The following is a 72,089-nucleotide window of genomic DNA, read 5'->3' on the forward strand; positions in this document are numbered from 1 at the left end:
TGCTAGACAGCTTTTGAGCATGACTCGGTTTTCATCGGTTCACCGTATTGTCGGCTCGCAGATTCATTCTTGCCCTAGGACTCTTCGACCTGGCTTCGGTGGCAGGGCCTTTCTGTTTCAATTCTTTGAGGTTCAGGGAGACTTGGATTTGCCCAGGAGTGCTGGTTGGTTTGACTTTCAGCTCCTCGGTTCGCGCCAGAGTATTATTCCCTTGGATGGAGCCATTTTACATGAGTTGGGGCAGATTTGGAGCTTGATCAAAGATCAACTTTGGACTGCGCCGTCAGAGAGAGTCATTCGTGCCGCTGCCACTGGCATCCCCTCACTTCCATCCGATGTCTAGACTGTCCATCATTTCTTGGAATGTGAGAGGACTGAATGGCCACATATTTATTTCAGATGCAGATGGTTGTAGATTGGGAGTTCCTAGATTGGTGTTGCTTAGGGACTCCCTTCGGTTTATTTCCTCAGGGTCCCCTCCTGACATTGTGCTTATCCAGGAGCATAAGCTCTCCCAGGACAGGATTGACAGATGCAGATCCTTACTCAGAGGACAGAGCCGGACTTATTGGAGCCCAGCGGATGGTACGAGGGGAGGAGTTTGCATTTCAGTTTCAGCCAGGTGGGCCCCAGAGATCACCCAAGAGGGTACACTAGTGGAGAGCAGGGCATGCTATGTTATTCTTCAAATTGAGAGCACAGCAGTTGGTGTTCTCAATGTGTACGCTCCCACGGATCCAGCCCGTAGACGTTCTTTTTGGAGACAGCTCAAAGATTCCCTTCCTCAGGCAGACACCTGGATTGTTGGAGGAGATTTCAACATGGTTGAATTCTTTGAAGACAAGTCGGGCCAGACAGAGGGTGGCCTTTCTGATAGGGAGAGAGTGGAGTGGGATAGTTTTGTTTTACATGCTAGACTTCATGATGCAGCTCGATTGGACGACTTTCATGACTTGGCTGACAGTCTTCAGTTCTCTTGGTCTGGGCTTTTCCATGGCTCTCTCTCTTTGGTTAGACTTGACAGGTTTTATATTGGCCATTGGGGCCACGCCAGAGGACGACAGATTGGGATCCGCCCGGGTTATGTTTTATCTAACCATGCTCCAGTTCTACCTCTCGATTGGAGAGCACAGGCTTTGTGAGAGTTCCGGACTTTGTTTTTCAAGACACAGAGTTCGTGGAACGGTTGAGAGAGGCTTGGTTGTCAGAGGACACTCCTGTGGATCAGGGCTAGTTGATGTGGGTAGAGGGGGCTTTGGCTAGAGTCAGCATGGCCTGCCAGTTGAGGGCAAAAGAGGAGAAGAAAAAGCTCAGAATCAGAGATCGGAACGCAAGAGCGGAGGTATCCAGACTTCAGAGATTGATTCAGAGCTTTCCTCATTCTCTTTTCATCAAAGGGCAGCTTTCAGAGGCTCAGGAGAGACTAGAGGAGATTCAAGGCAGGAGGGCCCAGTTCAGGTTTTACTCCCAGCAGACCTTCTGGATCTAAAAGGGGGATAGATTCTCTAGAGAGTTCTTCAAGGCAGTGGGTCAGAGATACTCTTCGGATAGTCTTCGTAGACTTGTGGATGAGACCGGTTCTCTTCAGACGAATCCTCATCGTCTTGTTGAGATCACTTTTGATTTCTATTCCACTCTTTACACCGCCGATCCAGTCACAGAGGAGATGATCAGAGCCAGAGAGGAGATTTGGAGTCATGTCCCCCAGATGGTCTCAGACAGGATGAGTCATGTTTTGGATAGCCCACTATCACTCGTGGAGATCACGGATGCATTACATGAGCTGCCCAAAGACAGATGCCCGAGGGAGGACGGTTTGTCGCCACTTCTTTTTAGAGTTCTCTACGATACGATTGGGCCTCATCTACTTTCTGCCTTTTTAGAGGCTCTCAATACAGGATCTTTGGGTGAGACATTATGCACAGGTATGCTTTGTCTCATCCCGAAAGGGGGAGACAAGACAGTCCTACGTAATTGGAGACCCATTACACTTCTAGGGACAGCCTACAAGATCTTGGCGAAGACCTTGGCCCTTCGTTTAAAGCCTATGCTGCCAGATATCATCAGAGCTACTCAGACAGGATTTGTCCAAGATCGGAGTATCTTGGATAATATCTTCACTTTTTGGGAGGCCACTCACTGGGCAAAGGAGAGCCAGCAGGAGATTGCAGTTCTCCTTCTCGATTTTGAGAAGGCTTATGACAGGGTGGGCTGGGGTTTCTTGGAGGGTACTATGAGGAGGCTAGGCTTCAATGATAGATGGATTTTATGGGTCTCCTCACTTTACTCTCACTCTTCTAGCCGGATGGTGGTCTGTGGAGGCAGAGGACTGGCTTTTCAGCTATCCAGATCAGTACGACGGGGATGCCCGCTTGCACCTTACCTTTTTTTCGTAGCGGAGGCTATGGGATACTTCATGCAGGCTACCAGTCATGGCACTTTGGGCCTCCATCTTCCTATCCGGCAGGAGCAGGAGCTTCTGGACATTGAGTTTGCTGATGATGTGGCACTGACAGTCAGAGGAGATGCATATAGTCTTGTTACTGCTGCGGATTCAATTGACAAGTTCTGCCTAGCCTCAAGGGGACTTGTCAATTGGAACAAATCAAAAGGCATCTGGACTGGAGCTCAGCAGGATACCCCAGCATGGGGAGGAGACAGAGGCTTTGTATGGATACCTAGAGGCACCTCCACGAGATATCTACGCTTCCAGGTTGGCATTGAGGTGTCCCCGACGCAACAGTTTGCCCCAGTTCTTGATAGTATCCTTAGAAAGCTAGCCTACTGGAGTACGGCTAGACTTTCTTTGGCCGGAAGAGCGCTGGTACACTCAACCAGGTTCTACTAGTGACTATGTGGTATGTTGCATCATGTTGGTGCTTTCATGCTGACTCGATTCGTCAGCTGAGGAGATTGCTTCGGAACTTTCTATGGAGTGGTGGTGATGGTTCTGAGGACACTAGGGCCAGAGTTTCATGGGATACTATCACTTTACCTTTCTCGCAAGGAGGACTTGGGGTTCTTGATCCGGAGATGCAGAGCAGAGCCCTTTCTGACTCCAGGAGATCAGCCGTGGAAGTAGTTCCTACTGCATGGGATTCACCAATGCACCCCTAGAGCAGTAGGTCAGTGGGCAAGAAGAGTCAGTTGGATCTTCCTAACGGACCAGCATTCTCAGCCTTCCTCACCACTTGTGAAAAGGCTTATTCAGATATGGGATCATTTTCGACAGCACCTCATCAGAGCAGTTCCCTCCTCCAGAGAGGAAATTGTCCCACAACCACTTTACCATAACCCCCTGGTTCGGTACCAGGGATCTTCCCTTGGTACAGAACTTAGGACTCCCTTGGCCGGATGGCATGCTCAGGGGGTTGTGACAGTCGGAGATTGGTTCAGGGGAGAGGTGGAGATGTCAGACGAGGTGATCAGAGATAGACATGGACCACTTGGACAGATTGCTGCCACCAGATTACTCATCATGAGAGCTATTCCTCAGAAGTGGAGGGATGTACTTACAGCTGCAGCATATGTTGATTCCATTTCTACCTGGTCAGGTTGTTTTAGTGAGGCTGGCTATATATTGGAGTTCGCTTAGGACCGGCACCGTTTATTTATTTTGAGACGGACTCCTCTCATAGATTGTATCCCACTCAGCCCCTGGATAGTAAGGAGCTTCTTTGGCAGAAAGTCAGGGTCATTGGTTGCCTGGGTAAGGAATGGGCCACAGATCCTTCCAGGTTGACCATTGCAGAGGATATTAGATGGAGACTTTGGATTTTTCAGGGTCGACCTCTTGCGGAGCTTGACTGGGACCCAGGTGAGTGGGCATGGCCTGCTCTGGTGGCAGGCGTTCGTCCTCTTCCTTTTTTCCAGTACTCGACGAGGGTAGGTTATAGGCTTCAGCAGAGAGACTCTCATCACATACCTTCTGCCTCCCAGCATTGGCACGCACAGGGACCTACTGCAGAGCTCTTGCTGAGCTACTGGACTCACTTTTGGGGCATCAGTAGAGCCAGGAAAGTCTCCTACTTTCTTTGGCTCACTATACATAGGGGCATACCTGTGGGTACTTGGCTCCAGCAGATGGGTAGGCCCTCCTTGTGTTTGCGTTGTCAGCTTGCAGAGAAATCTAGCAAGCATTGTTTATGGAGTTGCACCAGCTCTAGAGTGGTATGGACAGGTATCTTCAGGTTGTTCTCATATGTTACATCTGAGTCCTTTCTGATGACTTGGGGCGCTGCTCTTTGGGGGAGAGGATCTGGAGCCTTTACTCTCTTTGAGCCAGAGCCAGGAGACCACGGTTTCTTCATGCAGTGTCGCCAGAGACGGGGTCCCACGGAGGTCAGCATCATGGAGCCGCAGGATTTACTTTTGGTACCGGTACCAGCTCAGGATTCCATGCCTACTTCAGCCGAAGGGTCAGCCTGGGAGGTGATTTCCAGCATTACCCTATGGCAAATATGGTGTTCGCGATGTTCTTTTGTCCTTGGGGGCCATTTTTGCACGGAGTCTGACACTCTCGCTTCCATTTGGGCAGAGATTATATTTACTCTCAGGAGTCAGTGGGAGCGGTGTACAGGCACCTCTTTGGCAGCTCGTGGGAGACTTATATCATTCATGAGGACATGGGACTACTCTTTATTTTTTAACTGGACCCCTTCTGGGATGTCGTGGCATTTTAGACCACCTCCATGGCTCTTTTGCCACATTGTTGAGGCTAGGGATAGAGTACTTTCTCTCCCACCTATTGTATGACGTGTTTTGAATGGAATATATCACTCTTTTCAAAAAAAAAACGAAAGCGAGATAGAGTACTCTCTAAAAAATCCCAGTCTACTTTGTCGTAAGCTTTCTCAAAGTCCAAGAGTAGAATGGCCAATCTCTGGCGGCTCTGCATGGCCCATTCTGAGGCCTTCCAAAATGAGAAAATATTATCGACAATACTTCTGCCATGCACAAACCCTGTCTACGTGTCATGAATCAAATCTAGAAGAAAAACCTGTAGCCACAGACTGATGGCTTTCGCCAGAATCTTGTAAAAAGTGCCCAATAGAGTGATGGGTCTCCATTGAGACACAAGATTCCTATTACCCCCCTTTGGGATGAGATGAATGAGACCATCTATAAGTGAGTCCGGCATCTCACCAGAGTCCCACACGCCCTGCGAGGCTGATGTAATGTGATCACTAATCTGCTCCCAAAAAGTAATAAAAAAGGAGGGGGTAAGTCCATCTGAACCTGGGCACTTGCCCTTGTGAAGGGCAAGTAATGCAGTCTTGAATTCTGCATTGGTGAAAGGTGCATCCAGAGAAACATACATCTCATCCTTCACCAATACAGGGATACACTACCAAATAACCTCTCTGGCATCATCAATGGCCTGTGTGCCTGGATCTGCAGTAAGAAGGGATGCAAAAAAATCTGAAGCTACACGCATGACAGCATCAAGATCTAACTGTAACACCCCGTCTGAGTCAACAAGCTGCGAAACACTATCTCTACTATGTCTGGGCCCATGAGTAGAGAAAAAGTGTTTGTTGACCCTGCCACCCATCTGAATCCAAAAGGATTCCCGTGCATGAAAGGCATATTCTGCTCTCTGATCCAACAATGTCTGCAAATGAGCCCTTGCTGCAGCAAGGCGCTCCTGAATCCAAGCATCTATGGGCCTCTTCTGCTCTTTCCTCTGAAGGGACGCTAAGTGCTGGCGTATACCAATCTCACATCTGAGAATCTCACGTCTCCTAGAATCAGCGACTGTATGATAATAGTCACTAATTCCCGATAAGGCTGCAGCTACCTGAGATGGGTGGACAGCTCCACCCTGTATGTGAGAAACCCAAATCTGTAAAATATCCTCCGTGAGGCTCTCCTCTGCATAAAAAGCATCCGGAATCCTGACACTAGCAGAGCGTCCTCTCCGATGAGGCTCAAGAATCTACAACACCATTGGAAAATGATCTGAGGTGGAAACCCCAGTAGAAATGCATACAGATCCTCCTCTATCAAGTGCCCAATCGTCTACATAAAATCTGTCAATCCGTGCATGAATGGGCATGTGTATTCTCCTGTTCGACCAAGAGTACAGGAGTGACTATGGCATAATATGAAAGGCATCATCCAACCAAGTGTCCCTGCCACTGAACTGAAAGAGGAAGGCATCCCAGGCTGCCCTCTCCAAAGAATGAATTCCACCCTGTCTGCCTCCCTTTTAGTCTGAAGGCAACTCAACCATGTTGAAGTCGCCACCAATGATCCAAGAATCTGCAATGGGGGCCCAAGAGAGTAACTCCTTCCAAAAGGAGATCCACTCCCCTTTGTTGTTGGGAGCATAAAGATTGAGAAGACCAATCTTATGCCCTCCAATCAAAATAATGATCCATTCAGCTCTAGAAGGGGAGATAATACCATGACCAACAACCAAGGGGAGAATAGAAAGAGAATGAAATGCAAGTACCTCCCCTTGTGCCCATAACAAGTGACCAGAAGGTATGTCCTGAAAGCAGTTTGCCAGACTTAGAGCAATCACTGGCATCCAGCTTGTGTTCCTGGATAAAAAGGATATCAATAGCAGCTCCAGTGATGCCTGGATGAAGCTGGTTCCGGATCAGCTGCCTACGGCGACGGTGTGGAACTCCGCCTAGGCCCTGTATGTTCCAGCTGACTATTCTCATCGACAGGAGGATGCTGGATGGAAAGGCTTACCCGACCTAGTAGAGGAGACCAGCTTCCCCTGGGCCGAAACACTCCTGCTGAGGGCAGGAAACTCAACAGGTGAAAGGATCCCCACACCTACTGCAAGGGAGGCCCTATCAAAAGGAATCCCAATGATCGGGACCCCTAAGGTGGAGGGCACAAACTCCTCATCATCCATGAAAGTCGTCGAATGTGCCATGATAAGCAAGTCTGGCCGAGGAGTGCAAAGAAGACCTGCACTCATGGAAGATGGAGGAGAAGGACCTGCCAGGCCTCTATCGGCAGAATTGGAGCTGGGGGTTGAGGAGGCATGTGGCTGGGGTGAAGAGGAATCAGGAGTCCTCATCTGTACCTGCACTTTCTCGGTTGTCCTAACTGTGGCAGGAACAGTCTGTCGAGAAGAAGTACCTGTAGCCCCCTCGTGGTCAGAAACCAAGGGGTCAAAGACCAAAGTGACTGGGGCTGGTGGATCTAAAGGCCCCTCCTGATGTGGAACTGTAGTGTCTGGGGCTGCAGCAACATCCACCTCTGGAGTCTAGAAGGCATCTGTCTGAACAGGATCAAAAGTCTCCTCCTTGTAGGCCATCTTCTGGTGGTTCTAGTGATGCCCTATAGGCCATGGTATGTGCCTTGTAGGCATAAGTGTAGGCACTTATAGTGTTAGTGCCTTCTAGGCCACATAGGACACTCAGTCCTATGTGACACCTAGGACACTTAGTCCTAGGTCTAGGTACAAGTACTTTGTACTTGTGTGTTTTCAAGTTATCTAAGTTTTTTGATGTGACTACTTAGCAATTGACTTGTCTTGTACCTGCACTCTCTCTCTCTCTCTCTCTCTTCGTATCGTACCTACAGTGGTATCAGAGCCCAGCTTCGCTTCCTGTACCTGTTGTCCATATTGCTCGTACAACAGTACGGACCTCCATACAACCAGTACGGATATCGTACTGTACCTTCAGTGTACCTACGCGTCGTCGCACATTGCATGGCCATACTGAATCGCGCGTCGTCGTACATCTACATCGCGGGTCGCCGTTCATCCACGTCGCCGTACATCCGCGTCGCTGTACAACTGCGCCGTTGTACATCTACATCGTCGTAATTTCAGTGGTACCTGATCCATACACGCGATCCGTACTTGCGCTGCCCGTACAAACCCGTACATGCAGTACAAGTTCTACGTAGATCCCCATACCTTACCTGCAGTACAAGTCCTACGCAGATCTCCGTACCTTCAGTGGTACACCGTACGTCCGTACAGCCGTACAGCCGTACTTAAGCTGACAGTACAGCCGTACGTTGTACTTGAGCTGTCTGTATAGCTTGATTGCAGTGCGTTGAGTCACATTTGCAGGACATTGAGTCTTTTTTTGCAGGATATTGAGTCAAATTTGCAGGACATTGGGTCAGATTATCATACATTGGGTCACATTTGCAAAATTTCCGCAAAATTTGGGGCTTTTCTACATTTGCCCTCTTTTTGGCCTATTTGCCCTCAATAAATTTGGGGCTTTTGCCAAATTTGCTGCTTTTGTAGTGAACATTGCCTGTCACGGTCACATTTGGGTCAAATCTGCATTTGCCGTTTGATTTGGGTCTGAAATTTGCAGATATTTGCTGTCATTTTTGGGACAGCCAGCTTTTTTTGCAGTGATAGCCTTGAGGCTTTTGGATTTTCAGGTCTTTTTCAGGGTATCATAGTTGGTATGGCTGGGAACAATCAAGATTTATTTGGAGTTCTTCGTGAAGATGATAAGTTGGATGGCACCAACTATCCGATGTGGTCTTATCTCATGAAACATATTCTTGTTGCAAAGCATTTGTGGAATATTGTTTCTGGGGCTGATCTCAGGCCAGCCAATGCTACAGTGGTTGTTTCTACTGCTGGTTCTTCTGCAGGGGGTACTCCTCCTGATGCCTCTTCCTCTAGCACTCCTGCTACTGCTCTTCCAACTCAAGAATAGTCAAGATGGGATGCAAGAGATGCAAATGCACTTTCATGCATTGCTTTATCATGCAAGAGAATCATTATTCCACACATCTGGTCTTGCAGGACAGCAAAGGATGCTTGGGATAAATTGGCTTCTCTCTATCAGATTCGCAATGAAGCTCGTGTTGCATATTTGAGAAGGCAATTACAGGAAGTAAATATGAATGAAGGTGAGTCAATGGATGCATATTTGACAAAGGTCAAGGACCTCATGGAACAGCTTGCCAACATTGATGAGGTGGTGCCAAATTCACAGCTTGTCAGTACCACATTGAATGGACTGCCAGATACATATCAAGGGTTTGCTACAACCCTTCGATTAGTGGCCATGGGTAATCCAGACCACTATTCTTTTGACCAGCTAGTTACTTTGCTTTTGCAGGAAGAGCAAAGTAGAGCTAACAAACAAGCCATTATTCCTGATCATGCATTTGCTTCACAGTAGACAGGAAGAGGCAAGGCTTCCAAGCCTATGGGCAAGCCAAAATCTGCGCATAGCAGCTGCAATTCCTCTACGCATAGCAGCTGCAATTCCTCCCATGCATCTAAAAATACAGCAGATAAGGGAAAGAAGAAAAGATGCAACTATTGTTGCAAGTCTAGACATGACATTTCAGAATGCAGGCAGCGCATTGCTTCAGAAAAAAAGAACGCAGGATTGATAGTTAATGCCTCACATGCCATTGAATCCCATGAGCCAGCAGATGCTTCACATGCACATGCTCTTCAGGTTGATTGGGCATGGGCTGTCCATTGCTCATTTGATCCCTCCAAAGCTGATGCATTCTTTACTGCTAATGATGCTCAGTCCTGGTACTTTGATAGTGGTGTTTCCAAGCATGTCAAATCTTGCAGACAGTTGTTTCATTCTCTAGCTGATGCAGCTCGAGGGGGCACTGTTACATGTGCTACTAATGCTTCATATGCTGTAAAAGGAGTTGGAGATGTGCAGCTCACATCCATTTCCAGCCATCCTGTCACTCTGACAAATGTTCTTTTTGTGCCTGCCATTAAAGTCAACTTGATTTCAATTTCAGCAATTGCTACTTCAGGTTTCAGAGTAATTTTTGATGGCTGCAGATGCCTAGTATATGATCTTCGTGATGACTAGTTGTGGCAATTTGTGGTGGCACCATTGACTCACCATTGATGAGGGGGACAACCCTCTTATGGTAGCTCTTTATGGTTTAAGTGGTGCTTGGCATGGGACATTCATTATAGCTCTATCAATTAAAAAAGCATCCTATGTATGTTGACCCAATATTGTTCGATAGTCATGCTACCCGACTTTGACAAGTTTTAAAGCATGTCAATTTTGGAGAAAAATGGCCTTTGAGCGAAAGGAGGGGCCATCTAGGATATGATGCAAGAGGGGGGTTGAATTCATTGGGGATGATGCCTCAACCCTCTCTTGGAAATGTGAATAAAGCACGATTTGGCATGTATAATTGTGCCTTGTGATTAATCAACCATGTACAACAAAGTAGGCATCTAAGGAGAGAGTATCGACGAGCCATTTATGGAGAAAATAAAGCTAGCTACATAGTATAATACCTACTATGTCTATTTTCTCTAAGGGGGGAGGAGTTCACCACCCCAAAGGCCACACTCTTTCATGAATAATAAGGAATCCTAGAAGGTGGATAGGTAGTAGGTTTGGGGCCCCACAATGCCCAAATTGTCCCATGGCACGTGACCATTAGCCCCCTTTTGGCAACACCCAACGATCTTGTCTAAAATGATACAAGAAATTCATTTTTAATGCCCAAAATTTAATGTTTAGGGTTTGTACGATTGGGATGTTAATGTTAAGGGGTTGTGGTATGATTTTTATGTCCGAAAGTTAACGTTTAGATGTGCGGCACGATTGGAACAAGGGGTGCCCGAGAAGCTTGTTCTTACTAAGTAATGGAGCTCCTATTCGTTCTAAAATCTTCCAAAATAAACTTTCTTCTTTTAATCTCAAGACGGTGGATCAATTACTCAAAAGTTTGGAGTCTATAAAGCCTCCTTTGATACTTTATAGTTCAACCCTCGCCCTTTATAGAATTGTAAGATAGACAACTTTGCTACAAGGGAGAGAGAGTATTAAAATACTTTGCAAATAGTGAAAAATATATAGAAGATGGATAACTTTTACTACATCACAAATATTTAAGCATTGGGGACTAGTACATCACATATCATTTTTCTATGAATTGGTGAAGGGTGTATTCAGTACCCCGTTGCATCCAATAGTTCGTGGGATGACAAATTGCAAAGAAAAGATGCACCATGCCTTTGGACATGCTCAAAGGTTCCAGAACTATGTGATATGAGAAAAACTAATACATTTTTCTCAAGGGCACTTGAAATTGATGCTCAATACTAGATAGCTTGTTGTACTGATAGTTAGAATGAATATCTTTCTATGAATCAATAGAACTATTACAACTGTATCAAGGTGCTTGATAATTTGTGACAACTACTTGAAATCTATTTCAAGATATAAGCCTATAATCATTGATCAAAACAAGGGACAAGAAAGTCCCAAATCCATCTACGCTTATGGCTTTTATAAGTGATTTACTACACTTACGAGTTATTATTTTTATTAAGGTGTATGCATTCCAAAAATAAAAACTAAGTTTAAAAGCTGTCTCTAAATCGTTATATCCATAGAGATGCAATTCTATTGTGAAAAAGGAACATCCAATCAAGTTTATACAGCAAGATCATAAAATATCTAAGATGAACTAGAAATTAAAGAATAAAAAAAAAGAGTTAGATTTAGTGCTCCCCCTACCAAAACATATTTTTGTTTACATTTAATTCACAATGTCTTCCAAACAAGGCTAGGTTTTGAAGATTTTAGTTTACAAAATTTTGAGTGCTTGTTGACATGTTATAATTTCACTAATTTCTAGCATTCCAACACAAAGTTAATATGTCAATTCAATTACATCAAATAAGATGAGCCCTAAGAGTGAGCCAATACAGCAATTAATAGGACATGATGTCTTAAACCGTTGCCCTTCATATGAGGAGTGATGCATCTGCAAGTACTCAACTTCACATTTGCTATTCACATTTGCACATATACATGACCTTGCATCGTCCACTTTCTCCTTTACCCTTCGATACCATTTTATGCTTTCCAATGACCCAGAGGTTTGATAAGATACCTCCCCAAGCATCATTATGAGACAGATGGAAGCCCCGGCCTTGGACATCGTACTCAGAGACACAAGCCGAAAAGCAATAAAAAGTAGATGAGTGTGCGTACAAGTGCTCACCTCAAAGGTTGCCCTCAAATGTGACAATCAAAGCTTCAAAGGAGAGTTTTACCAAGTTCTTAGACGAGCAGATGTGTCATTAAACAAAAAGAGGATGCTGGAGCAATTAAATGCGAACTGTGATCTTCATGGGGGATTGTAATAAAAGCATAAATGATATTGCAGTTTGCCTTTAAATGACATCCCCCCCCCCCAACCAAAAAAAACAGGGTTAAGCATGGCTTTGACATGAACCATAGCACTCAAAGTTGCAAGTTATTATAGCAAGAGTCCAATCACAATAGGAAAACAAAAATAGCAAAGAAAAGAGTGGGGGCATGGTGGGTTTCACCTTGACCTCCCAAGGAGGGACACCAAAAAAAACAAGTGACACAGAGTGTGGGCAACGGTTTGATGTGCCTGGGAATGACAGCTGGAAGAAATGGAAAACCCTGTAACAAAGGTGTAGATGATGACAACACCAGTTGTAATATCCCTTTGTATTTAATGTGCAAATCTCGTTAAATTTTCCTAGATTTGACACTCAATCTACTAGTAGACCTGCAACCTGGTCCTTCCAATCTGGAAATTTAATATTTATTTTAAGCCATCCAGTCAGACGAAAAAATCTGATACTTTCTTCTGCAACCAAAGACAGCAACACCTTAAAAGAAAACCAATTAATGGCTAGATTTACAAAGTTTTGTATGGTACATCTATGACATTATTTATTTTGTGAGGGACAGTTTGGAAAGGACAGTTGCTGCTTGGTCACCTCCTAGCAAAAAATATGGATGCCTTAATGCTGCAGCAGCTGAAAGACGACCCCGCCGGAGAAAACCCCGTTCACAAACTAGTTTTGTAGCTAGATCCCATCCCTTCCCTCCATCAGAGTCAAGAATCTCTAGATTTGGTCTTATTCTGGTGTTCTGTCTCCATCTTTTCAAGTCATAGCCAACTCCTTCGAGCTCTGATTTGAATGATTGCAGCCCCACAGGTGTCCGCAAAGTGACACATGCCATCTGCATAAAGATTACTCCCACTGAGTACATATCGAATAGATCTGGACTGTTGAACTGCAAGAAAAGGTTCTCTTTAGTTTAAGAAAACGACCATGCAACAATTGGAAAGAAGAGAGAAAAAAAAGGGAAACCAATGCATCAGATATCTTCTTGAACATTGAAATGACAAGTTGCCGCAAGCCGAAAACTTCACCAGAACATGTAATCAGGCTAACATAACAATAAGCATTCAACCTCAGTACACAGCTCCTTTATTCTTGTTAATGGGTATCAATATTTTTTACAAGGGGTCATCCCAAAGACTAAGATAAACCAATTGGAGGCCCCATTTACAGACAATGAGTTGCTAGAGGTCTTAAAGGGCCTACTGGTGTGAAAGTACCAGGGTGAGGATGGCTTCTCTTCCCTCTTATAGTTTTCAGATCACCAACATTTTTCCATGAGATGGAAGCACAGGATGCATCCACAAATCGAGAGGATATGCGAGATACTTCATGCCCTTTCCAAATGATTCGCTTGGTGAATTCCAAAGAGCTGTTGTCAGAGACAATGGATTTGACTCCACACTGATACCAGCTTTCCTATCTAGGGGTTGGATTTGTCTCATATCAAAGTGGGGAGGCAAAGCTGAGATCAGGCACTACAGCCTACAAGATCTTAGCCAACTCCTTCCCCTTCTAGGAGGAAATTGATTGGTTTTTTAGGAGGACACCATGAGGTAATCAGGCTTCTCAATGCAATGAATTAGAGGGGCTGGCTGCTGCAGCCCTATACTTTTGGAGGACACCATAATCAGGCTTCTCAATGCAATGAATTAGAGGGGCTGGCTGCTGCAGCCCTATACACAAGCAGTTCCAACACATCGTCGCCGGCCACAGTGGGGTAGCTTTTCTCTCTCACCGTCAATATTGTAGGCCTGTGCTAGGCCCCCTCTTGTTTCTCTTCATGGCAGAGACTCTGGGCTATTTCTTCAGATTGCAAAGGGAAAAGAGGGAGCACTTACTGGACTTTGCAAATGATACAACAGTTACCACCTACTGCCACTTTCGTCAACATATGGCTCCACATCAGTTTATATGTTGCAAGTGATCTGGGAGGAAGGTATTCAAGGTTCTTGGAAGACCACTAAACATTTAAGTGTTTATGCTGGCCTGGCCTACAAGTCTCTTTTATACCCTCAGGAGCTGAGGAATCTGTTGCTTTTACAGTCCATAGCATTGGATGCTGGCACCTGTTCCGAGGTTACCACAGACCGTGAGCCAAAACCAAGAGAACCAGTTGCGAGACAGCTAGTTCCCCTTTCAGGCACCTCTCGGACAACTGAAATGTATCAATCTTCAAAGCACATTTGTGCGACCAATTCTATATTTTACTGTTTCTCTGCTAGGATTGATATTAGAATTTAGATGCATAGGCAAAGTGACAAGCTAAAATCAGACAAAGCTCTCAATCAAGGTGGTACCATACGTATGGCATGAGTATTGGTACATATACCATATGGGGAAAAAAATAGGTTTATCAGGTACGCCGCCCTTGAAAATTATTTATTTTTTTCAAATGAGATGGGAGGGAGAGAAAGATCAAGAGGCATAGACAGGGAGACAGAGAGGGAGAGTATACCAGTAACTAAATTCCATAGGATGCAATGATCAATCACCATCAACGATCTTGTACACTCAACCATAGTTGAGTATTGATGTATATACATCATACATGGACTTGCAAACTGGAGGCTGATAGTTGTAACCAATTACTGGATTTACATTGCAGAACATAATAGATTAACAACTCACAAGTCTATGGTGTTATATGGGCCTTAGAAGGAGAGCTGCAATTAGAAGGAGATAAGAAGGAGCAATGGACCGTAAGGAGGCATATCAAGAAAGCTAAAGAATGGCTGAAAAGTGGGAAGGGCCAGCATGACCTGCAACAGCCACAAAAAGGACTGTGTGGGCTGAACGAAGGGCCAGCATGACCTGCAACAGCCACAAAAAGGACTGTGTGGGCTGAACGAAGGGGCAGCAGCCAGCCTTGAGATGGGCTGAGATGGGAGGACAACTAGAGAGCAGATGGAAATTGGAGAGAGGCTTGAGCGGAAGTGGATGAAATGAGGCAGCAAGCACCAAATATGCCCAATTTAAATTGCCCACTCTGATAGGCCTGTCTACCTTACCTGCCCACCAGCCCATCAAATCCAGCCACACAAAAAATAACAAAACGAAAGAAACCCCCATACTGTAGGCCATTCTATGGGCTATCCATAGGTGCCACTTGTTCCTTGGTATGTGCCTTGTAGGCCTAGTTATAGTCAGTTAGGACTATTGGTACAGTTAGAACCTGTACCACCTAGGTCAGTTAGGACACTAAGTCCAGTTAGGGCAGTTAGCCCTTTGTTATGTTGGCTCACCCTTGAGCCTCCACCCTTGTTGTAGCAACATTTTTCAATACAGCAGCTCTTTTTTGGCTTTCCCCCATTCATTTATGAGCTTTCATTGATTGTCATAGCCAACAGTGGTATCAGAGCAGGTCAGGGATCCACCCTCTAGCCATTTCCAACCACCCGGAGTCCTCCTGGAGCCATTGGGAGCTGTTTGGCAGCCCGTTTTCCTGCTGGTTGGATCATTTCTCAGGTCCCTTCCACACGTGTGCGTAGATAACTCGATTTTGGATGATCCGAGCCCTGCTGCAGATCTGTACGGACTTTTTCTGTGCAGGCGGCTCCAAACGTGTGAGCCGTACAGCCCCGTAAAGACTGTATGTACACTGACAGAAGCACATTAAATGCTGTAAGGAATTCTGCAGGTGCATTTAGGGCTGTTCTGAGCTTGTACAGAATCTGTACGGACTGTCATCAGCGGTACGCCTGCCGTACGGAGTTGGCAGCGCATTTACTGCAGTACGGCATCCGTACAGAGCTGTCAGAGCTGTATGGATTGCATCTCGCTTCAGGCGTGTGGTCCGTACACCCTGTACGGACCTGTACTGAAATTGCAGCAGGTTTTTAAAGCAGTTCAGTCCGCCAGAATCGTGCCAGCTGATTCGAAGCTTTCTTCAACACTTTGATGATGTTTCGAGAAGCATGTCCATTTCTTAAGCTCATACAACAGCCGACTTTGGTGTTTAGAGCTTGCTGCTACACTTTGGAGCATTGAAGGTCACCATTCTTTGCATTTGGGAGTGGTTCTCGCACTCTTGAAGCCACATACTTCCTGTTCATTCAGCTTCTTTGTTGGGACAGCAAGTTATTTGTGCAGTTGAAAGCCTTGAGGCTTGTGCAGTTGCTAGTTCTTGCAAATGAGAGTTGTATCTCCTTTTTGCCTTTGTCAATTGTGCTACTGCTTCTCCATTTGCATCAATGGCTAGCAACAAAGATGACCTTTTTAGAATGCTTGGGGCTGATGACAAGCTTGATGGCACCAATTACCCCATGTGGTCATACATGATGAGACATATTTTGGTTGCCAAGCATTTATGGCATATTATTTCAGGTTCTGAGGCCAGGCCTACACGTAATGCCGCTTCTGGTATTGCACCTACTGCCTCTGATTCTACTTCAGGTGATGGGTCTTTAGGTGATGCAGCTACTGTTACAGGTACTTTGCCTCCTACACAAGAGCAGATTCAATGGAATGTTCGTGATGCCAAAGCACATGCCTTGATTGCTCTTTCAGTGAAACCGGTTATTATCCCTCACATCCGGTCTTGCAAGACAGCTAAGCAAGCATGGGATTAGCTTGCATCTTTGTATCAGGTGTGGAATGAGGCAAGGGTTGCCTATCTCCGCAAGCAATTGAAACATTGGTGGTAACATGGATGCCTATCTTATTAATGTGAAGGACTTGAAAGAGAAATTGGCCAACATTGATAAGATTATGCCTGATTCTCATATTGTTTCTAATACCCTTGATGGGTTGCTTGATTCTTATCAAGGCTTTGCTACTACATTGAGGTTCGTTGCAGGTGGCAATGCCAACCATTTCTCATTTGACCAGCTGGTCGCTCTTCTTCTTCAAGAGGAGCAAAGCCGTGTGAATCGCAATGCTTCTATGGCTAGTGATCAAGCCTTTGCTGCCCAGCACAAAAATAAAGGCAACGGCAAGGTTTCAGCTGGTAAACCCCCTCATTCCGATGCTGATCATTCACATAGTGCCTCTTCTTCAGGGGATAATAAAACAAGAAGAGATGTAACTATTACGGAAAATTGGGCATGATATTTTTGAATGCAGGAAGCCCATTGCATCTGAAAAGGAGTCTAACAGTATCTGGTTCTTCTAGTGCAGAAGATCGACATGAGTCCGCTAATTTTGCACAAGACCAGAATTAGGCTTTCTTGGTTACATGACAGTATAATCCTAATGTTCATGATGCTTGCATGGCAGTTTCAGGTGTTTGTGATGCCTAGTTCTTTGATAGTAGTGCTAGCAAGCACATCACTTCCTGCCGGAAGTTATTCAGCTCATTAGAGCATACATCTCAGGGGGGCAGTGTCACATGTGCCAATAATGCATCATATAGCGTGAAAGGTATTCGGCAAGTTGCTCTTACTTCTGTCTTTGGTGATATTGTTACTCTAAAGAATGTGCTTTATGTTCTAGGCATTCATAAGTACCTCATTTCTATTTCAACCATAGCTACATGTGGCTTTCAGGTTCTTTTTTATGGTGTTAGGTGTGCGATGTATGATGCTACACATGCCTTTACCATGGTCTTGACTAGCACATTGACTAGCGTCTTTATAGACTTGATGCTTATGACAGATGTTTGGATGATGATGCTGCACTTGTAGATGCACAAGCCTTTGCTCTTGATTCTACCATGGCAGATACCCATTTGTGGCATGAGAGGTTTGGACACCTCAATTTTGGAGCTTTGGTGAAGATATATAAGGATGGTATGGTTGTTGATCTTCCCAAAATGCATATGCCTTCAAAGCATTTTTGTAAACCATGCTTGCTTGGTAAAATGCACCATGCTACGTTTCCCAAGGATGGGAGAGTTGGTGTTTCACGCAAGCTTTATCTGGTTCATAGTGATGTTTGTGGACTTATGAGGGTTGCAGCTCTTGGGGGCTTCTATTATTTTCTCACTTTTATTGATGACTTCACCAAGTACACTTGGATTTTCGCCTTAAAATCCAAATTTGAAGTTTCGTCATGCTTCAAGCACTTTATTGCCTTGGCTGAGAATGAGAGTGGGCTGCACATTGCTCACCTTAATACAAACAGAGGGGGTGAATACATGTCCAAGGAGCTTGCTGTTGTTTTGGCTTCACATGGCATACATCATTGATGCATGGTGCCTTATACTCCTCAATAGAATCCCGTGGCTGAGTGGAAAAATAGGTCAGTGATGGAGATGGCTAGGTGCATGTTGAAAGGCAAACGTCTGCCTAACAAGTTGTGGTTGGATGCGGTCATGTGGACCTTTGGCACACCCATGGTGCGGAGGTGAATTTTCAACTGAGCTTCATGCGAGAGGAGCCAATGTGTGGTTTGGCGGTAGGAGTTATCAGATTGCCGCTTGAGGCAAAGGTGGATCAGGCATACTATTGGCCCCTCCAGAAGTGTGCAGAGTTGTTCGGGGTGGAAGTCTCCTTCATGATGAAGTGGGCACGGATGATCGGCATTGAGCCGGTATCCACCCTAGTACACCGACGCATAGACACGAACTACTCGCCCTCCAAACCCCCAGCAAAGTCACATAAGGAGGTCTTTTTGGAACATGCATCCACTCACAGGAGAGCCTTGTTTTCTGCATCCCCGTCCTCATGAGCTGAACCATAGTGAGTTGGATCGTGCACGGGCTCCATGATCGTGCTCGTAGTCAACCGAGTACCTCATACTCTGGCAGGAGTTACACAAGGCAATGGTAGGGCAGACAGTAAACATCCTTTTGATTCAGGAGCATATGTTCTCAGCATCAGACATCAGACGGCGACACCACCTTCTCCCAGGGAGAGGTTCGGAGAAGTGGTCCCCTGTAGTAGGATGGAGCGGAGGGGTCAGCATCTCGCTCTGACACACTTTGGCTCTAGAGGTCTACAATCAAGGCGAGCTTATCCCAAGACGGGAATTTTGGATGGGAGTTAGGACGGGAGAGTCCACGATTGGGGTCTTGAACGTGTATGCCCCAACGTGCAGAGAGCATTGCCCGGCCTTTTGGAGGAGGTTGTTAGAGTGTCTTCCGGATGTAGACTCCTGGATCGTTGGAGAAAAATTTAAACAACCTGGAGTTTGGGAAAGACAAGCAGGGCAGTGCCTCCTTCTCTGAGATGCCAGCAGCAAAGCGTAGCACCTGGGAGCAGCTCATTTTCATGATCAGTGGTGGCAAAGACCCGTGGCGAGAGCCAAATTTCAGCAGGATACCTAGCAGCCTCGTCTTCTCCTTCGGACAGAGGAGACATGATGGACTGCTTGAGAGACTAGATTGTTTCTACGTTGGGGTCTGGGCATTACATAGAGGCAGCTCTACCGAGATTCTAGCAAGTATCACGATGTCAAACCACTCTGCAGTAGTACTTCACTTAGATCAGCCCCGCCAAGGTCTTCCCCAGAAGGGGGTCCGCATTCCGGAAGACCTCTTGCAGGACGAGGAGATCTAGCAGGTCATGGCAAGGATTTGGGAGCAGTCAGAGATGACACCGTGCGAGGGCTAGGCTTCGTGGGTGGCCGATGCGATCTAGAGGAGCAGTGAGGAGCATAGTTGCATCCGTACGCGTACGCACGATTTTTTCGTACGCCATCCGTACCTACGTACGTACAGCTTTTCGTACGAGGGTTTTTTTTTCCCCCGGTTTTGTTTTGTTTTTTTGGTGTGGTTTTGGGTTTTGGGTTTTGGGGTGTGGTTTCTTGTTGTGTGTGTGTGTGTGGTGGGGGGGGGGGGGGGGGGGGGGGGGGGTTTGTTTGGGGGGGAAATCGATTTTGTGCCTGGCCAAAACCTTGGAAAACGCATTTTTTAGCACTATTCTAATCCATATGTTGCTAATCCGTACTCCATACATTGTTGGACGACTTTGGCTGTCGTTGGCCTCAAGGATGATCTCAAGGAGGAGGAGGAGGAGAAGGAGGAGGATGGCACTGATGCAGATGATGAAGAGGATGAGGATGAGCAAGAGAATGAGGATGAGGATGCAGGATGCAGCTTGAGGCTTGCGCCTCATCGGTTGTGAATCGTGATGCATTTCAATTTTTAGCTTTATTTCCAGGCTGTGGCAACCTTTTCTTCTATGATGTTTTGTCTTTGATGTTTTGGTGTGTTACCTAATTCCAAGTTTCTACTACCTACTACCTTTGATCATGATGTTTGGTGTAGTATTGATCTATCATTGACACTATGTATCAGAATCCAAATTCCAAATGCCTTTGGTCTCTAGAGGGCCGAGGCTGGACTCTTTGAACTTTCAGGAATCATGACTTTAATATTAATACAAGTTTGAATTCTGAAGTTTCAATTTGAAAGTTTGTAGTTCTATGTCAATGTAATGTGTACAATGTATATTTTTCTAAATGTTTTTGAGTAAAATTAGGGTCACGTATGTTTCAGCCCTAGGGACTGAACCATACTCCAATCATACTTCCATATATGTTTCAGCCCTAGGGACTGAACCATACTCCAATCATACTTCCATACTCGTATGACGTATGCATATGGTAACGTATGGAAAAAACTATGGTGAGGAGTTGCAGGCTCACGCCCTTAGGCAGAGGACTCTTCAAGAGCGCGAGCAGGCTTTGAGGAGAGACCTCGCCTCTATAGAGCGGCTCAGGGAGCAGGACCCAAATTCTCAGTGGCTTAGCGGCAGGTTCGAGAGCGCTCGCCTTGAGCTTCACGACGCGGAGATTTGGCGAGCTGAGTTCTCCTATCACTCTTCCCGGGCCAGGTGGGTACAACAGGGGGACAGGATGACGAAGCAATTTTTTCAGACCACTAGGCCCCAATCGACAGGCACACAGTTGCAGCATCTCCGAGATCCGCAGGACATCATGCACACTGACCCGCAGGAGATTTTCCGGAGGACAACGTTTGGGAAGTGGTAGCCAATATCACTGAGTTTGAACATTTGGGTGGCTCGCTGCAGTCTCGTGATGGGTGAGCATCCGGTTCCACCCTCGGCTACCTTGGTCGCCATCTGGCAAGATATCATCTACACTCTACGCTCCACCTGGGAGCGTGGGACTCCAGGCTCTAGGGCGACTATCGAGAGGCGTGCTCAATTCTGCTAGGCCTGGCCTACAAGAGTTTTCTACATCTTCACTTTGCGAGGGATTCGGTAGTTGTATAGTCCCCCCACTTGGCTGTTAGCCCCAGTATCAGGGATCCCCTAAGCAACTGGGTTTCTCTGGAACAGGCCAATCTTCTCTTTCAGCCTTTTTTGATTTTTTTCCCATACTCAGCACCTTCGGGGCTGCTGTTGTGTATGAAGTCTTTCAAGCATTAATAGAAGGTTCCTTTCTTTGGAAAAAAAAAAAACAACAATGTGCAGCAAATGCAAGAAGAAGAAAAACCCAGATTCCATGTATCCTGTACGGACCCAATGACCGGACTGAGTGACGTAGATCTAGAGTGAAGTAAAAGCCCTCTCCAAATGGGCAATGGCAACCTCACAAATCAGTTGGGCCACATCAGCAAAGGCAGTGGCCTGATTTGCTGAATGATGACGCTGCTATAGATGTGCTCCCCTTGCACTGAATCGACAACCAGTAAATCTGGAAGCAAGTTGCTTCTATACTTTGAAGCACAACGTCGAGCAGGTTTCCAGCCTTGGCAGGGTGTGCTGACCAGCAGATTGAGAAAGACACGAGAAGCTAAGGCAGCACACAACTGACAGGAAGGCAAGTCCATGACAAAATGAGAACTGACTCAGGAAACACCAGTGAGATACATGAATCAGATAGTGGATCGACCTCTGCTCTCATCCCACTGTTGGGAAGCAGTGAGTAGTAGACAACAGAAGGAACAAAGTGCACTTAGATTGCAGTGAGCAGTAGACAACGGAAGGAACAAGCAGTGAGTAGTAGACAAAAGAAGGAACAAACTGCACTTAGACTGCAGAATAAATATGAAGCCTCGTAATAATTAACCTAGTGTAGGACTAAGAGTTATACGCTGACTAACTGGACTAAGCGTCCCAAATGAACTCAAATCTGACTAGAACTAACAGTCCTAGGCCTACAAGGCTAATTTGGCTCGAGGAGGAATGGAGAGATGCTCGTACTTTGTTTGTCGCATTTCGACTTTATTATATCTTCTAGATGGTCTAACATAAATTAGTGAATCAAGTACAAGGAGCGCATAGAATGCCTTTATTCTTCATGGACCTTGTAGTGATAGGAATCCCTCCCTGAATAATGGTTTTGGTTCAAAGAAATTACGGGCCAGTTGCAGCTCTTTATGTTGGGAAGACAGAAAGGTGTCCATAATAGGAACACCAAAGAGACAAGGAAAGAGTGGAATCATTCTTGCAATTTGAAACCCCACAAGCATTGTAGCCAGATAGATTTTTCTCACTTTAGCCAGCTTTGATCAGAGAAGCTGTAAAACATACAACAGAGAAACGCAGCTTGAGAGATAGCTGTGTATGTCAGAGATGCTGAACAAAGCCAATCAAAAGACAGCTTAGAAGATCCTGAAAGAAGGCCCTTCTTTTATTCTGCTTGCCTGCAGATGGAGATGGAAGTTAAAGAAGGGGCCAAGGTTTGAAGGGAACTGAAGATGATGCAGTAGGGTGACAAGGGGTAGGTATAGGAAAGAATCGTCAGACCAAAAGCAGGACTTAAGTTAAAAGCATTGCATCTCCATTTTCACCCGGACTGCGCAGTGACTTTGCACAAAGTTCGCTTTAAGGCTAGGCTTAATGTCTGAAATTTATGAGGCCACAACAATATCTCACAGGAAAAGAGAGGATTTGAAAAAAAAAACAGCATGCATGTTAGACAGAAACACACCTGCCAAATAAATGGTGACAAAGCAGCTGCCACAGGTGCAGGAGGGGGGTTTGGTGTCTGTTCTGGCATGACATAAAGTTCTGGGGGACAATAATCAGGATCCAGCATTCCTCGATTAGGCACATAATTCTTGCCGACCCGCAAATCTGTGGCTGCACCAAAGTCGATCAGCTTGACTTTCCCTTTATTTGTTATGACGAGATTGGAAGGCTTCACATCCCGATGGACAATGCCTGTATCATGAACTTTTTTTAATGAAGTTATAATCTGTCGCGTTATTTTCTTTATTATCAAGGCATTTCTCTGCAATGGATCACGACTCTTCAAGCCTGAACCAAACATTGCCTCGGAAAGATTCTCTGGAAAATTGCGGTCCTTCATAAAATCTGCCAATGTCGAATCTCCCTGTATCAAGACATTTCTGTCAGTATTGCACATTATTGATAGAACCTTGCCCTCTGTATTTCATATATAACACACTTCCTGTGGCATTTATCAGCAACATGCATGGGGCCATGTCACTATTTCACAGACTTATCGATCCACACCTAATGAAAGCTTGAAGACAATTCTTTTGAGATAGAAAATCATTTTAAAAATCGTTTAACAAAAATCACAGCAACACTGGAACATCTTATCTTCAAATCTAACCATGAAAAGTTAGCTAGAAGTGGGCAGCAATGAAAGAAAATTAATACAAATGAAGTTTTAAGATGCAAAGAAAAATGCAACCTCGTAGCCCTGATAAGTGACCAAGTGTAAGCTTATGAAAATAAAGACTTGATTGCAACCACAATGCATTGCAGCATGTCTTGCCTCAAGTTTTTTATTAGCTCCCATAGATATTCAAATGATGTAAATGTTCCGAAAACTAAACAAACTTGCAACAATTGAACTCGTTATAAATTTAAAGAAAGAGACAATGATAACCCTGATGAAGCATCCCAAAATAAGCTTCTAATGAAAGAGCTTATTAGAACAAAACAATCCATTACAGTATAGAAAATTTAGCCACTTAGCTCTCGTAGTCACAGCTATTCCAAAACATGTACAAAACAGCTATATGAACATGACAAGAACTGCGACCTTAAAAAATAGGACGGACGCCTGCAACTCATGCTTCCAAATCCATACAAAGCATGCATGCGCAAGCAGCCATGGTAAAGCCTGTGTACCAGGTTGCACCCCATCAAGGATGATTCAAAGAAAACCTTAGAAAGCAAAAAAACAAGAACATAAAACCACTGATTTGCATATATCCACCACTGCATAAACAGTATTCAATGTCCACTATGAAGTTCAGTATTTGCTCCAGAGATGAAGCACAATACCCGAACATAGATTAACACAGGTAGTGAGCTTGTGACCTAGAGAAGCAAGCTGCGAGGTAGTCAGGATTCTCCTACAGCACTTTATGGACAGCTGACTCTTTGTACCATTTACAAAGTTTTTAATAAAAGCAAGGAAAAAAGAGAGATGTCCCTATTATAGAGCATCAGCTCATCACAGAAGTGTAAGTTGTTGCCACAACTTTTGGCTTTGGTTTGTTGGTTAATGGTTGTATATGCAAGCTGCACCACAAGTCATCTTCGAGGTTTTGCTAGAGCCCTCATCCACTTTAATCTCACTTGTTGCTAAAGCTTTCATCCACTTGCACCACACTAGTGGCTGCCTAAGAAGATGGCTAACCTGGATCATCCTTTCGAAGTTCCTTAGATGAAATGTGGATTGAGTTACACCAGTATTCCTTTACTACAATTCAGCAAAGGGGATTTTTAAAAGTGCCAGCGTCGCTTCAACAATAGACTAAACTTCCAAACAAGCAAGAAACTTTCCAAAAGCCAACTCATGAGTTGGATTAGTATCTTATTTCACAAACATGTGGTCTTCACATGCTACCACTAACCACAACTGCCAAACTTGCTTCATCAATAGGCCGAGCCACCCTGAACTTCCATCTTAGAAACCAAACAAGCAAAAAAATTTCCAAAAGCTGACTCATGGGTGGATGAAGATGCCCTAAAGGGTGTAAGTTGTTGAACTTTTGGCCTTAATCTCCAGCCTAATGGCTCTAGCATGTCAGCAAGCAAGAAGAGTCCATCACCTCCATGGCATTTTTGCCTAGTAAGAGGTTTCAACACCTCCGCAACTATAAACCTAGCCTCCAAACACCTCTTCTTTTCTTGAGATGCCGCCATAGACACCTATGACCAAATCTCCTCGTCGTGAGCTTCTCCAATTGTGACAAGTAGGGTTCAACATGAGATAACCTGCCATAGAAAGTAATTATTAAATCCAGAACCTCCTAAGGAAGTGCTTATAATCATCATCAATTATTGAAGCTAGGTCCGTACTGAACGTGGGCCTTGTGGTTTGAAAAAAACGGCAAGTCATCTTGTCCCCCTGTTGAGTCTAAAAGCTAAGGTAAATGTTCTAGTCGTCAACCTCAAGAATGTATAGCTCTGTTTAGGCCCATTCGTAATGCTACACCAACCAAGAAACAATTGTTGTGCACTAAGTGTCTATGGAGGCCAAGTCTCTCCTAGTTGCATCCAAGAGCAAGATCCATGGAACACACTAGTGGACAACGAAAGCCCAACTCAGACATGTCCCAAACACATCGGGAACTGTAGCTATTGCTACATGGCAAACTATAAACCTGGGACACACATGTGTTTCAGCACTGTTTCAATTGTTTCCCTTATGATACATATTGTGGAGGTGTACGACACTATGGCATGCTGCATTTCAGGTCGAGTAGATACGATTAGATGTCACATCAAAAAAGTGTACAAATAGGAGTGCATGGGGACTTATATTATCAGTATGCACTTTCACAAGCTCAAGTCGCTTGTCTTCCAGTACCTCCCTGATGAAATGATATTTCACTTCTATGTGCTTGGTCTTCTGATGAAAGACCGGATTCTTTGCCAACATGATAGCACTCTGACTATCACAATGCAAAACTGGCATATCTCCAGTATTGCCCAAATCTCCCACCAGCCGAGTAAGCCATATTGCTTCCTTGCAAGCCTCAGTGGCTGCAACATATTCAGCTTCAGTAGTTGACAGTGCAACGCATTTCTGCAACCGAGACACCCATGATAGATTTCCGGTTATCTGCATTCCCTGCATAGTCTGAATCTGTAAAACCATGCACCAATGCATCCTGCCTACCATAGCATATGCACAAGTCTTTGGTACCCTTGAGATACCTCAAGACACCTTTCACTGCTTCCCAGTGCCGCTTGCCTGGATTTGCCATATACCTGCTGATGACTCCCACCGCAAAAGCAATATCCGGACGAGTGGCAACCATGGCATACATCAAAGATCCAACTGCAGATGCATACGGAACCTTGGCCATTTCAGCCTTATCATCATCTGATCTGGGGCTGTCCTTACTGCTGAGTTTTAAATGTGGAGGTAACAGGGTACTAATAGACTTCCCCCCCTCCATTTTAAAGCGCTGCAGTACTTTGTCAATGTACTCTTTCTGTGACAGAAACAAAAGTCCCTTGGACCTGTCACGAGTAATCCTCATGCCAAGAATATGATTTGCATCACCCAAGTCTTTCATGTCAAAAGACTTATGCAGTTGTTTCTTCAAAGCACTAATCTCATGCTGAGATTTACTGGCAATAAGCATGTCATCCACATATAGAATGAGTAGCATCAAACTGCCATCCTTTGCCCGTTTGGTGTACAAGCAATGATCGGTCTCACACCTATGATACCCTTGGGACTGCATGAAGGCATCAAACTTCTTGTACCATTCTCTTGGCGCCTGCTTGAGTCCATACAAGCTCCTCTTGAGCTTACACACAAGCTGCTCTTTCCCTTTAACAGCATATCCCTCTGGCTGACTCATATAGATCTCATCATGGAGATCTCCGTGAAGAAAGGCTGTCTTCACATCCATCTGACATAAATCCATGTCGTCATGAGCAACAAGAGCTAACACTGCTCTCAAAGTAGTCATCTTGACTACAGGGGAAAAGATCTCATCAAAGTCAATGCCCTTCTCCTGCTTAAATCCCTTGGCAACCAATCTGGCCTTATACCTAGGTAAAGCATTTGAATCCACTTTGACTTTGTAAACCCACTTGCATGGCAAAACCTTTCTGCCTGCAGGTAACTGCACCAAGTCCCATGTATCATTCTGAAGTAGGGAGTCCATTTCTGACTGCATGGCTTTCTCCCACTTCTTTTTCTCCTGTGTAAAGATGGCATTGAACTCACTCAAGTGTGAGGTCATAGCTGTACCTTCCTTCATGCGAAGATCAACCAGCTTCTTCAACCAATAAACCTTACTGGCTGAGCTCTTTTGGGCATACAATTCTTCTAGCCTTTGCCATAGACCATAAGAGGTCTTTTCAGCCTGAACATTGAACACAAGAGTGTCAGAAATAGTGAGCATGATAGCTGCCCTTGCGGACAAATCAAGCTCTTCCCAGTCATCAGCTGCCATGTCAGACGGCTTGACACCCTTCACCCTTATGGGCTTAGAAATCTTCTTTAATAGAAGTACATTCAAGCACTGTTCTGCCCATAATGCATAATTGTGTGCTCCTTCCAGTTTCTTTATGTTCAGAATTGAAGAATCACTTCCCCCTGATGCCATATCAGATAAGGAAAGTATCTGACTCACTGGAAGTAAAAAAAAGACTGAATAAAAATTCTGATTTCTCAGAAAAAAAAAACTTGCTCTATTAAGAGCCAAGAGCACTCACAATAGTGCTGTTTTTACTGTCAGGAAAATCTGCAGCAAAACAGTAAATGTCCCTGCAAAGACTGTACCTTCTGACACGCTGTACCGTGCTCAAAGAGGCATAAAAACAGTAATGTCAGACTGCTGCAGCTGCTTAATAAGTGCTTAACAGTGCATAATCAGCTGACAAGGCACAAACACTGCTGTACTGACTGTACTGATCACTTCTCCCACCTCAGATGAGGTATTGCACTGAGTTAATATGCATAAATCACTTGGTAAACTCCCAAAAAAAAATGACACTTCAGCCTGTCACAAAACCTGCAACAGAAAATGGGATAAATCCCAAGCAATCACCCTTCTGCCAAGGGGATAAAATGCATCTGAAGATCTCTGTCGGTGACCCAAGTGCTATCAAACAAAATCTGGGCAAAAGCCCCTTGATCTGACACCTGAACCAAGTGAAGAACACCTCAACACTGAGGTAGCATGCAATATGAAAATCTCTCTGACAAAATTATCCAACAGTGTAATGCATATACTGCCCTGTGTAGAAATGACATACACAGATCCCAACGTACAAACACTCAATGAGGAACCTTTTGAGCACTGTCAACCATGGACAGTTAGGGACCGAGTAAACTCGATGCGCCCTGGCCAAGCGTGGCTCAACTGAGGTTCTCTGAGTTTTGCACAAGAAATGTGACCTGCAAGAAAATGTCACCTCGACACTGCGGAAGTCAAGACAAATGTGTGCTCTCTGGCACCACACTGCCTCAAGGCATACAAAGCATCACCTGCCGCGCAAAAGCCCTATGATCTGCTCACCTGTAAACTGAGATTCAAACCCAGTAAAAGCATATGTCCTCTTGCAAAATCAAGGCATTACCTTCCCAGAACGAAATAACTGTGCAATCAACCACACACTGTGGTTCTCTTTTCCTCAAGCACGAGGTAAATGAAGGTACTTGCTGTACTTTCAAGAAAACACAGTTCTGTGAACTGAAAAATGATCCTTAATCAAGAGGAATGAAGAGCAGAGTGCTCTTTCTCCTCTCTTTCTTCCCCAAACAAAAACAAAACTGCACCTGCTGAACTTCCTGTACCTGCGCAGTGTACGGAATCCCAGAAGAGGGAAAACAAAAAATGTCGAAAGTTTTGCCCTGATGTAACTCCCTGCAGGTGAGCGGCGTCGTCCGTACGACTGTACGGCAGTCCGTACGACGAGCGTCCGTACGACGTGTACCTGTATGTACGACGCCTGAGAGCTGCTGTGCAGCTGCTGGTGTGACGCGGCGCCGCCCTGCTGCTGTTAGCAGCTGCTATACAGCCCGCGCCCGCGCCACAGCCCCAGCCCGCGCCCGCGCCCGCGCCCGAGCTAGCTCCCGTGCCCACGCTCGATGCCCGCGCTTGCGCCCTGACCCGATTCGTGCCCACGCTCGATGCCCGCGCCCGCAATGCCGTCGCTGCTCGAAGTCCGTCCGTACGGCTGTACGGACGACGTATGTCCGTACGGCGCTGGCTAGGTAGAGGTCAAGGGGTAAGGGCTAGGCTAGGGTAGAGGGGAAAGGTGGCTCTGATACCAGTTGAAGGGCCTGAAGGGGGAAGAAGAGCAAGAGGGAGAGAGTGAGAGAGAGAGAAGACTCCAATGTGCGGGTGTGAAGTGATGAGCCACACCACAAACGCTTTAGTTTTATTAGGATTAGGTTTTACCCTATGACTGTCTTAAGACAGTCATAGGTGTCCCATCTTTAATGAAGGGTTGGCAATGTGCCTTTACCCCAACATATTGTGCCTCCACATTTCCCACATTAGAAGGTTCTCTAAATTACCCCTTTTTCCCCTTCATTACAGCCATCCCTTCCCATAACATTTTGCCCTCAAAATTTCTCAGAGTGGCTGTCCGAAAAGTGTAGCAAACAGCATTTACTAATCAGCCCAGTAGGAGATCAGGTGGTCGTAGACAATGCTTTCTAGCTGCCATGAATTTTCATCCTCATGGAGTCCCCGCCACGTGATAAGATACTCTATGTAAACCTTGTTTCGAAATACAAGGTCTCTGAAACCCACGATGCACTCCGGAATATAGAGGATGTGGCCCTCCTCATCCATAGATGGCAACTCAGGAAGAACATGGACATGCTGTCCCACATGTGGTTTCAGCAAAGACACATGGAAAACATCATGGATCTTGGAGGTACTCGGTATGACACGACCCCAGCACTCCTGAAACCTCTTATCTGCAAGCAAACACAAGAACACACCAAACGTGAGGAAACTGAGCAGACTGCTCACCACCCAACCATGACATCTACGGGATGCGATCCCGAATCAGGAGATGTCCCCTCCGAGCCACGAGCTGAGCTATTGGCACGAACTCCCAACTAGATCCTAACCATCTTGGTGTCCAATACCACTAGGTGGCGCTGTGAAGCCTAGGATCTGCTACTGGGCCTTGGGCTACGCTATGATGCACACGCGCATCTGCAACTCACTCCAAGATCCAGACCTAGCACCTGGGAACGAGACTTGCTCCCATCGGCTCCCTAAGAACTAAACCTCTAGGCCCCTTATATAGACTCGGGCCCCAAGCGCCAAAAATAGTGAAGACCTCTAACTGGTTCGTACCCTTGCCACTCAACCCGAGAATCAAGCCTGCCTAGCTCTAAGCCTCCCCAGGCTACTTGAGCTAGTCGTGTGTACCCAATACATGTCAGATACCAATCCGTGCACATGACGTAATTCCCCTCCTCCAAGAACTCACTCCTGAGTTCGTTAAAAAACTCGAAAATGTCCTCTAGAGCCTCTAGAGGTTTTGTAATGTCTCCCATGTTGCATCCTCCTCAACACGATCCTTCCACTTGATCTTATATTCCGTGATAGTTCTACTACGAATTCGTCTTTCACGAAATTCAAGAATACTCTCAGGTTCGTATGGAATAAAAGTCAAATCTGTAACTTCTATTATTTCTTGAGGAGAAACAAGTTGATCATCAGCACCCAATAATTCTTTCAGTCTACTAACATGAAATACTAGATTTACTTTAACATCAGGAGGCAATTCTAGTTTATATGCAACTGATCCAATTCTTTTAATAACCTTGAACAGACCACAATATCTGGGAGACAACTTCGGAACCAAACGAGTACTTAGGCTCTTGGATTTCTTGGGAATACGCAAATATACCATCGTTCCTCCAGAGAACTCTCTAGGTGAACCATCTATTAGCATAAAATCTATCCCAATCTTGGGCACTTCTAATAGACTCCTTGGCAAACTGCAACATTTCTTGCATGTCTTGCAAGAATGTCTTTGCAGCAGCATTTTGGATTCCCTTTAACCCAACCATAACTAGTGACTTAGGTTGAAACCCGTACATAAGCATAAAAGGGTTGTAACCAAACTTTAATAAACTTTCTTTCTTTCTTTCTTTCTTTGCACTGTTATAAGCAAATTCGATCATAGGTAGATAATCTTCCCATGAAGACTATCTCTTAGAAACATATGCCCGAAGCATATCTTCAACCAATCAGTTGACCTTCTCTATACTGCCATCAGATTGTGCATGATCTGAGGAACTCATACTTCCAGTAGTTTTCAACTTCTCAAAAACAAGTGTCCAAAAGTTACTTGTAAACTTCGAGTCCCTCTATGTCAGAGGGCAAACCATACAGCTTAAACAAGTGGTCCACAAACTCGTGAGCCAACTGAATAGATGAGATGGTTGTTCTAGTAGGTAAGAATCTAGCCATTTTTGTCAAACGGTCCACTATGACCCAAGTGGAGTCATGACCCTTGCGCGTTCTAGGCAAACCCGTAATAAAATCCATGGAAATACTTTCCTGGGATTTGCAATGGCTGTAATAAATCCGCGCTTCTAAGGCGTTCGGCCTTAGTAACCTGACAAACCCGACGACCTACCACATAGTTTTCGACAAATGCACGCATCTTAGGCCAATAAAAAGTATGCTTTACAAGAGACAGGGTCTGATGTATACCTGGATGTCCAGCAATAGGAGCATCATGACACTCCCAGAGAATCTTGGATCGAAGATCCGAAACATCTGGCAAAATATCTTTCCATTCCGGAACAGCAAGCCATTCATAATCATCCACTGACCTCCCGCCGCCTATACCGTAGGTGGCACAGTTCTGGTCAACCATGGAGCTCCCATCCTGGACTTTCTGCCGATAAGAACTGAAATGACTATCAGTTACGCAAAGCCCTCTCAAGGATTGAAATAAGTTTGAGGATATTTCCGTAAATGACATAGCATTTCAAAACTTGACTCGACTTAAGGCATCCGCCACACTATTCAGTGAACCCTTTCAATAACGTATTTCAAAATCAAAATCTTGCGTTAACTCTGCCCATCTAGCCTTCTGTTCCCTCAATTCAGACCCATCACACACATACTTGATTGACTGGTGATCGATCAATACAAGAAACTTCGAACCATACAAGTAGTGTCTCCAAACCTTCAGAGCCCTTCATAAAGAAGTCACATTTACTCATCTTGGCATAGAGTTTATGCTGTCTTAGAATAACTAGGACAATCCGGAGGTGTCCTCTAGCGTTCGGCTATATACCAACATGTCATCTAAGAACACGACAACGAATTTGCCCAAAAAATCTCAGAACAAATTGTTCATCATTTGCTAGAAGGTGGCAGGAGCATTGGTCAAACCAAAAGGTGATACAAGAAACTCGTAGTGGCCATACCTAGTTCAAATGCGGTTCTATCTATGTATATGGCGTTCGATTATGATGACATCTTGGTATATAGCGTTCGGATATATACCAAGATGTCATCTAAGAACATGACAACGAATTTGCCTAGAAAATCTCGGAACAAATCGTTCGTCATTTGCTGGAAAGTAGCAGGAGCAGTGGTCAAACCAAAAGGTAATACAAGAAACTCATAGTGGCCATACCTAGTTCGGAATGCGGTTCTATGTGTTTAGCATAGATACGGATTTGGTAATAACCCGTATGCAAATCAATCTTAGTGAAATACTTCGCTCCATCCAAACGGTCTATCAAATCATTGAAACGAGGAAGAGGGTATCGATTCTTAATTGTCACTTTATTCAATCGTTTATAATCTATACACATTCTCCACGAATTATCTTTCTTCTTTCTTAAGAGGACAGGTGCTCCCCAAGATGATTTACTTGCGCGAATATAGTCCATATTCAGATAATCTTGTAGCTGTGAAGCTAACTCATCCTCCTCAAGCTGGCTAATCCTATAGGGTGGAGCACTAATAGGTTGAGCCCCAGTACTAAATCTATGCGATGGTCTACTGCCCCTTCTGGAGGTAAACCTTCCGGCAGTTGAGCAAGGAATACATCCATGAAATCATCCAATAACATTCTCAATTCACGATGTTCAAACACGCTTAAATCATTCTTGTTATTAACAGAGACAACAAATGAAGAAAGCGGAATCAAAACACACTGATACACATCATAATGAGAAGTGTTTATTATATTCAAAAGCTGCATCGCAGATACAATAGGTCCCTGAGAAGAGGGAATATTATCACACTGAATACAAAATTGGGTTTCCTTATCCAAAAAAGAAAGGGTATGCTCTTTCCATCCAATCCGAATATCATGGGTTTTAAACCACTCAATTCCGAATAACAAGTCCACATGTTCGAAGTGCATGACATAGCACGTTAGAGCAGCTGTGTAGTCTTGAATCCGAATAGAACATAGCACATTAGAGCAGCTGTGTAGTCTTGAATCCGCATAGAAAGTATCTCAATCTTGCGATTCCAAAACTGCTTCCCAGCTAGAAGCTACATCTCGTAGGTGTGATCGCTAGATATCGTGGACAGTCCCATCTTCTACACAAGTTTGTAATTAACAAAGTTATGAGAGCTGCCCGAGTCAAAGAGAATGTGAACTCTTTGGTCCCTAACTTCTCCATAAACTCGAAAAAGATCATGGGAACCAAATAACGAATTATTAAAAGTGCAATTACAAGAAAGTGGGCAGGTAATGACATTTACAGAAATACCTGTCATCAAAACTTGATTAGCTCCCTTAGCTTTGGTACATGGACCAGCATGGAGCTTTAGTCCCGGCGCTTGCATCTGGTTCTTGCACTTAGGACAATCATTCCTAGTATGGCCCCGCTCCTCGCACATGAAGCAATGTCCTTCTTTCTTTAACTTCAATGTACGAAGGAAACAGACACGACCATTCTTCACCTAAGTCAAATATTTCTTGGAGGCGTTGTCTATAGACTTCGACTCCCCGGTACTAGTAGTAGACTGGGAGAACTTCCTCTTGTTCTTCCCACCCGTGTCAGCAAATGTAATTCCCTTTGCGCTGGCCATGGTATCATCATAGATGCGCACGTAATTCATGGCCTCTTGCAAAGTGGTACACTTGTTGTTCTTGATCTATAACTTGTACGAGTCAGGCAAACCATCCACAAAGAAACCTAACAAGGTCACTGGATCCATCTTTGTAGCTCTGGTCTGCAAATCCCGAAACCTCTGAAGATAAACCTCAAAAATCAAATTCAGCTTGGATATATCGAGGGCTTTGAGCTTGCCTATGATATCGTAATCTTCCTCCTCCTTCAGAAACTCTTTCCGGAAGACCCCTTCGAATTCTATCCATGTTGCAGCCTTGGGTCGAAGTTCCTTCCACCACAATAAAGCCTTTCCTGACATATACCCTGCTGCAAGCTGTATTTTCTTGTCATCTGGATAAGGGTGAAACTGAAAGTGTACTTGCCACTTATGCAACCAAGTGTCAACAACCTCCTTGGTACAAGACTTCTGATCACCGGGAAAAGAATCTGGAGTGATATTTGGACCTAACACTGAAGCCAAGGCATCCACATGCGTGAGCGCTTGAACAGTGCTAGTCAAAAGTGTGAGTGTAGTCTAAATCCCTTGCAGTTGTTGTGTCAATCCCGTTTGATTCGTGTTAACCAGCTCAAACTTTTCATCGAGAGCAGTGGTGAATTCACTGAAGGCTGTCTTCGTAATCAAATCATCGTAGAGACCCTGGTCATCCTCCGCATGGTAGTTCATATCCTGGTCTCCCATCGCAAGCTCGAGGTCTACAAAATCAGCCATGACTGAAATCTAATCTAAAAAGAAGATAGGCTAGAGAAGAGAAACAGCAGGCACTTGCAAGGCATGAACATGAATTTCGAAATTGAGGCATACCTGGAGAAAAAATCATCCAAAATTCTCGCAATAAAAGTTCCTACCTCAGGAGTTGGCTCTGATACCAACTGACACGACCCCAACACTCCTAAAACCTCTGATCTGCAAGCAAACACAAGAACACACCAAATGTGAGAAAACTGAGCAGGTTGCTCACCACCCAACCATGACATCTACGGGATGCGATCTCGAATAAGGAGATGTCATCTCCGAGCCACAAGCTGAGCTACTGGCACGAACTCCCATCCAAATCCTAGCCAGCTTGGTGTCCCATACCACTAGGTGGTGCTATGAAGCCTAGGATCTACTGCTGGGCCTTGGGCTACGCTATGATGCAAGTGCGCGTCCGCGACTCAATCCAGGATCCAGACCTAGCACCTAGGAACGAGACTTGCTCCCATTGGCTCCCTGAGAACTGAACCTCTAGGCCCCTTATATAAACTCGGGCCCCAAGCGCCAAAAATAGCGAAGACCTCTAACTAGCTCGTACCCTTGTCACTCAACCCGAGAATCAAGCCTGCCTAGCTCTAAGCCTCCCCAGGCTACCTGAGCTAGTCTTGTGTACCCAGTACATGTCAGATACCACTCCATGCACATGACAGGGTAGCTTCAACTGATATGCTACCTCTCCAACCTTGCGAATGATCATGTAAGGACCGTAATACCTATGAGCAAGCTTTGTGTTGGTATTACCTTTTAGTGAGGCATAACCATTCTTATGGAGATGCAAGTGCACATAATCTCCCTCTTTGAAAGACAAATATCTCCTACGCTCATCCGCATATTTCTTCTGCTTGGCTTGGGCATCCTGCATATTCTTTTTTGCCAACTGTAGAAGGGCATCCATCCTCTCCAAGTCATTCCGTGCTTGCTAATTTTTCACAGCCATGTCAGCAATTGAAGAAGGCATCCCGACCATGCATCCGTATATATTGCCTCAAACGGGCTCATGCCAATGGAGAGCATCAAACCAACAGGGTCTGTATCATGACCCTTTCCAACTGTCCATCAGTCTATAACTCCTACAAAAGTGACCCATAAATATTGCATCTCTGTCACTGACAATTTCTTGAGGGAAACCATGATGCTTAAAGAAATGCTCATTGAATTGCCAAGCAACCTGTGATGCTGAATACCAGGTCTTAGTGTGTATGACATGGGCCTGTTTTGTCATTTTATCCACCACAACAAAGATGTTGTCCCATCCCCTCTCTACAGAAGGCAATCCTGCAATGAAATCTATTGCTATGTGGAATGGGTAATGGCTTCGAGAGACCTATGGGTAATTTGCTACTTTATTTTGTTGGCAAGGCAAGCATTCAGCCACGTATTCAACCACATCCCTCCACATGCCTTCCCAAGTAAAGCTTTGCTTGATCTTTCATATGTTTTAGTGATAACCGCATGTCCAGCCATGGGAGAGGAGGGCATTTCTTGCAAAACCAACTGTCTATATTTTGAGTCTGGCACTACATAAATCCTATCCTGGCACCACAACAGCCCATTATGCAATTTGAATTCCGGATGACCCTGACTAGAAGGCTTCTGCAAATCTGAAAATATGGGAGCTGCCATAGAATTCTGCATATACTCTTCTCAAATGCCATTAATCCACTCCTGATATATGGTAGAGATAGCAGACAAATTGGAAGCCCACATCCTAGACAAGGCATCTGCAACCACATTTTTCTTCCCTTTTCTGTACTAAATGTCAAAATCATAGGATTGGACTGCAGCCAACCACCTCTTTTGCTTATATGACAAATTTGGATGGGTGACGAAGAATCTAAGTGCCCTATGATCTGTTTTCACCTTAATTTTTACTCCCGTACAAATAGTGGAGCCATTTCTTGAAAGCATGCAAGATAGCCAACATCTCTTAATTGAGTTCTTTGGCATCAAATTTCCTGCTTTCAAAGGCCATTACCCCATGTTCATGCCTAAGAACAGCCCCCAATCCTTTGCCACTGACATCTACCTCCACAATGAAAGGATGTGAAAAATCAGGGCATACCAAGACAGGTGCATGAGTGAGAGCGAATTTCAGGTCTTCAAAGCTGTGATGTGCTTCCTTTGACCACCGAAAAGCAACTTTCTTCAAGAGGTCAATAAGAGTTGCTGCCTCTTGGCAAATTTTCGAATAAAGTGCTTGTAGAAGGAAGCAAGACCTAAAAATCCTCTCAAATGGGTGGCATTTTGCCAATCCTTGATGCATTTCACCTTCGCGGGATCCACCCGAATGCCATGTCTACTCACAATATGCCCCAAGTACTCAAAGTCCTTTGCCATAAAAGTGCATTTGCTGGCTTTTGCATAAAGCTGATGCATCCTCAAAATTTAACTAGCATGCATCTGAAAAGAAGTGGCTGCAATATCTTGTTCATCAGCGCCTGGAAGGTGACCGGTGCATTAGTCAATCCAAAAGGCATCACCTTGAATTCACACAAGCCTCGTTCTATGTGGAAGGCTGTCTTGTGCTCATCTCCTTCTGTCACCCTGATTTGATGGTAACTAGACCTCAAATCTATCTTTGTGAAAAACTAAGCACCCTTGAGTTCATCCAACAAGTCATCTATCCTGGGTATTGGAAACATATTCTTGATAGTGGCCTTGTTTAGATCCCTGTAATCAATGCACATGCGGTACGATCCATCTTTCTTCTTCACCAGCAACACCGAGGAGACAAAAGGAGAAGTGCTATGAGAGATGAAGTTCTTGTCAAGCAATTTCCGCACCTGTACGGCCACTTCCTCCCTCTCAAGCTTAAAAAGACGGTATGGGGCTTTGTTTATGGGCGTACTGCCAGGCTCTAGAACAACGGCATGATCCACGCCCCTCTTGGGAGGCAATTGGGATGGCATATCAACAAAATACAATAGCAAACTCCGAGCGCAATCGCTGCATATCACAATCCTCAACACGGGAAATGCTACCCCCCTGAGATACTGACACATTCAATGCATAGAGGGTATGCTCCTTCCTGAGCTCTCTGGCCAACTGCCTTATTGAAATGACCTACAATTTCGGAGTGGCAATGCCATGCAATGCTACAAGTCTACCCTTGAGGACAAAGCTGAGTGACAAGGCATTTAAATCCATGCTGATTTTACCCAAAGAGATTAACCAATCGCAGCCCAAGACAGCATCTATTGGGCCCATGTTTAATGCCAAGAGATCCCCAGCAAATTCATAATCCTCAAAGAGCTTGATCCTTGCATCTTGGCAACAAAATTTACTGATCAAATGCTGTCCATTTGCCACCTCTACTCTCAGCCCATGATCAATCTCAGTAGCAATCAGTCCCACCTTCTCACAAAGAGTTGCTTCTATATTTGTTTCTGAGCATTGTCTATTACTGGCTTGGAAATCTATGCACATTAAGTTAGTGGGTTTTTGATTCCACACCCCACACGCACATTGTGTGAGCTCCTGGGCAATACTATCAGTCTTCCACTGTGCATACCCTCTGTTGGGTCATTTCTAACATGGTATCAGAGCCCAAGTAGGAGGAGGCTCACAAGTGTGGGAGCCTAAAGGTAGGGACCTTGCTAAAGTACAACCCTGATTTAGAAGCTCTTGGGAATCGACTTCCATGACTGGAGGATTGTGCCCTTGCGAGAAGGAGGGTCGCTCAGGTTCAATCAGGTGCGTTCAGAGTTCTCGTCTACTGAAATTTAAGTTTGGTTGACTTTGCTATGAGGTATAACAGCACAAATGTCGACCGCTACAGCCTCTTCAGCCCCTGCTCTCCCTTCCTCCTCCCCCAATTTTCTCTCATTCACTATTCCTAACTTCGGAGAGTCTAGGAAATTGGACGGGACCAACTACCCGATCTGGAAAGTGAAGATTTTAAGTCATTTAAAGGCTCGGAAGCTATGGAAACTAACAGGAGTGGACGCGAAGCCAGAGGACATGCTGGATAGGCAAGGGAAGATACTCATGGCAATAGGCAAAGAGGAGCTCGAAGCTTGGGAAGATAGACATGCCCATGCACTAGCATTAATCATAGGGACTACGGCAGACTCTCTTCTTCCACATATCTAGATGGCTGAGGCGTCAGTAGAGACATGGATCACTCTCAAGGATTTGTACGAGACGGACAACACCTCCCGAATTTTGCTTCTTCAACATCAACTCTACAATCTTGATATGGAAGAAGGAGATACGGTACATAGCCACTTGACGAAGGTCAAGGTGGTGAAAGATCAGCTGGCGGCAGTTGGTCAGAAGACAGACTCATGCCATTTCACCTTGATGGTACTGAGGAGGCTACCTCGGAGTTTCAAGAGCTATGTTACGACCGTGACAACAGCACAGAGGACCAAACCTCTGACGTTTGAGGAGTTGGGTCCATACTGCTACAAGAGGAAGCTCGGGAGAAGCTCTACAACAACGACAAAGACGACAATGCACTGCTGGCGAAGGATTACGCTAGCAAAGGAAAGGGCAAGTCTAACGGTGGCAAGTCCAAGAAAGACGACTCTGATGACGAGGAGACTTCCAAGAGGAAGCAGAAGAAGAAGTGCTTCTACTATGATACGCCAGGACATTTTGCAAAGTACTGCAAAAAGAAAAAGGCGGATCGGAAAAACAAAAGAAAGGAGTCCAACTCAGATTCAGAGGGAGAGGCCAAAGCAAATGTGGAATCGAAAAGTTGTTCCTAGTGACATCACCGAGTGTTACCAAGGTCAGAGATGTTGACCAAGAAATCACAGTGAGGATGTCTGACATAGAGATGTGGGTCGACGAGGAGTCAGATGCTTTTGTGAAGGTGAAGGACAGCATGGAGCGCTTGGTACCTTCCAGGTGTGTGGCTGTCGACACTGACACGAGGATGGATTCCATGAAGGGCTCTGGGATCTCATGGTCAAATGGATGTTGTACTTCAAAAGAGGACAGTACAAGATTACACAGGCTTTTGGTGGGTGCCTCGATGAGATACATGGTTTGCTTTCAGAGCAAACACACAGGCAGTACAACAGTCTGGTATGTACTTGATATTCTGCATTTGAGCCTTTATAGCATGCTATGGAGAGACTTTGCTCTTCATTTGTCTTAGGTGATACGAGATTGGAAGGAATTGGCCTTCTTCGAAGCCAGAAGGGGAAATATTGGTGCTTCTTCAAATCTCGGACACAGATTGCTAGAAGGTGATGGACAAAGAGTACTCAAGCCAGAAGAGTACATGCTTGAGAACTCAGCAAGCGTTCATGGTCCAGGTTATCTGGAAATATTCATTGGTTGCAAACCTTGCCAAAGGAAGGACGGGTTGAAACAGACCTCAGAGCATGGTGCCTGGAAGACTCTAGGTTGTTCACTCATTATGAGGGGGACAACTGGAAGATTGTGTCGGCTTGATTGCTCGAGTTCAAAGGCTGGAACGTGACAGAAGATGGTGGTGCCAGGAGTTGCTACCAAAGATGGACCTATGTACCAGGATGGTGTGCGGAAGCAGAACTAGATATGGTGGAGCAGGAGCCACTAGATGAAAAGCCAAGAAAAGATTTTGACATCGAAAAGTTCCAGAGGACTACGACCAAGGAGTTACTGCAGCATCGTCATCGACGTGTTGGCATTGGGCCTGGATGTGTCGGTGAGAGGGGGTGTTGGAATGGTCACCTCCCCATCTGTAAGCCCTCATATGAGGAGAGCATGGGGGTGGTGAACCTTGGCAGAAAAGATAAGGGAGGGGGCTGCCACATGGGCAGCACCTTACGAGGAAAGGACAGCCATAACTTATAAGGGGCTGCCACATGGGCAGCACATGAGCTGTCATGTGGGCAGCACAGCAGCCTGTCAGAGGCACTTCAAGGGCTGTCTGTACGGGCTGGAACAGGCCCCGAATAGAGGCGCACAGGTGGCGCTGACATCAGCAGGGGTATGGAACAGGGTACAAGGGAGTGCAGACCCGGGACAGGTGGCGCAACTGTACGGAGCAGGGTACGATACTTTATGGGGCTGGATGAGGCCTGTTGGAGCAGCAAAGGAGGCTGCCGTGAGGCAGGGACCTGCCTTTATATAGGCTGGGCCCTTGCCTTGATTGGAGGGCCAAGGCCCTAGAAAGAAGCCCTGGTTTGTGAGCCCTAATAGGGCCAGCCAAAGCCAGTCTGGTCGGCCAGGTTGGGGCAGGCTGGTCGGTTTTTGCCAGCCCCCTTGGGGGCCTATAAAAGGAGAGGCATTTGGCCTCATAATACATCACTTGGAGCAGAAGTTGGGGAGCAGACATCAGCAGCAGCAAGCCCACCCTTGGACCTACACACAGGAGGAGAAGGAGGCTGACATAGGGCTGCAGACTCAGCTCAAGGTGCTGCCCACCTAGGCTGGCTTCCGGACAGCAAGGTGGAAGGGATCTAGACAGAGAGTCTACGTTTGCTCGAGGTGGAGCACGCGGGCTCAGAGATCTAGAAGTGCTTGACATCTAGTAGGAGAACCTTTGGTATTGTACCCTGTCCTATTTTGTGGCCGGACCGAAATATAAAGAGTTGCTTCTATATTTGTTTTTGAGCATTGTCTATTTACTGGCTTGCACATCTATGCACATTAAGTTAAGAAGTTTGTGATTCCACACTACACACGCACACTGTGTGAGCTCCTGGGCAATACTATCAATCTTCCGCTGTGCGTACGCTCTGTTGGGTAATTTCTAACACGGTCTTGTTGCAAGCACATGAAGTTTTTTGCTGTAGGCTGTGTCTGGATCCAGCTTTACATGTCTCTACAAACTTCAGGGTTGCTCATAAATCATTTCCCAATGATTCACTTTCAAGCTCACATGCTTGATCTTACAGAGCTTCTAGACAATGATAAACGTATTAAATTTAGTGAAAATTATCTACTTCATCTCAGCATTCAACTCGCCTGCCACTTTACGGGCGTTTAGTTTGTTGTATGTCCCTTCAACAACCACAACGACCATAGGCAATCCTATCTAGCTTTGAAAATGGTGTACTTTTGAACACACCCAGCAGCTCATGATTGAAGATAAAAGCTTTACTTGAATACGCATACCTCAAACTTCCACACCAGCCATTTCCCTCCCTCTGTGAACTGGGCCCGAGTTGTATCAGCAACAAAGCTTCCAAGAAAGACAGCACAGACATCAGGTGCTGCTCTAGACATACGGTAATTGAACCATTCTTCTACTTCCCCACACTCTTCAGCTCCTAGTACCCCAACTTTGACCTGTGCATAGAAAAAACACTGTTGAAACAACACTGCAGAAGACGCTCCTGACATATGCAGTAGCATGGACACTTAACTTTGCACTCGCATTGATATGCCTTTGTACCAATCAAAACATAGCTCCTGCTCATGAACCTCATAGAAACTCTTCAGGAACTTCACATCTGGGAACCATAAATGCCAGCTCAGATGAAGATGAATATAGAAGAATACATTTGAACGTGATTTGTATCACCTACTACATAAGATCAAATGAGCCAGAAGACACTTCAAGAAGCAAGAGAACATTTGACATCCTTTTATTTGCATGTGCTACTATTTTGCGACATATGCAAGCATTTTGGTCTATATTTCTTAAAAACAAGCAAGGTCTTCTTGTATTCAGTGCCGTTCAATATATATCTGAGGGGTTGTTTATTATAAACTTGCTCATTCTTCCATTTGAAACAAAAAAAACACGAGCAAGTTGCCCATTTCCATAGCTTTGAGATGGAAAAAGCAAAGCTTCATACTTAATCAATCCAAATTCATAAGCGAACCTCCTTAACAGGAAAGTCCCAGTGAAATTCATGCAAGGAATGCATTCGTTGATCACCTAAAGCAAGAGAGCTGTCAATGGATAGGATTTGAAAAACTGAAAAAGCCAGAGGTAAGTGTTACAGTAAGAACCAAAATAGTAGATTCTAGCATGATTTTAAATAGTAAACATTGTCGAAGGGATTTTAAAACTGAGACATTCACATGGTCACATATGAGAAGGATATTCCAGACATACGGGTTGATATTATAAAAATGCATATCTTGAGCTTTCCATTGAGAGAGAGGTAATGATACGATGGACAAGGTTAGAAAGTTCAATTGCATATCAATGTTCATACAGCATTATTTTGATGTATTCAAGGGTTGAACACAGGAACATTCCCAAACTCATCCTCTAAAAACACAACATAGTACAATTTCAATCTCACGATAGTCACTCATAAGATTGAAAACCATAAACTCCATCACACATAGCAGGGACTAGCTACTATGACATCCCCACTGACGTCATCAGCGCCCAACAGTGGGTGTAGACCATGTACTGAGTTTCTGTCAGCACTCCGGAGGTGAAGGGCAAACTCAGCCATGATGAAGGCTAGCACTAAAGGAGAAGGCTAATCAAAAAGTAGTCCAAATCTCTTCATTCAAGCTACAACTGCTTGTGAAGTCTAAATGATTTCATTTTAGTCTCTCCCAAACGAGCATCTAAATCTAAATCTAGCTAATGGGGCAACGCACCATTTAAGATAGAAAGAATTATCACATATACATCATCCAAAGGATGGATTCCAAGATCAGCTGCTACCCTTGGACTGTTGCTGAAGATGGATTACAGTTTGAGTGGGGGGGGAAACCGATGATTATCATGGATATAAAATTATACAAAAGCATTGGTTGGACATGATTGAAGGGACCCTCTAAACTTTATAAACTCAGATTGGCTCGTTGAGAGGGGGTGTTGGAGACATGGGGTCAACTTTCCACATGTAAGCCCCCATATAAGGAAAGCATGGGGGAGTGATGCCTGTAGGGGGTGTAGGGGAAGGACGAGGGATAGAGGAGCGACCACATGGACAGTATACTAGTTGCCATGTGGGCAGGAGATCCATCTTGTTTTAATTCCGATCCATCCCAGCTCTGTCCATGGGACAGCCATGGCATTGGCCATCCCTTGGACCACAAACGGGCCCCGGCCCCTATCATGGGCTGGAAGTGTGAAAGAACAAAGTCCGCCGTAGTCCCTACGATTAATGCCAGGGCATGGGCATCTGTATCTTCCCAAGCTTCGAGCTCCTCTCTATCTACTGCCATGACTATCTCCCCTTGCCTGTCCACCATGTTCTCCAGCTTCACCTCCACTCTCGTGGTCAGCTTCCACAACTTCCGAGCCACTAAATGACTTCGGATCTTCACTTTCCAGATCAAGTAGTTGGTCCCGTCCAGTTTCCCAGACTCTCCAAAGTTAGGGATAGTGAATGAGAGAAAATCGGGGGAGGAGGAAGGGAGAGCAAGGGCTTAAGAGGCTGTAGAGGTCAACATCTCTGTTGTTTATACCACACAGCAACGTCAACCAAACTCATTTCAGTAGACCAGAACTCTAAACGTACTTGACTGAACCTGAGTCACCCTCCTTCTCGCAAGGGCACAATCCTCCAGTCGTGGAAGTCGATTCCCTAGAGTTTCTGAATCAGGGTCGTCCTTCAGCAAGGTCCCTGCCTTCAGGATCCCACACCTGTGAGCCTCCTACTTGGGCTCTGATACCATGTTAGAAATGACCCAACAGAGGGTACACACAGTGGAAGACTGATAGTCATGCCCAGGAGCTCACACAGTGTGGTGTGGGGTGTGGAATCACAAACTTCTTAACTTGTGTGCATAAAATAGATGTGCAGACTCATCAATAGACAATGAACCAGTCAGATAGAGAAACCACCAAAATAATATATTTCCGTCCAAAGCTATGGACACAATACAAAAGAGAGAGATCCAGAGTCCCACCAATGGTGTGGTCCTCTGATCTTACCACAAGGTACTTCTCCTATCTGCTGGCTATCTCTAGACTTGAGCCCGCGTGCTCCACCTCGAGCGTCTGTAAACTTTCCATCGAAAACCATCCTCTCCACCTTGCTGTCTGGAAACCAGCCTAGGTGGGCTACCACTCAAGCTCAGTCTGCAGCTCCTTCAGGGTCACCTTCACCTCCTGTGGATAGGCCCAAGGCTTGCCTTCTTGCTGCTCCTGTCTGCTGTCAGAGGGCTGCTCCAGAGAATGATTTATGAGGGCTGGAGGCCCTCCTTTTATAGGGCACAAGGCCTGCCCCAAAAACCGACCAGCAGCCTCAAACTGGCCGACCCAAACACGCCGACCAGGCTGCTATAAAACTGCCCTAAAAAGGGCCCTCATAACTAGGGCCTCTGGCCCACAAAACTAGGGCTTTGGCCCTCACTTCAAGGCAGGGTCCCAGCCCCTATGCAGGCCTGTCTGGCTGTCCCATATGGGCTATAAATATGCCCTCCCAGGGTCAGTCCTGGGCAGCCCTATTTGCTGCTGCTCCTGACCTCCTGGATGCCCATTCTCCAGCCCCGTACTGCTTCGTACAGTTGCAAGCCACCTGTCCCGTGTCTGCACACCCTCCGTACTGCTCCGTACAGTTGTGCCACCTGGGGTTTTCTCTAGATGTGCTGCCCACATGACAGCCATGATGCTGTCCATGTGGCAGCCCCTTTCTTTCTTCTTCTGTGGGGTACTGCCCTAGGTCTCCCTCCCCCATGCTCTCCTCATATGGGGGCTTACAGATGGGGAGGTGACCATTCCAACACTCCAAACTGCAATTCAATTAAAATGACAATGCTTATGAAGCATGCTCAGAATTTTGAGCTCATGAACAAGGGTCAAGGACCCAAAGGCCTTCTCAAGAAGAAGTATCAAAAGACCTCAATTGCATCTGAGTTCCAAGACCACCAACACCTCCGACAGCAAGCCAACAACAGCTGACAGTGAGTATGGGGGTTCTCTCAGAGCGATAGCCTAAGATGTCGAGCTCCACATCAGCTTGGATGGCAGAGAAGTAAACATTCATTGTCACTCAACCGTCTTCGGTGCACCTTGGCTTGCTGACCACCAAGCAGTATTCAATTGGCACGACTATGCCATTTTAGTACAAGATATAGACAGGAAGTCCCGGGTGCTAAATTGGCCCACCAGATGTTAGTAGCCGGTCTATTGATGACCTGGCTTCAGCGTCACCCTCTATTCCAATGCCCATGGCATGCCTACCTTGCTGGCAGCTCTGCAGCCCATGGCAAGGCTGCCTTGCTGGCAGCTCTGCTGAGCAGGACAACACAATCACAGCAGGACAGACGTGCACACAGGTGCACCAGTACAGCAGTCCATACAGGCTGTATGGAAGTCTGCATAGAATCTGGAGCAGGTGCAGCGCAGCAGAGGCAGGTGCAGAGATTGGACGGGTCAGCAGCCAAACCAGACCTGCCACATGGCCGTATGGTAGGCAGGACAGCAGCAGTGGACTGCCACATGTCAGGTCGAGGCAGTCTAGAACAGGGTTGGCCAGGCTGACAGTTGGCTGACCTCCCTATAAAAGGGGAAGAGCATCAATAGCATCAGCAGCAGCCCTCTGAGAGAGCAGTCACGCAAGCCAGCAACTGTCAAAAGGATGCATGTTCACGGGCAAATATTTGAGTAAGAAGGTTTGCTTGGCTGAACGCTCATCAATAAGGTCTTTTTACTGAGGAAAGGGTAGTTGAATAGCTTGCAGAGCTTGCAGCTCCAAATTGATTGGCTCAAGTGCATTAAATATGGGGAGGGAAGCTGCTTCACCCCCTCTGAAGTGCTGCTCTCATTTTGTAGAACTGCTTTGCCAACTACTTTGCAAATCAAGGGCATCGTGTGACTGCTCTCTCACAGTCACAGCAATAGTACCATCAGCTCCAAGAGTGGCTCCACCTCCACCTCCAGCCGCAGTCAGCACCACAGTTCCAGCTAGCAGTACAGGCAGTAGCTCCTTCAGTCCCAGAGGCACCCACAGGTCATGGACCAGTAGCAGCCCTCAGTCCTTCAGCAGCAGATGAAGCCCCAGAGCTTCTACAGTGACCGTTCTCTCATGGGCACAGTTCCCTGCAGTTGACCTCATCATAGCCCTTCAGGATGTATGTTTTCTTCATTGACGGACCAGCTGTTGTAAAAAGGGCTATTCTGGTGATTGCCAGTAAAGATACTACTTAGCACAAACATGAGTGTCCATGACGAGTTGTCCAGAGGTTTCCTGGCGATTGCCAGGCCCCAAGAGTAAAGATAATAGTTAGAATAAACATGAGTAGCTATAACTGTCCTGAGGTTTTTAATGAGATCAAGGTTTCTATGGTCTCACAAAGGATTCTTCAAGTAGTTTTTTGCTTAAAGTCTAAACGCCAATAGTTCATCCCCGTACTGTTCATACACAAGTTTATGCACTTATTGTTATAGCTTAACAATGCACTAAATGACAGCTAGGATGACACGTGCTTCAATTTTAGCGTATTTGTTTTCTTACCGATCCCGTGGAACTTTGTAAATATCCTGTTTCCACGAACACTCCGCCGGCTGAACCAACGGTGTGGCCACATCATAGAGATTAAATCGGCTAGAGGATTTTATTTACAAATATACGCTTGACCCGTGTACATGAGTAGGAAGTTCGATCACTAGGAGCAGCTAACGAGTAAACTGACCTTCTTGAGAACCACTCTTTGAAAGGTCTTATACCCTTCGAACTCTTCGATACGCCTGGATCTCCTGCCGAGTTCCTCGCTAGTATCTACATTACGAGGTAGTAGAGCACCAGAAAAGACAGTACCAAATGAGCCTTCCCCTATTTTCTGGCCCACCAGAAAGTCTGTTCTCTTCCAGCTTCTGCGACCCAAAGCCTTATCCGATACAAACTGTAGAGGAGCCAAAAGGTAAGCATCAACAGCGCCCCAAAGCACCCCGGGCCTAGCAGTCAGGTACAGCAATCCTGCGCCTGCTCCACCGAGAGTCGTCAATCTTTGGGACTCGGGAAGTTCAGCAATTAACCGAATTCCAGTTCGAATTATTGAAGCAACCGCATTGTCATCCGGGGCGGAAGCCACATCCTGAAAAGCGCGCTGAACCTGATCGAGAGGCAGATTTTGCAGCCCATCAAATGGCAAACTGCCCAGTACGTCTGCAACGATGTCTCCGACGATCAAGCTGCAAACGCATGCCAACTTAGCTCTCCTGCGGGAGCAAGAAGGCGAGGAAGCGAAGAGTTTGAGGGAAAGAGATGGGCGGAGGGACAATGCGGGCGGGGCGGGGGTGTGCAAGAAATGAGATTGGGAAGAGAGAAGGAGGGAGTGGCGGGAAGGCAATGGAGAGCAGCTGGTGGCGGAGGGGAGCTCCGCCATGCCAATGGGAGGGGAAGGGGACATGGCGGGGAGGTTCATGCAGGGAGGGGAAGCTCCATGGGTGGTGCAAAGTTGCTATGGAGGACTGTGAACTTGGAGCTGATGAAGCCCAAAGAGATGGATTGAAGAAAATGGGCTTCTAGATTGATTCAAGAGATGAACATGATACATTGATTGAAAGATGAACTTATAGTAGCTTACATTTCCAAATGGATAGAGGTTTTTGGGTGCATTGACACCCACCACAAACCACCCACTTCATCTCTTCCACACCTTGCATCACCTTTCCCCCCCCCCCCCCCCCCACTCCCACACATGGCCAACTATAATAGGTGATCACTCACACTTACATGGATTATTGATCATAGGCATTGTAATATCATAATAGGTGATCACTCACACAAACACACATACATGGATGATTGGAAGTGCCTACACTTACATTCAACGAGGGGCTTCCTCATTGCATCGAACGCTTAGGTGGGCCAATGCCCAACCGCCTCAGCTGCTCCCAGCAGCTCCCACTCCTTGGTCCGAATAAATCATCCCACATCTCTCTTCCAACACCTCAACAAACTCTATGCTCAATTGTCTTCACTAGACTCATCGAACTTTTGCTTGCAGCTCACTTCTTTGCATTCGTCTCGTGCCTTGCCATCACCTTGGTTTTGCTCATGGTCCCTTGCATAGAGGCATTCAAAGTTGTCTCTATCTTGACCAATTGCTCAATTGACTGCTCAGCCATGAGTTCAAGTATTTGCTCGAGCGTGCTTCAATTATGTGCTAAGTCACGACCTCTCGATCAAATGCAAGCCCTAGAGCATCGATGTTATGTTGAGCACTCGAACCAATATGTTTGTTTAATTCAAGCACTTTGACTTCTTGTCTTTATTTTATATGGTTTCCTTCGAATCTTTTGCTTCATGATCAAGCCTCCACTTGCTCAACCAATCATTTTGTTTGATAAATGGTCGTCATGTAGCATTGGGTTCTACTTCCCATTTACCCACCAGCATTCGAACCTCGCGATTCTTCAAACAACATGTTGATGGCTTCCTTAGCTCCTCTTTCGAAAAAAAGCTTTGCATGTGATTCAGTCTTGTCTTGAACTTGCAATCAATTCATTTTTTTTGCACATTGATTAGTACAAACGGTCGACATTCATCATTCAATGAACCAAATTGCCTTTAACTTGTTCTTCGTGTTGGATGTCGAATCCTTATGACCAATCATTGATGTGCATTTGATCTTCTTGGAATTGCCTTGTGGAAGTAATTTCGTGCCCTTCAATGGCTCCATCCGAACCTCTTTGCAAGTCCTTTGGTTTAAGCATTAGATCCTCTAAGTCAAATCAGAGGATTCTTGTATCAATCTTCGTTCGTGATAGTCTCTCGAGCGTGAGGCCTTGTTGTAGCAGTAGTGCTTATTTGAATCTAGTTTACTATCTTAGCAGACAATCAAACCTTTTTTACACAGATTTTAAGGTTGCTACTTCTCTTGTGCCACTTCTTTGGCTAACTAGGGATAGTTATAGATCACACGGCTTTGTCATTTGTAGACGTGGTTGAATGGTTCTCGCTTTTCAATGTGGGTGATTAGCAGGTGTTTTCAATGGCAAGATGGACTTCTTAATCATCTATGTGGCACATGCCCTATCACTACCCACGGTGGAGACAAGCTCGCACATGTGGATATGCCTTGTGTCGCATGCCATTGTGGAGACATGCACACCCATTGGACACAACACATGTAAAAGCATATGTCAATAATCTAAGTTCTTGCCACATACATGTAACCTAGAGAATGTTGGCATACATTTACGAGTTTTAACCCCACCACCCTTCGGTTTGAAAGACCTGCAAACTAGTTTGGTGTCTTCTCCACCACATGTGAATGTTGCCTGCCCTTGCTTCCGTCCCCCAGATAGGCGCTGCCCTACATTGCTTTTCTCATGGGATAATTTTTATCGAAATGACCATCAACATATAAGCATTCTTTAGGTTAGATCTTGGTTGTATTTTCTTATTTGATTGGATATGTACTCTACAAACTAGTACCCTCATGTATTTGAGTGTCTGGATGGGTGGCGTAGGAGCTATCTATCAAGAGTTCTCTTGAAAGTTGAGATGTGATAGTCGGTAGCATAAAAAGGCAGGTAGTGTCTTTGTTTTTGCAAAGTTGCTTGCAGATGGATAGGTCTCTTGTTGCTTACATTTTAAGAGGTAAATGTGTTCTTTGTATTTGGGTTGGGATGTGTGTCAAACATGTTATTTTAAATGGAGATACATAAGTGTATATATATCAGAGGCCAGTGGAGGCACTTAAGTTGCGAACCTTAACGTCATTGACAAATACAAACATCCATCCATTCAAATGAGCCCAGATTGTGATATCCATATCTTCTACAGTAGTTCACTCCAACCATCCTCCAGAATCCTATATAGCATAAGCTAAAACTTGGGTTGAGTCCCATATTGATGTATGATTAAGGATTCGAACAACGGTTTTCCATAGTAGACATGATGTGCCGCAAAGTTCCTTACTTAGCACCATTTCTAGCAATAACAATGATATGGTTTTGAAGGATACAACTATGATATACTTAGGTAGTGCTTTGTGCAGGCACAATGAGCACTAGCTATAAATAGAACCGAACATCACCTTGATTTGGGGCAAGCTTAGGCATACACTTGAGCGCAAGGCTAGGCAACAGAGTTTCGTCATGCATGGCTATTCATTCTATCATTGAATGCCAACCTCCACTAGCAATTATACTCGAGTATTATTTGCTTTTATGCATAGGATGAGTGCTTCATTGGGTGAGTGCTAATTTTCAAGGCAACACTATTCTCAACATTCCCTCCATGCAGCACCCATCACAACAATCCATCTAGGAAGTAATTTGTTGAACCAGATTAATCTTCACCAAGACCTCCCTCTAGATATAGATGCGTAGAATGATGGCTTTATCCATCCCTTTCCCTTTGAAGGTCTAGAACCTATAACCCTATGGTATCAAAACTTCAATTTGATTATGAAAAAGTCTCTTTGACATAGCAACACTTGGAGTGTCGAACAACTATGGTCTGGTTTCAAGACTCTAAATATTGTCTATAACAACTTCAAACAAATAATTATGGCCATCAAGATCAGTTCTTCCTAGCCATTCCAAGATTGACGTGGTAGTTCGCTCCAACCATCCTCTAGAATTCTCTAATGCTTTGATTCCCCAAACACCAGTTGCTCCATTGAGCCAAAGAAGTTGCGCAAAACTCTATCGACTTGTTGCTTAACTTCAACATAATAGCATAAGTTGATATGTTGAAGCTGCGTCAAAAGGTTCTCAAAATCCCATCACCATTGTACAAGGCCCACTTCTTCATTGTCCTATAATACCATGAGAAAGCAAGGAGAAAACCATAGACATATGCAATGACAATTCAGACATTATGGTTTGGAGCAGCAAGACAAGCTTCGGTCTATCTTTTTCTAAAGAACATAATGGTAAGCAAGAAGACATTTCCCTACAACAATGCAAAAACAAGTTGTCCTTATTAGATGCAGACAATGCCATACAATCCATCCAGGAAGCAATGTGCTAAAGAGCATGTGCATGCTCTAGCAGTTGAGGGGAGGGAAAAACATGATGGGGAATTTTTGCAGCTCGAGAAATTACTATAAATATCACAAGTGTATATATTACACATAGAAGCACTAGTAGGTAGGTGAGATTAACACTGCCAGGTGCAAATTTAGGCTAGGGTGGATTAGCTACATGTAGTCATATGGTTTACTTGGAGAAATCTTTAGAAAACTGAAAAAGTAGATGTTGCATGGGTGCATGTCAGCTAAAAATAGATCTAAGGTTGTCTTTTGCAGGAAGAGTGGACTTTAGAGGAAGTTTTAGAGCCAAAGAACAGAGGAACAAGCTAATTTGGGAGGCCAAGGGTTGTTTTTGAATGAGATCTTGGCACAAGAGGTCTGTGGGAGTTGCTTTATACATGCACTCCACAAATAGACGAGAAGAGCAGAGACCAAATCTTGATCTACATTTAGAATTTTGATGTGCTTTCTGAAGAAAAGCTATGGAGTAGATTGAGAGCTACAATTTTTGTTTGTAGAGTGAATCAATCTGACTTTTGTACCTAAAGTTATCATTTCTGCAAGGACTCGAAAGGTAAAAAAAGATGTCACTATGGAGCCTTCTTTAAGTTTCTTGGCCTAATATTTACAGCTTTAAGCTTTATAAATTCGCCCAAAATTTAACATAACTTTCTTATAAAAGCTTCAAATTTAACCCTCCAAGTACTCAAATCCACTGCCACAAGCCATTCAAAACCATCTATAAGGTTATATTTTTCAAACTGTAGCTTGTAAAAAACCTATACATGAATTTTAAGTATACTTAGAGTCCTTGAAGCTTTGAAAATGGTAGGATGGGCTAATATTTGTGACTCTATATTGGGGAAAGTTTGCTCAGTGACATAAGCTTCCATAGGTATGTTCCTTAAAGGTTTTCCCAATGATACACACTTCCATAAGTGTATTCCCCTCTTTTTTTTTGCCCTAATTTTAATGCAACATTCCTATGTATTATTTCTCTATGTTTTGTAGCAGAGTAGACACTACACTCAACCTTTGTGAAAGCCAAGTGGTAAGACCTTCCTTCTCATACTTCTACCACTACTGAAGAAGAATGCCCTCATGGCCATTTGAAGGAGGTGTTGCCATCCTCGTGGATTGGAGAAGGTATAGTATGCATACAAAATCCATGCATGTTCACAAAAGATGATTTATATCCATGTGCACATCACGGTCACTATATGAGGACGACTAAGTTACTCCTAAGTTATAACACATATGGAGTTTCAGGAGGTCAACCAACTTCACAAAGTCATCTACATTAATCAACAACTACTTTGTACATGTAGTGTGCTGAGTTAATTAACACTATGTCTCCTATAAAATCCCAAACCATAGAGTAGTTTGAGGAGGTCAACCAACTTCACAGAGTCATCTACATTAAACAACCACTACTTTATATATGTAGTGTGCTAAGTCAATTAACATCATGTCTCCTATAAAATCCCAAACGTTTTAATAAGTGTGTCTAGGTTTGGGGCCACATTATACCATATTTTTCCACCAAGTATCATGCACAAGGGCAAGGTTATCTTAAACCAACCATGTAGTTTCATTCACTTTTGAAACATATGCCTAGGTCCACCTAGCCAAGTCAAGATAACACAAGTGCCATTTGTGGTACTTGCCCAAGACTAGCAATTCATGGTCTTGGGCCTACTATCTACTAACAAGAAGGTATAACATGGCATGACGCCATGATTACCTTGCCCGAAGATAATTGGATAACACAAGTGCCATTTACAAAATGCGGGAATGCAACAATGAAAGCAAAGCTGCAAGAAGCCCAAGACAAAAGAAGGGAGTAACATCATGCCTAGGAGCGAAATAGGCCAAGAAATTCGTACAAGAGAGAGAATAGAGGGAGTGTAAGGATGAAAAGGGTTGGCCCTTCCTTCAAAAGGTGACTTGTAAAAAAGGTAGAAAGTCAACCTTTGGTCTTCAATTGTTGTGTATGCAAGTGTGATGAATACAAGCTCCCTCTTCTTTCAAGAGTGTTGTTTATGTTCTTGTTGCCCTTGCCTTTGTGAATGCCTCTCATCCCCCTTCCCCCCTCTTGTTTCTTACTCTCCAATCCCTTCCTCTCTTCTTCCCCTTCCTCCTCCTCCATCTCCCCTCCCTTCTCTTCTCATGAGGGAGGATTCACATTGCAACAACTCTAGGAGCCATTTGCATGACACTCTTGGACCGTACGTGCTTGCATTGCTCCCACAATTTGGAGTAGGAGACTCCGTCGGCATTCCTTCAAGATCCCCATAACACGTGAGTCACCCCCAGGCTACACAATTTCGACACCATTGCGAGGGAGTTCAAGGTATGCCTTTGCTTGCATGTTCTCCTCCTATCTCATCGATTGGTGAATAGGAGTAAAATGTCAAGTTTTCAAAGTTTTGGGTTGCAAAGGATGGACTAAAAGAATGGTTGTGTAGACTTTGAGAGAAGACATGCTGCCCAGTGATAATTGATTAGCATCCATCATGTCCTCTCTCAAAGTCGATGATTCTTCTGCTGGAATCCTATAACATTATACAAACCTTAATTTTGTCTAGGAATAACTTTAATGATATTTCATGAAAAAAAGTTTTTAGGCCATATTTTTTGAAATGTGTAGATAATTTGTGCATGAGATCAGATAATTTTGAGCTATTTGTTCTAGAAGCTCTTATTATACTGATGGTTGAAGTTCTCACTTCCATGCCTGCATACACGTTTGGCTAATTAGAAATCAAAACAATCCAAAGAACAAAAAATAATAAAAGTATTAAAATGAGAAAAAAAGGGTTTATTTTCATATTAAGGGCAAGAATATGTACTCATAATTTGAGACAAAAGAGTACTAAGGATAAGGAGGAAACTTTCTGCATCCAAGCATTCTATGTGTCTGAACCTTATAATGATGTTGTGAATTCCTAGAAGCTGAAACTGAAGTGCTTTCATATTTCAAGACACTTTGAGCTACTTTCTAGAAAAGAATGAGAGGCTTATTCAATAGCTCAGACACTGCAAGTCCTCTACTAGAGTGCACTGACTCTTTCCCTATTTTTTGCGGGATACTAGACTTCCAAATTTTACCTTGTCTCCTATTTTCCTTTGTAAATTTTGAGTAGGAAGTGGCAGTCATCACCTACTATAGAATGATGAAGTTTCACAGCATGTGCCGCCTCATTTCTTTTGGGTTTTGATAGGCAAGCTCCAACAGAGTTCTTGTTGTTTACACCAGAGGCATATGCATAATTGCTATGAGAAGATGATCTGGTATGCTATAAGTCACATGAAAGATTGTCACTACATGAGCTATCACTTTTAACAGGTTGCCATTGCATGAGCCGTCACTTTTAATAGGTTGCTTTGTTCACAAATAGACCTATGAGACAAGTTGTATCCTGTAGCTTGGACCCATTTCATTTGGTTTTGTTGATCCTGTGCTCTAGTCAGCAGTCTCCCTCTATCACCTTTAAAGGGATCTTTGGATGAAAACAGTTTTCCAATACTCCTTGTCTCCAACTATCTATTTGTCATAGAATAATCCCTCGTATGTGATTCATGATTCAAAACTCTTTTTGATAAAGTTTGAGAGGCCTAGACTCTATACATCCCCTACTAGAGGGCACTCCTTACTCTTTTCCTATGTTTTGGGGGACAATGGAATTCCCATGCCTCCTAGTATCATGTTTTGAGCCTGACATGGCAACCATCACACAACATCCCGCAAAATGAAGGTCCACAACATGTGCTGCCTCAAATGGAGCTCTAGAAGTGATCCTATTATTTGAACCAGATGCATACTGAGATAATTGTAGTGAGACTCTACACATCCCCTTATAGAGGACACTTTTGACTCTTTCCCTACTTTTTGGGGGACAAAGGAATTTCCATGCCTCCTAGTATCAAATTCTAAGCCTATCATGACAACCCATCACACCACCTACCACTACAGAATGAAGGTCCACAACACATGCTGACTCATCTCTTTTGGATTTCGCTGGACGAAGTGCATGAGAGAACCTTGACTTAGGCCTTGAAGAACAAAATGAACCTTGACTTGCCACATAGAACGAAGATCTACAACACATGCTGGCTCAAATGAAGCTCCAGAAAAGATCATATTATTTAGATCAGAGGCATGCTGATAATTGCTGTGAGACTCTACACATCCCCTTCTAGAGGGCACTTCTAACTCTTTCCTTGCACTTTGGGGGACAATGGAATTCCCATGCCTCCTAGTCTCATATCCTGAGCCTGTCATGGCAGTCATCACACCACCTGCCATAGAATGAAGGTCCATATAGCAAGTGCTGACTCATCTCTTTTGGATTTCATTGGACGAAGTGCATGAGAGAACCTTGACTTAGGCTTTGAAGAACAAAATGAAGCCCCATAAGAGTTCCTGTTGTTTAGGCTAGAGGCATACTGAATACTATTGTGAGCAAATGTGATGGATGTAGCTTGAAGATGATCAGAGCTCGAACTCTCTATGTGTACACTGGATGAGAGATTATTGGACTCAACTGACATATTTTGTACATCACATGAAACACTGTCGCTACTACATGAGCCGTCCTTTTTCACATATTTCCTTTATTCACACCCAGATGCATAGCATTCGGCATGCCATTTGCTATTCTTCTTGACCATCCCTACATCACCCTTAAAGGGATCCCCTTTAAAGGGATCTTTGAATAAAACTATTTCCTTAGGCTCATTGACCTGCTTAGATTTATCCTTAGATGGATGCTCAACTCGAAGCCAAGATCTTTGAATAAAACTATTTCCTTAGGCTCATTGACCTGCTTAGATTTATCCTTAGATGGATGCTCAACTCGAAGCCAAGTCTTTGAATTAACTACATCTTTAACATGAACTTTGGGATAATACTGCTCTCTTAGGCTCATTAACCTGCTTAGATTTATCCTTTGATGGATGCTCAAGTCACAACCAGGTCATATACTAGTTCACATCGGCAAGTTGTAAAGTTAGACCTTTTGAAGCATTATTTAGTTGTCCAACCATATTGCCAGCAGAAACCAGTCTCATCAAGTTGGATGAAATCAAGACACGAGAGGCAAAAGCATGGTCTCACTATCTTCAAATCATGTCGAGATTCATTTGACAAAATTCGGCAGCCCATTTGAAAAAGGTGTAAGTACAGTAGAAGAAGTTATATGATAACAGTCATGTGTTCATGACATATGAGATTGGAGATCTAGTTATGTTGTACCACCCAAAGCCCAAAGCGCAAGCACCACATGCGACGTCGTGGCCAAATGAATCGATGGAGGCTCTGGGGTATCTGATTGTCCATCAACGCCCTCACCTCCCTCACATGTGCGGACACCACTACTACATCCCCATGTGCAAGGAAAGGCCCTAAGGGTGTTTAGAGACTAGAGCTACGCATGCATGCCCATAGTGCATTGAATATATCTAGGCCGTGGTCTAAACACGGGCATGTAATCTTGAACGTCCATGATCCGTGGGCTATTCCCATGATGTGCTAGTCAAACCTTCAGGTGATGAGGGAAGAACATCTCCGACAAAGTAAGGAAATAAGAGGTCAGATGACAACTAGGAGGCCAGAGAAGTTGAGCAAAGCAAAAAGTATAAGAAGTTGCACAAGAGGCCAAAGAAGAGCACATTTGGGTAGCGCAAGTAGAAAAGGATTGGGATTGATCTTTGCTAGGAAAAACCTTTACTTCTCTTATCTTGGCTCAACAAATTCGAGAGCTACTTGTTTGTTGTGCAGTTTTGTAGGACAACGAGAAGTGCATCTTAGCTTCCATATACTTTGATAGGTGAAGCTATTAGTTGGTGGCACAAGTGCTGCACAAAATATTACCATGATGTCTAGAAATAGATCGCTATGGTTGGGCATATTTCATCAAGGACATCCAAGCTGATATTTGTCACCCTAGTATATGGTCTTTTTGTTGAGCTCTCTAAGCCAATACAAGGGGCCATGGAGTTTCTACATGGTCATAGGTCTAACATTTTGTGGTATGTTTGTAACTTCGAATATGAGCTTGCTCAAAATTTTGAGCTCATGAACAAGGGTCATGGACCCAAAGGCCCTTCAAGAAAGCATATCAAGAGACCTCATACTTCTCAATGCAGAGGAGAATCATAGGCACAACATGGAGCATCTTTGTTATAAATGCCATGGGCATGGCCAAGATGAGTGGCATTGTTGGTTGGTAGCAGTGCAACAGTTCAATTTGCTATGAAGATGGAAAGGCTCTGGTAGCTTTTTAAGGTACCTAACCTGACCTTCAGAAGTTAGCACACCAAGGGGATTGCCCTCGAATCATGGACAAGCAAGATTGCTCGCCCATGTCAAGCTTACATTAGTTGGTTTACAAGTGTTTTTGTGTGCTTGTGTACACATGCTAGGAGAGAGTTCGAGCTGTGTTGTGGTGTAAGGTCTCTTCATCTTGTGCTGAGTTTTTCAGATTCCGTAGATTTTTGAAAGGAGTGTCTTGATGGTGCCAAGAGGATTCTGTAGGTTGTTGCAGGCTTCCTACAAGTTTGTTGTCAGGTTCAAGCCAAAGATTTCATGCACTAAGAAGGAGGTGTTTAGAAAGGCTTGTGAAGAGTTGAGGAAACGAGTTATGGAGAAGCAATGGCAAATTGATTTGTAGGATTGACAAGTGTACCAAAGACATTATCGACTTAGCAAAACACTATTTGTTGAATGTAAAATCCTATTTGCAAAACAAAGTGCTATGTGCAAAGTACTATCTATAGAATGCAATGTGCAATGTGCTCAATGTAACATGCAATCTACCCAAGGAAGGGCACGTTCCTTGATCTTATAATTTTTGGAGAGGAAGCATGCCAACTCCCCCTATACAAATGTGTGGTTGTGTGATAAGTGCAAAGTGCTATGTACCAGTGCTATATGTGAAAAGCAATATGATAAAGGCAATGAGCTAAGCACAATGTGCAATCCACCCAAGAAGGGCACGTTCCTTGATCTTATAATTTTTGGAGAGGAAGCGTGCCAACTCTCCCCCCACACGAATGCATGATAAGTGCAAATTGCTATGTACCATATGTGAAATGCAATGTGCAATGTCTAAATGCAACATGCAAGATACCCAAGGAAAGGCACGTTCCTTGGTCTCATAATATTTGGAGAGGAAGTGCCAACTCTCCCCCCACACAAATATGTGGTTGTGTGATAAGTACAACAAGCTATGTGCCAAATATAAAGTGCTATATGTCCAATGCAATGTGTAATGTGCTAAACGCAACATGTAATCTACCAAAGGAAGGGCAATTGACAATTTTAAAGATCCTTCATGTATCAGTATTTCATTACTTTCCTTATGCAATGCTCTCTTCTCTCTCGACAATGTTGCTTGCCTAGACCTAGTTTATTATACTATAAATGCTTGCATATTAGTTCACCAATCAAATCTAGTGTGTTGGTATTTACTCTATGCCCCCCTAATGTCTTACTTCTCGATGCATATTTTACACTGGTTGGCTAGAGCCCCACATCCATATCATGGAAGCTCAAAGATAGAGGAAGATTGACTGAGACACAAGTTTGCTTGTACGAGATGTGGTGATCCAGCAGATTTGGAGAGCTAATAATGATGTTGTCTTTCATACTGTTGAGGTACCATCAGACTTTTGGCAATAGTAATGATTGTTCTTGAGTACTATGCTCCTGGTTTCGTAGTGGAATCCTTCATGTTGCTCTGTGTATATTTTCATATTTGTACTTTTCTTTTCTAATAAAATTTATGTGAAAAAAAACCCCCTTAATGGTGTTATTGTGATTCCCCAAGATGTTAAATATGTCCCCCAAGCGAACATAAAATAAAAAATCCAATTAATTAATCTTGCCCCAAATTGCCATGCTAAATTAAACTAACTCAAAGCCGGCCTTTTCAAAAATAAGAAGGAAAAACAAGGTGAATTATATTCACTAGGCTTGCCCTAAGTTTGTGTTAAAGTGGGTTTGAAGTGCACGTATAAAGAATTGAATGATCACTCCAGTAAGCAAAGTTTGTTCCATACCAACTCTCTTTGGACTGGGCATTAGTCCAAATGTGATCTAAAGTGGATCCATATATTGTTGTTGGAAAGTTGATGTGTTGTTTCATGTGGTGAGATTCCATGAATTTGTTTAGAGTTGATAGTTGTTTTGTTTTTTTTTGTAGTCAATGTTGAAGTCACCCAGAATAAATGTTTATGGGTTTTAATTTTTTTTAAAGTGTTTGTATGTTTTAATATTATGTTAACATTTGCATTCACTTTTTGTAAATGTTTATGGTTGCTATTTCTTGTTGCAGTGATGTCTCTAAAGTAGTCATTAATGTTTCAATGCCCTGTTCGTGAATGTAGAAATGATGCAGCACCTGTAGAGTGGTTTTTTTAATTGTTGCAATTCTGACGCCTTCATGTTTGTGAATGCATTTGAAACTGTCTAGTTTTGGGTTTTTGTTTTGTGTATCATGTGTTTCTTGAAAGCATAGGATTGTTGCTGCCATTATGCTTTCAATTTGTATAATGTCGTTCTTGTGTGTATTGAATTCAGATGTGTTGAGCGATTGGATGTTTATATGTTGCAGTTGTAAATCTTTCAAGTTTTTTTGGTTGAATTTCCATTGCCTGTGAGTTTTAAACCTTTCAATCTCATCTAAGACGTTGTTGTCCACTTTGATGTGTTTGTTATGTAGTTTATTGATTAAGTACATGTGGTTTGGGTTTCGTATTTTGGACAATGCTGTGTAGACGAGTCCATGTGATTTTATGTTTGACGGGTCAAATGCTAGGGAATTCATTGACAATCCTTGAGAACGGTGAATTGTTCATGCAAATGCAGGCTGAATAGGAACTTGTGTTCTTGTTATAGTGTTTAGGTGGTTCTTGCCTATTTGGAATTTTGGTTGTATTTGTAGTATCGGTATTCAATTGTTAGGGATGTTTTCATTGTAAAGTTCTTTGCTTTTGTAGCGTATTTTTTATTCCGTCGTTTCATCTTCAAATGTTATCCAAGCTATGGCAGGTTTTCTTACTATGTCCGAGTGCATGAAGATTGCATCAGCACCATTAACAATCCCATTCATATACACATCAAAGTTTCTTGAGCAAATCTCAACGATCATCTTGACTTTAAGTGATAGTTGTGTATGTAAACTTGTAGTAGACCTAGGGTCATTTGGCATTTTTATTGTTTTGCTACATGTTTTGTCTATTCTGTCTCTTGCTTGTAGAAGATGTTCTTCACCATCAAGTAGTTGGAATACTTTGTCATTGTGTTTGTCTTTTAATGCGTTTTTATAGAAGAGGTGAGGTATTGATTGTTTCTCCTGTGATTTCTTTTGTACAGTTTGTTAAGAGTTTATATGTCATCATCCGTATGTTTTCCTATTCTTATTCTATTGAGAATCTATAAGAATTTGTGATTGCCTTTGTCTCATTGGTTGTAATAGTATATAGTATTCCAACGTGGTATTTCCAAATTGATGTTGTTGTTGTGAATATGGAACTCTTTGTAGAGAAGATCCAACTATCTTTAGTCGGGCTAGCTTAGCATAGGTCTCCACAAAGTACAACGTCCACTCCTCCAAATGGCTATAAATGGTTATGCTTTATTTCTTGCATCCGCATGTCTATTGCTTGGAATGTATTTTGCCCTACCAATGGAATTTTGTCAATGACCAAAACCTCAACTTTTGAATATAGTGTTGCTAGTGCCTGTAGTTTCTCAAGTGTTAACGTAGTATATTTTAATGCAAAAAGGGGTAAATGTAAAGTTGAGTGTATGTTTAATCCTCTAATGTTATATGCGGCTTTCCCAGTGTATGCTACAAGCAATGCTCTCGGTCTATCGACATATCTCATGTCCTTGTGTGTAGAGACGAAGAAGTGCTTGTACAAGAAGAAGTAATGTAAATGTTTTCCATGTTCCTGCATTACCAAAAAGAAAGAGAATAATCTTTTTGGTAATGCATGATCTCCTCTATAATTATGCATTGGTCATTATTTAGTTTTCGTAACATTGCGTGGTATTCCTTGTTCGACTTTGTCTCATATGTTTTTGTAGTGTATGTTTGTGAGTCGGTTTGTTTGGATGTTTTATTCATTTCTATTCCCAAGTCAGAATTGTTTCTTGTATGTGTTGTATTAACTGAGTTGTCAGAACTGGATCTTGCATTGTTATTTGTTTCATTTTCATGAATCGGTATTAATGTTTTGTTAAATTTTGAATGGTTTGAGTCAATTGTTTCATTAATGAATCCACAATAAACCATGGTCATGCTAGCTTCCTCTATTTTGAAACTCAGTGGTGACAAAGAAATAGTCAGCGACTCTACCAAGTATTTCATTTTCTTTCAGTAGAATGTTCTTCAATGCTTTGAATCTTTGAACATAGTACCGCACCATTGTCATTGGGTCAGATCTAATTAATTCTCTAATTTTTGCAGAAGATTGTTGTTGGGCATTTGTGTGGTTTGGGTGCCTTAATTACTATAAACATTCTATTAAGGGTGCCTAGAGTCTTTCAACTGTAGATAGTGTTAAGAAGAATGTAGGTGCACCAAGCTGTCGCAACATGGCAAATAGGTTTTTCTTAAGCTTTTTCTTGTAGTCCATGGATGTTCTCAAGCACACAAAATCCCTATACCCGATATTTGATTGTAGCACATTCTCAATGTTTGTGATAGCTGTGCGATGTCTTTTGCACATAATGTATGTCCTCTCAATTGTGCTTTTGGCATTCACACCCACATTGATGACAGTATTTGTCTAGCCATGATTTTCATTGCCTTTAAAAAAAGGTTTTTCGATTGACAATGCAAACACCCACTATGCACACAACAAACTTAACATCATTAAATGCATCCCTTAGTCAATCTGAATGTGCAACAACAATTGGTTTATGAGTCTACAATGGCAAAACAATTACGTTTCAATGAAATTGTGTGTCACAGAGAATGCATCTGATTTCGCAACGAATTACCCTTCAAAAGAATTGTCCATGATACATAAATTATGTATTGTTTGCAACTAAGTTACAACCACAATAGCTTGCAATCCAAACCTGCATTCTCATTGTCACAAATGGGTAGAATCATATAGCATTGGATAATTGTCTTGCTACAAAATAGAGCAGGTGACAAATTGAAACAAATTGGATTCAATTGAATACAACAAACACGAAAGAAGAAGCTAAACCCATACGACTCTCCTAGCACAAGCCACCAAGTCCTTTACTCAGATGCTAATAGTATATGAGCAACCAAGGTAGCTACAACAATAGCTATAGAGCCATGGATTCTTAAAGTAATAACCTGCAAGTCATGCAGGTAGTCAAACGTGCTACGCTTACACAGATATAAAACAAATGAAGCAAGAGAGTCAAAGCGTGGCACACCTTCCTCGTATGCTTCCTTGGTAGCAATTTGCGACGCCTGTTTCAACGACTTCATGGGTGCCTTGCCACTTCCACACTGCTTCACCACCACAGCGTAGCCAGACATGGGATTCTTAGAGGTATTGATTCATTGTCGCAGACGATAGGATGACCCCAGGCTCCATGGCATGTGAATCACGGCTCCAGAGGATGAGCAAAGAGGTGCAATAGGCAAAAACAATATATGTATCCAGCTATGCAAAAGAACTCTCACCAACAATGAAACCCATCTCAACGATCCCAATGTCTTCATCTTTCGAGATGGGATTTTTCGTCGGAGCTATCGCCCAAAGTAGAGGAGCTGCATAGAAGGCCTCTCGTGCCTCACGACAGCTCGCCCTCAAAAGCTCCTGCTTGAATAGGGTCCAAGAATTTGTGGAGCTCTACAACACAAAAAATGTAGAAGTCAGAATTTGAAGAAATGAAGGAAGGAATACGAGAAGGAATACGGAAGGTGGAATATCAAGAATTGCTCTAGCTGGTACCACGTTCAAAGTTGTCACTGTTGGTCTCCATGGATTCACCGCAATAATCCGTTTTGGAGGCCATAACTAGATAGCAAAGGGATGTACGAGATACTATTGTAGAGCAAGGTGAAACCGTCCACTTGACTGGCAAACCTGGTGCGTTTATATAGACAAAGAGAAGACCCACACGAAGGAGCATCAGTGTAATGCTGCAAGAGCTTCGACGCTTGTGTGCTTTGTAGGCCAATCAATCGATTCGCAACCCTCAGGTTCTCCTGTGCTCCAGCAGAGACGCACCACAAGGCAATGAACACATGCACTGAGTTTCGACAATGTAGGAGTAGTGACCCTCGCTCGTTTAGGCAGCCGCTCCAACATGGAGGCTCCCATAGAAATGAACTGCGAATCTGGAAACAATACGTGCACGTTCACTCAATGCATGCAAAAGGCAACTACAATTCAACGAAGGAGTAGCGACCCTCGCGTGTTCATGTAGCTGCTTCAACATGGAGGGTCCCATAGAAACGAATTGCGAATCCAGAAACAACACGTGCACGTTCACTCAATGCATGCAAAAGGCAACTGCAGTTCAATGAGTAGATATTGTACACATGCATGGCTAAAAGATCCACTCCCTCAAGCCAATCACATGAAGACCATGATAAGCAATAGAGCCAATCAAAAAAGTTCAAATTTTTTTACCCATAAAATTAATTTTCCTTTATGAAGGGAACCGAGGGCAGCCGACTTTAATTAAGCTAACTCAAAGCCGGCCTTTTATTTTGTGTTGTGTTATGTTGAACACAAATGTGGAGTGAAGGTCAACGGAAAGTTTGACTGAGCATAAATGGAACTCCATAGAGCAGGCAATGGCTGAGGCCGAGGCTGAGGCTATGGCGATGGAGATGGAGATGGAGATGGAGATGGAGATGGCGATTGGCGATGGCGGAGCTCGAGATGATTAGTTGGTTCAGCTTGCCTCTGCCTTTGCCAATGCTACTAGTGCCTCGAATCCTGATCTCTTTCTGTTCATTTTGATCCTTCAGGCTCCTACATCCCCTCGAGCTTTCATGGTCGGTATTCAGCTCGCAGACGAGAGCGATACGGAGCCTTCGCATCTGCTCTGCTAGAGAGGTATTCTTCTCCCTAATCTGCAACCTTTGAACCTTGCCGGCAGTTTCTTTGTGTTGCCCTCTTTGCTTCCGCTCTGGCGTTCTGCATATTTCTTATTTTTATTCAACGGAAGATGGTCGATTGGGGTTTTGAGGCTCTCTTGAACAGTCCCAGCGACCTGTTGGCGGTTTTGCAGTGCTAGGCGCGCTTAAGGATGTGTCACTGTTGTTTTCTTTTCCTGCTCCAAGGTATGAAGGTGTCCTCCTAGGTTTGAATTGTTTCGACGGTGAAGCATTTGGAAAGGAAATAGCGGTCCCAATGGCGTCCGATCGGTTCAGGTCCGATCGAGCTGATCGAGCCGGCAGGGCGGCATCTGCAAGGTGGGCGAACATGTACGCAATTTTTCTGCTGCTGCCTTGCTTGGTCCTGAAAGCAGAGGCGGACCTCATGTACGGATTTTACGGGCTTGATTCTGCGCTCTCTCAAGCTCATGCTGATCCCCTAGCTCAAAATGATTCCTTCCTCTCCTTATTGCCTGCTCAGAAAAGGCTTCTCGGACAGGGTTCCTCTGATACATACAGCAAAATTATTTCCCTTTTGTCTCTTGAAACCACAGTTCCAATCACAGTGAAACTCATCGGTTTTTCTAGCGAGAATAAATTGCAGTTGGAGAATCAATTCACCCATTACATTGATGTAGTGAGTCGTGATGAGAAGGTCAAAGTTATCGGAGGTGACTCTCACGATCTTTTGATGAGGAGGAAAGCTTCTTTGGTAGTCGAACCTGCATCAGGGCAGTTGGCCGATACAATCTACAATGCGATCGAAAAGCAATTGAGTAAGCCGTCCTCACTTGCAAATGCCAATCTTAGACCTGTTGACTACACTGCCGTCGATGAGATAATTCGAGGTGACCTTCCCAAGCCCATTGGTTCCTACATCATCTATCTTCTGAACTTGAGAAAACAAGCCCGATCCTATGCCTACAGCTACGATTTGAGAGAGCAGTCACCGGCATTTTCAAAGTGCTTGGGGAGCATCTGGACTGGTAATGATAGATACATGTGGATAGATCTAGCTGCAGGTCCAGTAGAGTATGGGCCAGCGCTCTCTGGTGAAGGTCTCCTGCCACGTGGGGATGCCCATCCTTTGGCTACTCTGCACAGCAGCAAGCAAGGGGGAAAGGCATTCATTGCAGACTTGGCGTCACTTGTATGGAGTGCAACACAGATGTTACTTGCTCCGTCATTGCGCATCCCTGCACATTTCGAGACTGAAATGGAGGTCCATTTCATTCACATTCAAGGGTCTGATCAGGAAGCCGATCCTAAAGGATTAGATTGGGATATTATAGAAAACACATTTTCACAGGAAAGCAAAAATGGTCTACTTTTCCAAAGACAGCATTTGAAATTTCGCCGCCATGTGCTGAAGATTTCCTCCTGTTCTGTTTGTATGGTCACAGTATCACGGTCTTTGAGATCTTACACTTCCAGGTTTCATTTTGAGAATTACACGTTGATCGTGAGTGAGTATCTAGACTCTAAGCAGCTGCATTGGGGTCTTCGGCATGCAAAGCATGAATTGTTTACCAAAGCAAGTATTGCACATTCATCTTCAGCCCGAGTCGTCCCTGTGTATATTTTTGATCTTGATCAAGACAGACATTTACTGTTAGATCGTTATCATCAGGCCATGGCTTTTAGGGATATGGTGGTTGCAGTCAGGACAAAATCTTCACAAGGTGTTAGCGACTATACATGTAACGGGCGCCATATTGTTTCCCAAACTCGGCATCTGGAGCGACCCATTGTTGGGGCCCTTTTGCAGTCACTTTGGGGAGTCACCCCAACCCATCTCCGTTGGAGTACCCAGCACAACAGTACCATTGTTGACTACACATGGGGTGTGGGCCAGACACCATTTGGCCCCTTTTCAGACATGGTATCACTTTCATTTGTGCAGAGAGATGCAGCCCCTAGGAACACTCTTTTTACCGTCTTGAATGCATCTGTTTCCAGTGCAATAGATGTGCTGCAGTCTGTGAAGGAACATGGAGGTGAACGGAAGCTTCTCGGTCCCAAAAGGCATGTAGAGTTCATGCAGAGGTGGAGTGTTTTCCACTTTAAAATTGAGAAAGCTCTATCAGCAATTTCCCATTTTGAATTCGACACGGCACTCTACTTTGTCAAATCATCGGACCATGATTTGCTCCGAATGCACAGGCTCGCATACGATGCTGCTGTTGAGTTGCAGACAACCCTTGTCTGTTTTAAGGATCCACCATTTCCCTGGCGACCCATTGTGATATCAATTGGAGTTTTGGCTGTGCTTCTATACCTTTGGATAAAAAGAGAGAGACTTTTCTCCAGTAAGAAGAAGCGGTTTTAAGCATGCAGAGGTCAACCGTATCCTGATTTTTCCTCATTGATCTACTGAACAACCTGTTTAGCATGTCTTCAAAGCAAGGGTCCAATAGTTGGAACCTGTGAATGTCGGATTCTGAGGTTGCCTCTCAGATTTTCTGGGAATGGCTTTTGATTAAGACTAAACCTTAAATATGTAGTTTTTGGTAAGCCAGAACACTCTGTCGTGTTAAGTTTAGCATTGTTGTCTTTTCAATTTGTCTATGTAGATGCATAATCCAGGCAAGTCTACGTAGCCTCAATTGTCGAAGACAAGGTTGTGGTCTTTTCTGGTGGTAGCAAGGTGGAAGCATGATCTCTTATGATTCCATTACTGCTCCAGTATTGATGAGTCACGAGCATCACCGTGCTTACTAAAATATGATTTTGTGGGGTTTGTGTTGTTTTGTGTCTTGTCATAGAGGATCTCTCTCTCCTTCTCTCTCTTTCTCCTTTCCCCCTATCCCTCTCCTCTTGTGTTCTTTTGCCGAAAAAACAGTGCTAATTATATTACTTCGAGAACAAAATACAAGAGGTCAGCTTATAGCTGACGGGCTGCGTTCACAAACCGGACGCAGCCCTAAAAGGTAGCATAATAAATCATACTCTCACGGAGGGATATGCTGAGTGTGAATGAACAGCCATCGGGGTGGTGAGTAGTGCCACCGAAGGCCCTGTGTAGTCTGCTCGAAGAAGAGGCTCTGTGTGTCCCAAGCCTGGAGGAAGCGTCTCCGCTTCTCCTGACCAGCCCGGGAGTCTCCCTGAATCTGGTCCCACTGGCCTCTGAGGGTATGAATAATCTCACTCCATATCTCCGCCATGATCTGGGCAGTCGATAAGGAGGTGCCACCGAGGATCTGCGCGCAACGCGAGGTCCAGATGTGCCATCCTGTAATGCTGCTGATAATCTCCCAGATTGGCTGCCTCTCCCGAACTCCTGTATCAGCCTCTGCTAGGTGCTGTGGGATACCCTCGAGCGGCCCCCACGTCCCCTGTGTGATAAGGAAGGTGGGGTCCTGCTGGCATGCCTCGAACAAGTGATGAAGACCAGGTGCGGTGCTGCACCAACAGAACGCGCCCCAAGTGATCACTCCTAGCTCTGGTGCTGCGCGGGTAAGAAGCCCGAAGGTCCACCTCCACACTTCCTGGGCGCGCGTGCAGCTCCACAGGCAGTGTTTTGGTGACTCCTCATCCGCATGGCAAATCTGACAGCAACCGTCCTGGCCTATCTGCCTCAACCAGCTCCCCACTGGAAGACCTTTGTGGGCAAGAAGCCACAGGAAGTATGAGATCTTCCGCGGCCGCCAGCTCTCCCACAAGGCCTTCCAGAATGCCTGCAAAAAGAACCTGGAAATACCCTGTGCGTACCAGCTAGGTCGCTGGGTGGGGGGGCGGCTCTGCATCCTCCCGAGAACTCGCCTGCCCAGAGTCGTGTTGTAAGCGAAGAAGGAAGTCGGCCCCTGTCCTGTCACAATCTCTGGCCACCACCACTCTCCTGGGTCCCACTCAAGCTCTGACAAGGCCCGCCCCTCCCATAGCCAAAGACGCCAAAGCTGCAACTGGTCCTGCTCGATACTAGGGTCGGTACGCCAGACCTTCCCCAGAAGGCCTACGACCCTAACCCTCTGCCACGGGAGTAGGGGGTCGATGAGCGCATCCTCTCTCCTGAGTCGTCCATCCCCTGAAACCGCGAAGAAGGCGATAGAGGAGTCATCCAAACGTCCTGCGACCACCAGTGGGATGCCACGGGGGGTGAACTGTCCCAGCCACCGGGTGTCTCCAGGCATGAGGACCTGAGGCTCAGGTGGAGCCAACCAAGCGGCTGGGATCGCTCCGTCAATCTCCGTGCGTCTCGCCTGGACTCCACGTGCACCTCCAGCTGCGACTGCAAGATCGGTCATCTCCAGATGTCTGTACGTATCCCTCCAAACTCGAAGGGACCAGGCTGGCCCCCTCATCCAGCCGTCCCACCTGATATGTGATCTCTCCCCCAACTGAAGGCCCTCGGCGTCTCTGACCTGCCCATTCCAGACGAGCGGCTGGCGATCGATCTCCTCCTGACAGCTGGGCTGGGACTGTATGAGACTGAGACGGAGCCGCCTCCAAACCATGAGGAGGCTACGAACGAGTGGAGAACGGGGCTGAGTGAGCGGGGCAAAAGTGAAGATCCACCTGAGGGACGGTGGCCACTCTCCACCTCGGCGCGGGACACAAGAGCCTACTCCCTGCTGAAGTAACATCTTCCACGTCTGCCCCCCCGGGGTCAAACCGCGGATGACAAGCTTGCCTAACAAGGCCTGACTCTGAAGCTCTGGATCGATAACCCCCAGGCCACCCTCAGCCTGCGGAAGAATGACTGTCTGCCAAGCAACCCTGGCTTTGGTATCTCTATGACCATCCTCCCCAGACCAAAGGAAGTTCCGAACCAACCTCCTGAGCTGTGCCACGTTGGATCTCGAGAAGCACCAGCATGAAGCCACATACCAAGCCGTGGCTAGAAGGACCTGGTTAACTACCAGGGCACGACCTGCAAGAGACAGCTTAGCAGTACTCCAGAAAGCCAGCTTCCGTCGGATGGAGTCTAGCATCGGGAGAAACTGCTGAGCTGGCGTGATGTCTAGGCCAACCTGGAAGCCAAGGTATCTAGCTGTCTGTCCTCGTGGAATCCATCTGAAACCCAGAAATCGCCCCCACTGAGAACACGCCCCAGGGTCTGTGAGAAAACCAACTGACTTGTTCCAGTTGATTTTCGCACCAGCGGCCGAGCAGAAGACCTCCAAGGCCATCCGCACCCTCTCTAGCATCCTCTCATCGTCCTGGACATAAAGGGCTGTATCATCTGCGTACTCCGAGTCCAGAAGCTCCGTGTCCTCCCGAAGTGGAAGGCGAACCCCCCGGATCCCGGTAGACCTCGCCCGAAGGTAGTAAGTCATGGCCTCGGCGAAGAAAAGAAACAGGTAAGGAGCAAGGGGGCAACCCTGACGCACTGATCTCTCCAAGCTAAAGCGCTCACCCATCCTGCCTCCAATGATGACCCTGCTAGACGCTGTCCTGTACAAAGCTGAGATACCCTGAATCCATCCTGCCGGGAAACCTAGCCGCTCCAGAGTCCCCTCCAAAAAGGCCCAGTCCACGCGATCGTAGGCCTTCTCAAAGTCGAGAAGTAGAATGGCAAGGTGTGATCCACTGTGCTGAGCCCACTCCGCCGCCTCTGAAAAGGTGAAGACATTATCCAAGACACTGCGATCCTGGACAAAGCCTGTCTGAGTGTCATGAATGAGGTCTGGGAGTAGAGGCCGAACTCTGGCACTGATCATCTTGGCGAGGATTTTGTAGGCGGTAGTAAGGAGAGTGATCGGACGCCACTGGCGGATCTCCTGTCTATCTCCTCCCTTCGGGATGAGGCAAATCAGTCCCGAAGAGAGGCTCTCTGGCATCAAACCGCTGCTGAAAATCCCCTGCAGAGCTGCAAGGAGGGGCTGATGGATCTGGTCCCAGAAGGAAGTGAAGAAAGCTCGGGGAAGCCCATCCTCTCCTGGGCATTTCTGTCCGTCGATAGCCATCAAGGCCTCCAGCATCTCATCCGAGGTAAACGGCGCCAACAACATCGCCTGCATGCTAGGCTGGACCAGGGATGGAATGTGCCTCCACACCTCCTCACAGGCACGACTAGCACGAGGGGCAAGCGGCTCCTGCTGGAAGAGGGTCCTGTAGAAGTCAGTGGCCAACCCCAGGACCTCCACCGAATCCGTAACGATGTGACCATCCGCTGTCCTGAGACTCCGAAGCTGATCACCTGCAGCTCTCTGGCCATGCGTCCTGAAGAACTCCCTGCACATCCGATCACCCTTCCGGGCCCAGAAGGAGAGAGAGGCGTGATAGGAAAACTCTGAGCGGCGCTGGAGTGTCTCCTCCAGGAGGGCTCTGGCTCGAAGGGCCTGGATCCGAAGCTCCTCCGAGCCCGGGGAAGCCTGCTGGAGTCGCTGAATGGATGCGAGGTCCCTCCGAAGAGCTCTCTCTCTACTCCACCACTCCTGTCGAACCTGTAGGGCTGCAAGCTGGCAGATCTGGCTGGACTCCTGCAGAGCCTGCGCAACTGAGTCCACCAAATCTGTGCACTCCCCCCAATCTCTGTCCCAAAGACTGCAAATACTGCTACGCACGTCCTCCCTCGAGAAAATAGAATCGGGAATCCTGCATGACCGGGGGGGAAGGGTCTGGGCTCTGCCGAATCTAAAGAGAGGAGTACCGGCGCATGGTCGGAAAGTGTCGTCCCTGGAACTATACCCGCCTGACCGCCTCTACTGATGGCCCAATCACTGACATAGAATCTATCAAGCCTCTCCAGGAGTCTGCCTCCTTCCCTGCGGAAGCCCCAAGAGAAGTCCAGGCTCCCGTGCCAACGCCGGAAGGACGGGTCTCTCCAACTGTCCCTACCTCCTGTCGCGAAGATGAAGGAGTCCCAAGCTGACTGCTCTGCCTGAGCCATACCTGTGAACTCCGGACCTCTGCCCTGCTGGTCCTCCAATGTCTCCAGATTGTTGAAGTCACCTCCAACAATCCAGGAATCCATGACTGGAAGAATCCCTGTAAGTGTCCTCCAGAAAGTGGCTCTGCATCGGAGGTCTGTAGGAGCGTAAATGTTGAGTATTCCAATTTTGGATCCCTCCAAATCCAGGCCTGCCCAAAGGGCTCGGCCTGGGATCAACGTGCCATGACCGAAAACTCCCTGGGCTAACTGCTCGCACACGGAGGTACAGACACCCCCACTCGTCCCCTGTGCGCCGATCGAGGGCTCCCAGTAAGTGTAGGAACGTCCAGGGAGAACCTTCCCGCAGCTACGAGAATGAGCCGCAGAGAGCTTGTGCTCCTGGAGCAGAAGTACATCCAAACGACCAATCACTGCAGGCTGAAGTTCCTGTCGCAAAATGAGCTTCCTGGGACCACGGGTGCCAGAAGAGTGAAACCTGTTCACATTCCAGGATACGAGGTGTAGGCTCATGGCGAGGGATGGGGAGCTGCGAACAACTGTCTGCTCGCGGTCGAAGTCGATGAAGAATCAGGCATGTCGGAATGGAGG

General features: G+C 45.0%; 2 protein-coding genes across 3 annotated transcripts; one reads left to right on the forward strand and one right to left on the reverse strand.

The window, feature by feature from the left end:
- Positions 1 to 12,497: 12,497 nt before the first annotated feature.
- Positions 12,498 to 48,080, reverse strand: LOC147884636 (serine/threonine-protein kinase STN8, chloroplastic-like). Of its 2 annotated transcripts, none has more exons than XM_087397482.1 (4): positions 47,262 to 48,080; positions 41,823 to 41,996; positions 22,907 to 23,311; positions 12,498 to 12,962 (listed from the first exon to the last, which is right to left on the reverse strand). In XM_087397482.1, the coding sequence occupies exons 1-4, from the start codon at positions 47,991 to 47,993 to the stop codon at positions 12,669 to 12,671; spliced, it is 1,605 nt and encodes a 534-aa protein (XP_087253608.1). In that variant the 5' UTR covers positions 47,994 to 48,080; the 3' UTR covers positions 12,498 to 12,668. The 2 variants fall into 2 exon arrangements, with proteins under 2 accessions (XP_087253608.1, XP_087253607.1); XM_087397481.1 differs by having other exon boundaries at positions 12,500 to 13,016.
- Positions 48,081 to 64,356: 16,276 nt separating this feature from the next.
- On the forward strand, positions 64,357 to 67,423 carry LOC147884637 (uncharacterized). Its single transcript, XM_087397565.1, has 2 exons — positions 64,357 to 64,625; positions 64,801 to 67,423. The coding sequence occupies exon 2, from the start codon at positions 64,923 to 64,925 to the stop codon at positions 66,993 to 66,995; it is 2,073 nt and encodes a 690-aa protein (XP_087253691.1). The 5' UTR covers positions 64,357 to 64,625; positions 64,801 to 64,922; the 3' UTR covers positions 66,996 to 67,423.
- Positions 67,424 to 72,089: the final 4,666 nt, after the last annotated feature.

Source organism: Dipteris shenzhenensis, chromosome 26 (genome assembly GCF_047967505.1).
Source record: "Dipteris shenzhenensis isolate YYH24624 ecotype China chromosome 26, Dip_SZ_1.0, whole genome shotgun sequence".
In the NCBI taxonomy this organism is placed as follows: Eukaryota; Viridiplantae; Streptophyta; class Polypodiopsida; order Gleicheniales; family Dipteridaceae; genus Dipteris; species Dipteris shenzhenensis.

Bases quoted from the DNA above. Each gene is read 5' to 3' on its own strand.
- LOC147884637 (XM_087397565.1), top strand. From the start codon at position 64,923: ATGGCGTCCGATCGGTTCAGGTCCGATCGAGCTGATCGAGCCGGCAGG.
- LOC147884636 (XM_087397481.1), bottom strand. From the start codon at position 47,993: ATGAACCTCCCCGCCATGTCCCCTTCCCCTCCCATTGGCATGGCGGAG. The intron at 41,997-47,261 runs GTCAGTTTACTC...TTCTATGCACAG, and splicing joins AAAGAGTGGTTCTCAAGAAG to GTCAAAGTTGGGGTACTAGG. The intron at 23,312-41,822 runs GTATGCGTATTC...GTCTTGATACAG, and splicing joins GGCTGGTGTGGAAGTTTGAG to GGAGATTCGACATTGGCAGA.